Source organism: Anomaloglossus baeobatrachus, chromosome 4 (genome assembly GCF_048569485.1).
Source record: "Anomaloglossus baeobatrachus isolate aAnoBae1 chromosome 4, aAnoBae1.hap1, whole genome shotgun sequence".
Lineage (NCBI taxonomy): Eukaryota > Metazoa > Chordata > Amphibia > Anura > Aromobatidae > Anomaloglossus > Anomaloglossus baeobatrachus.
The window spans coordinates 29671423-29743511 of NC_134356.1; the positions used below are offsets into that span (position 1 = coordinate 29671423).

Sequence of the window (72089 nt, forward strand, 5' to 3'; positions counted from 1 at the left end):
CTTATTGAACAAAGCAGAATTCCCCGCCTCCACTTCCTGGACAGAGAAAATCCCACCTCCGCTTGCTGGACAGAAAAAACCCCGCCTCCACTTGCTGGACAGAAACAAAGCCCCACTTCCTGGGGAGAAAGAAAATCCCGCCTCCACTTCCTGGACAGAAACAAAGCCCCGCCTCCACTTCCTGGACAGCTACAAAGCCCCACTTCCTGGACAGAAAGAAAATCCCGCCTCCACTTCCTGGACAGAAACAAAGCCCCACTTCCTGGACAGAAAGAAAATTCCACCTCCACTTCCTGGACAGCTACAAAGCCCCACTTATTGAACAGTACCAAAGCCCCACTTCCTGGACAGCACCAGAGCCCCACCTCCACTTCCTGGACAGCGACAAAGCCCCACTTATTGGACAGCACCAAAGCCCCACTTCCTGGACAGCACCAGAGCCCCACCTCCACTTCCTGGACAGCGACAAAGCCCCACTTCCTGGACAGCGACAAAGCCCCACTTATTGGACAGCACCAAAGCCCCACTTCCTGGAGAGCACCACAGCCCCACCTCCACTTCCTGGACAGCGACACAGCCCCACCTCCACTTCCTGGACAGCGACACAGCCCCACCTCCACTTCCTGGACAGCGACACAGCCCCACCTCCACTTCCTGGACAGCGACACATCCCCACCTCCACTTCCTGGACAGCGACACAGCCCCACCTCCACTTCCTGGACAGCGACACAGCCCCACCTTCACTTCCTGGACAGAGATGTTGATCCCTGGAGTGTGATAATGTCAGACAGTACAGGGCTGGAGACATTAGAGCAGTTTCATAACATTCATGAAACATGGACTGTCTTTCCATCAGAAGACCAGGCCCGGGATAACGGCTGTATACATGCCAATGACGCAGTTAGCTCCGGGTGGGAGCCTTCGGGGGTGTGCATGATTTGCATTTCATGGATGTGTAAAATCAAATTCACATGAAAGACGGCGTAGAGTAAACAAATAGGAAATTAATGATTAAAAATACAATAAAAAAAAAAAATATATAAGAACAGTAAATTTTATGTAGACATTTACTTTGCATTTTACATAACTTTTTTTTTAATATTTTTCTTAAATATTGTACAACCAATAAGGGCAGATTATGCGGCTCTGCAGGGGTTGGCCCTATCCTCTATGTGATCAGGTAGTGAGAACCTGTGCAATTTGTTTTCCCTCTGCAAATTGGCAAAGTAAGAATTAGGAGTCATGGAAAAGGGTGCAGAAGGCAAAAAAAATTAAAACATGTAAATTATATATATTTGTTTTATTTTAAATATATTTGTATTCACAATATATAAAATATATATTTTTTTTCTTTCATATCTAATTTCTATCATATTACGGTAGATAGAAAAAAATGAAGGGAATTTTGTTACTTACCGTAAATTCCTTTTCTTCTAGCTCCTATTGGGAGACCCAGACGATTGGGTGTATAGCACTGCCTCCGGAGGCCACACAAAGCAATTACACTAAAAAGTGTAAGGCCCCTCCCCTTCTGGCTATACACCCCCAGTGGGATCACTGGCTCACCAGTTTTAGTGCAAAAGCAAGAAGGAGGAAAGCCAATAACTGGTTTAAACAAATTCACTCCGAGTAACATCGGAGAACTGAAAACCGTTCAACATGAACAACATGTGTACCCGCAAACAAACCAAAAATCCCGAAGGACAACAGGGCGGGTGCTGGGTCTCCCAATAGGAGCTAGAAGAAAAGGAATTTACGGTAAGTAACAAAATTCCCTTCTTCTTCGGCGCTCCATTGGGAGACCCAGACGATTGGGACGTCCAAAAGCTGTCCCTGGGTGGGTAAAGAATACCTCATGTTAGAGCTGCAAGACAGCCCTCCCCTATAGGGAGGCAACTGCCGCCTGCAGGACTCTTCTACCTAGGCTGGCGTCCGCCGAAGCATAGGTATGCACCTGATAATGTTTGGTGAAAGTGTGCAGACTCGACCAGGTAGCTGCCTGGCACACCTGTTGAGCCGTAGCCTGGTGTCGCAATGCCCAGGACGCACCCACGGCTCTGGTAGAATGGGCCTTCAGCCCTGATGGAACCGGAAGCCCAGCAGAACGGTAGGCTTCAAGAATTGGTTCTTTGATCCATCGAGCCAGGGTGGCCTTAGAAGCCTGCGACCCTTTGCGCTTACCAGCGACAAGGACGAAGAGTGCATCCGAACGGCGCAAGGGCGCCGTGCGGGAAAGGTAGATTCTGAGTGCTCTCACCAGATCTAACAAATGTAAATTCTTCTCATACTGATGAACTGCATGAGGACAAAACGAAGGCAAAGAGATATCCTGATTAAGATGAAAAGAGGATACCACCTTCGGGAGAAACTCCTGAATGGGACGCAGCACTACCTTGTCCTGGTGGAAGACCAGGAAGGGAGCCTTGGATGACAGCGCTGCTAGTTCAGACACTCTCCGAAGAGATGTGATCGCTACCAGAAAAGCCACTTTCTGTGATAGTCTAGAAAGTGAAACCTCCCTCAGAGGCTCAAAGGGCGGCTGCTGGAGGGCAACTAGTACCCTGTTCAGATCCCATGGATCTAACGGCCGCTTGTACGGGGGTACGATATGGCAAACCCCCTGTAGGAACGTGCGCACCTTAGGAAGGCGTGCCAAACGCCTCTGAAAAAAGACGGATAGCGCCGAGACCTGACCTTTAAGGGAGCCGAGCGACAAACCCTTTTTCTAACCCAGATTGCAGGAAAGAAAGAAAGGTAGGCAATGCAAATGGCCAGGGAGACACTCCCTGAGCAGAGCACCAGGATAAGAATATCCTCCACGTTCTGTGGTAGATCTTAGCGGACGTGGGCTTCCTAGCCTGTCTCATGGTGGCAACGACCCCTTGGGATAATCCTGAAGACGCTAGGATCCAGGACTCAATGGCCACACAGTCAGGTTCAGGGCCGCAGAATTCCGATGGAAAAACGGCCCTTGGGACAGTAAGTCTGGTCGGTCTGGTAGTGCCCACGGTTGGCCGACCGTGAGCTGCCACAGATCCGGATACCACGCCCTCCTCGGCCAGTCTGGGGCGACGAGTATGACGCGGCTGCAATCGGATCTGATCTTGCGTAGCACTCTGGGCAAGAGTGCCAGAGGTGGAAACACATAAGGGAGCCGGAACTGCGACCAATCTTGCACTAGGGCGTCTGCCGCCAGCGCTCTTTGATCGCGAGACCGTGCCATGAAGGTTAGGACCTTGTTGTTGTGCCGGGACGCCATTAGGTCGACGTCCGGCCTTCCCCATCGGCGACAGATTTCCTGAAACACGTCTGGGTGAAGGGACCATTCCCCTGCGTCCATGCCCTGGCGACTGAGGAAGTCTGCTTCCCAGTTTTCTACGCCGGGGATGTGAACTGCGGATATGGTGGAGGCCGTGGCTTCCACCCACATCAGAATCGGCCGGACTTCCTGGAAGGCTTGCCGACTGCGTGTCCCCCCTTGGTGGTTGATGTATGCCACCGCTGTGGAGTTGTCCGACTGAATTCGGATCTGCCTTCCTTCCAGCCACTGCTGGAAGGCTAGTAGGGCAAGATACACTGCTCTGATTTCCAGAACATTGATCTGAAGGGTGGACTCCTGCTGAGTCCACGTACCCTGAGCCCTGTGGTGGAGAAAAACTGCTCCCCACCCTGACAGACTCGCGTCTGTCGTGACCACCGCCCAAGACGGTGGTAGGAAGGATCTTCCCTGTGATAATGAGGTGGGAAGAAGCCACCACTGCAGAGAGTCCTTGGCCGTCTGGGAAAGGGAGACTTTCCTGTCCAGGGATGTTGACTTCCCGTCCCATTGGCGTAGAATGTCCCATTGAAGTGGGCGCAGATGAAACTGCGCAAACGGAACTGCCTCCATTGCCGCCACCATCTTCCCGAGGAAGTGCATGAGGCGTCTTAAGGAGTGCGACTGACTTTGAAGGAGAGCCTGCACCCCAGTCTGTAGAGACCGCTGCTTGTCCAGCGGAAGCTTCACTATCGCTGAGAGAGTATGAAACTCCATGCCAAGATACGTTAGTGATTGGGTCGGTGACAGATTTGACTTTGAGAAGTTGATGATCCACCCGAACGTCTGGAGAGTCTCCAGTGCAACAGTCAAGCTGAGTTGGCATGCCTCTTGAGAGGGTGCCTTGACCAGTAGATCGTCCAAGTAAGGGATCACAGAGTGTCCCTGAGAGTGCAAGACTGCTACCACTGCCGCCATGATCTTGGTGAACACCCGTGGGGCTGTCGCCAGACCAAATGGCAGAGCTACGAACTGAAGATGGTCGTCTCCTATCACGAAGCGTAGAAAGCGTTGGTGCTCTGTAGCAATCGGCACGTGGAGATAAGCATCTTTGATGTCTATTGATGCTAGGAAATCTCCTTGAGACATTGAGGCAATGACTGAGCGGAGGGATTCCATCCGGAACCGCCTGGCGTTCACATGCTTGTTGAGCAGTTTTAGGTCCAGAACAGGACGGAATGAGCCGTCCTTTTTTGGCACCACAAAGAGATTGGAGTAAAAACCTTGACCTCGTTCCTGAAGAGGAACAGGGACCACCACTCCTTCTGCTCTTAGAGAATTCACCGCCTGCAGAAGGGCATCTGCTCGGTCGGGATGTGGGGAAGTTCTGAAGAACCGAGGCGGAGGACGAGAACTGAACTCTATCCTGTACCCGTGAGACAAAATGTCTGTTACCCACCGGTCTTTGACCTGTGGCAGCCAAATGTCGCAAAAGCGGGAGAGCCTGCCACCGACCGAGGATGCGGAGGGAGGCGGCCGAAAGTCATGAGGCAGCCGCCTTGGAAGCGGTACCTCCGGTTGCTTTCTTGGGGCGTGAGTGAGCCCGCCAGGAATCAGAGCTCCTTTGCTCTTTCTGAGTCCCTTTGGACGAGGAGAATTGGGGCTTGCCCGAGCCTCGAAAGGACCGAAACTTTGACTGCCACTTCCTCTGTGGAGGTTTGCTTGATCTGGGCTGGGGTAAGGAGGAGTCCTTACCTTTGGACTGTTTAATGATTTCCGCCAATTACTCACCGAACAGTCTGTCTCCAGATAGTGGCAAGCTGGTTAAACATTTTTTAGAAGCAGAATCTGCTTTCCATTCTTTTAACCACAAGGCTCTGCGCAAAACTACAGAGTTGGCGGATGCCATTGAGGTACGGCTCGTAGAGTCCAGTACCGCATTGATAGCGTAGGTCGCAAACGCAGACATTTGTGTAGTTAGGGACGCCACTGGCGGCACTGCTGGACGTATGAGAGAGTCCACCTGTGCCAGACCAGCTGAAATAGCTTGGAGCGCCCACACGGCCGCGAATGCTGGAGCAAACGACGCGCCGATAGCTTCATAGACAGATTTCAACCAAAGGTCCATCTGTCTGTCATTGGCATCTTTAAGTGAAGCCCCATCCTCCACTGCAACTATGGATCTAGCCGCAAGCCTGGATATTGGAGGGTCCACTTTTGGACACTGGGTCCAGCGTTTGACCACGTCAGGGGGAAAAGGATAACGTGTATCCTTAAGGCGTTTAGAAAAACGCTTGTCCGGATAAGTATTGTGTTTCTGGATGGATTCTCTGAAGTCAGAGTGGTCCAGAAAAGTACTCAATTTACGCTTGGGATACAGGAAATGGAATTTCTCCTGCTGTGCAGCTGCCTCCTCTGCAGAAGGGGCTGGGGGAGAAATATCCAACAGCCTATTGATGGCCGCTATAAGGTCATTTACCATGGCGTCACCATCTGGCGTATCCAAATTGAGTGCGGCGTCAGGACAAGACTCCTGATCACCCACCTCTGTCTCATCATATAGAGACCCTTCTCGCTGAGACCCTGATCCGCGTGATGACGTGGAGGGTCTCTCCCAGCGAGCTCGCTTAGGCGGACTGGGACTGTCATCGGAGTCAGAGCCCTCAGCCTGTGATGCCTGGGACCCCCTTGAATTACGGATTAATTCCAGCTGAGGGGGGCCGGGGAACATAGACACAGCGGTGTCCATGGTCTGAGCAACTGGCCTGGACTGCAAGGTTTCCAGGATTTTTGCCATAGTCACAGACATTTTATCAGCAAAAACTGCAAATTCTGACCCCGTCACCGGGGCAGGGTTCGCAGGCGACTCTGCCTGGGCTACCACCACCATAGGCTCTGGCTGACGAAGTGCCACTGGGACTGAACATTGCACACAATGTGAGTCGTTGGAGCCTGCTGGTAGATTAGCCCCACATGCAGTACAAGCAGTGTATACAGCCCGTGCCTTGGCACCCTTGCGTTTTGCGGATGACATGTTGCTGTCTCCTCAGAGCAGTACAGGGTGTCCAGCCAAGAAGCGACCTTACAGTGCAACTATATAAATATATATATATATATATCTGGTACCAAGAAAAAAGTACACTAATATAACACTGAGGCACTAGTGGGGCCAGCACTAAAATGCTGCTTACCGCCCGCTTAAGAGCGGGTGTGTGGTCGCCGAAATCCCTTTAGTCTGGGTCTCCCAGAGCCTGCTGCCTTTCCCCAGCCAGACTGCATGTGTAATGGCTGCCGGCGTCCTTGTGGAGAGGGGGGGCGGGCCCTGGGCGTATACAGACGAAGAGCGGGAAGCCTGCTTCCCACTGTGCCTAGTGAGAGGGCTGGAGCATGTAAATAAGGCTCCAGCCCTCGGCGCTGCCCATTGAGCAGCGTCTCTCCCCTACCCTGATTGACAGGGTGGGGGCGGGAACGAAGCGGCGCTAGGCCGCAGAAGCCGGGGGCTAAAGTTAGAAGCGCCGCCGCCGTAAAAGCGCGGTCGGCGCAAAGTCCCCGGCGCACCACAAGTCGCAGCTGCGCCGCCGCTCCAGGAGCGGTCGGCGCAGTAGTTCCCAACATGTAACGTCACTCAGCAAAGCTGCAGTGACCTAACCCCAGCGCACAGCGCTACTGTCCCCGGCGCACTATAACGCTCAGCAAGCCTTGAGAGTGTCCGTGCCTGCCGGGGACACCGAGTACCTGAATGATGCAGGGCCTTGTCCCTGACTGTACTCATGCTCCGAATCCAGCAGGTTCTCTGGGTCTGTGGATGGAGCCCGGCCTCAGGGCTTGGGGGCCGGCAAGATCCCACTTCCACAGAGCCCTCCAGGGGATGTGGAAGGAAAACAGCATGTGGGCTCCAGCCTCTGTACCAGCAATAGGTACCTCAACCTTACAAGCACCACCGCGGGTGAGAAGGGAGCATGCTGGGGGCCCTATATGGGCCCTCTTTTCTTCCATCCGATATAGTCAGCAGCTACTGCTGACTACAAACAGTGGAGCTATGCGTGGATGTCTGACCTCCTTCGCACAAAGCAGAAAACTGGTGAGCCAGTGATCCCACTGGGGGTGTATAGCCAGAAGGGGAGGGGCCTTACACTTTTTAGTGTAATTGCTTTGTGTGGCCTCCGGAGGCAGTGCTATACACCCAATCGTCTGGGTCTCCCAATGGAGCGCCGAAGAAATATACTTTTTATATTAATATAAATATATTTAAAAAGCCAAAAAAAAATAAATTATATAGATATATATTCATACACTAGAGTGCAAAAGTTTAGGGTCACTTAGATATTTCCTTATTTATTTTTTTATAAAGAAAAAGCACTTTTTTTTCAATGAAGCTGACATTAAATTAAAAAGAAATCCCCTCTATACATTGTTAATGTGGTAAATGGCTGTTCTAGCTGTAAACGTCTGGTTTTGAATGCAATATCTACATAGGTGTATAGAGGCCCATTTCCAACAACCACCACTCCAGTGTTCTAATGGTACACTGTGTTCGCTGTGTTAGAAGACTAATGGATGTTTAGAAATCCCTTGAAAACCCTTGTGCAAGTATGTTAGCACAGCTGAAAACAGTTTTGCTGATTAGAGAAGCTATAAAACTGACCTTCCTTTGAGCTAGTTGAGAATCTGGAGCATTACATTTGTTAGTTCCATTAAACTCTCAAAATGGCCAGAAAAAAAAAGAGAACTTTCATGTGAAACTCGACAGTCTATTCTTTTTCTTAGAAATGAAGGATATTCCCTGTGAGAAATTGCCAAGAAACTGAAGATTTCCTACAACGGTGTGTACTACTCCCTTCAGAGGAGAGCACAAACAGGCTCTAACCAGAGTAGAAAGAAGTAGGAAGCCGCGCTGCACAACTGAGCAACAAGACAAGTACATTAGAGTCTCTAGTGTGAGAAATCGACGCCTCACAGGTCCTCAACTGGCAGCTTCTTAAATAGTACCCGCAAAACGCCAGTGTCATCGTCTACAGTGAAGAGGCGACTCCGGGATGCCGGCCTTCAGGGCAGAGTGGCAAAGGAAAAGCCATATCTGAGACTGGCTAATAAAAGGAAAAGATTAATATGGGCAAAAAAACACAGATATTGGACAGAGGAAGATTGAAAAAAAGTGTTATGGACAGAAGAATCGAAGTTTGAGATGTTTGGATCACACAGAGGAACACTTGTGAGACGCAGAACACCTGAAAAGATGCTGGAAGAGAGCCTGACGCCATCTGTCAAGCATGGTGGAGGTAATGTGAAAGTCTGGCATTGCTTTTGTGCTGGTAAAGTGGGAGATTTGTACAATGTAAAAGGGATTTTGAATAAAGAAGGCTATCAATCCATTTTGCAACGCCATGCCATACCCTGTGGACAGCGCTTGATTGGCGACAATTTCATCCTACAACAGAACAATGACCCAAAGCACACCTCCAAATTATGCATGAACTATTTAGGGAAGAAGCCGGCAGCTGGAATCTATCTGTAATGGAGTGGCCGCCCAGTCACCAGACCTCAACCCTATAGAGCTGTTGTGGGAGCAGCTTGACCGTATGGTGCAAAAAGTGCCCATCAACCCAATCCAACTTGTGGGAGGGGGGGGGGGGGAACGGGGAAGCATGGGGTGAAATATCTCCAGATTACCTCCGCAAATTAACACCTAGAATGCCAAAGGCCTGCAAAGCTGAAATTGCTGCAAAGGAGCATTCTATGCCGAAAGCAAAGTGCGAAGGAGAAAATTATTTCAGGTAAAAATCATTATTTCTAACCTCGTCACTGTCTGGACGATATTCTCTATTCATTATGCAACTCATTTATAAATAAAAGTAGGATTTTTTTTCATGGAAAGGACAAAATTGTCTGGGGGACCCCAAACTTTTGAACTGTAGTATATTTGTATTAATAATATATCACATAAAAAAAAACACACATTTTTATCTTATATATTAATAAATACTTTAAAAAATATTTCTATAAATATATATTTGCTTTAATATATTTATATTAATATGAAGTAAAAATGTACAGATTTTCTTTTATCTAATATACCGTATATATTTTATATTAGATATAAAAGAAAATATGTACATTTTTACTTTATATATTAATATAAATATATTTAAAAATCAAAATATATCTATAGAACACAGACACATATATAGATAGATATATAATATATATAATCTATATACAATACAGACCAAAAGTTTGGACACACCTTCTCATCTCTAGAACAACTGTTAAGAGGAGACTTTGTGCAGCAGCCTTCATGGTAAAATAGCTGCTAGGAAACCTCTGCTAAGGACAGGCAACAAGCAGAAGAGACTTGTTTGGGTAAAGAACACAAGGAATGGACATTAGACCAGTGGAAATCTGTGCTTTGGTCTGATGAGTCCAAATTTGAGATCTTTGGATCCAACCACCGTGTCTTTGTAGAAAAGGTGATCGGATGGACTCTACATGGCTGGTTCCCACCGTGAAGCATGGGGGAGGAGGTGTGATGGTGTGGGGGTGCTTTGCTGGGGACACTGTTGGGGATTTATTCAAAATTGAAGGCATACAGAACCAGCATGGCTACCACAGCATCTTGCAGCGGCATGCTATTCCATCCGGTTTGCGTTTAGTTGGACCATCATTTATTTTTCATTTATTTTTCAACATGACAATGACCCCAAAAACACCTCCAGGCTGTGTAAGGGCTATTTGACAAAGGAGAGTGATGGGGTGCTACGCCAGATGACCTGGCCCCCACAGTCACCAGACCTGAACCCAATCGAGATGGTTTGGAGTGAGCTGGACCGCAGAGTGAAGGCAAAAGGGCCAACAAGTGCTAAGCATCTCTGGGAACTCCTTCAAGACTGTTGGAAAACCATTTCCGGTGACTACCTCTTGAAGCTCATCAAGAGAATGCCAAGAGTGTGCAAAGCAGTAATCAAAGCAAAAGGTGGCTACTTTGAAGAACCTAGAATATAAGACATATTTTCAGTTAAAACATGTGGAATGAAATACTTATAGTTTTGATGCCTTCAATGTAAATCTACAATTTTCAGAGTCCTGAAAATAAAGAAAAAAAAACTCTTTGAATGAGAAGCTGTGTCCAAACTTTTGGTCTGTACTGTATGTATGTATGTATGTATGTATGTATGTATACATTCACACATTAATATATATTACAGTGCTGGCCAAAAGTATTGGCACCCCTGCAATTCTGTCAGAGAATACTCAGTTTCTTCCTGAAAATGATTGCAATCACAAATTCTTTGGTATTTGTATCTTCATTTAATTTGTCTTCAATGAAAAGAAAAAAAAATTGTCATAAAGCCAAATTGGATATAATTCCACACCAAACATAAAAAAGGGGGTGGACAAAAGTATTGGCACTGTTTGAAAAATTCATGTGATGTTTCTCTAATTTGTGTAATAACAGCCCCTGTAACTTACCTGTGGCACCTAACAGGTGTTGGCGATAACTAAATCACATTTGCAGCCGGTGACATGGATTAAAGTTGACTCAACCTCTGTCCTGTGTCCTTGTGTGCACCACATTGAGCATGGAGAAAAGAAAGAAGACCAAAGAACTGTCTGAGGACTTGAGAATCCAAATTGTGAGGAAGCATGAGCAATCTCAAGGCTACAAGTCCATCTCCAAAGACCTGAAAGTTCCTGTGTCTACGGTGCGCAGTGTTATCAAGAAGTGTAAAGCCCATGGCACTGTGGCTAACCTCCCTAGATGTGGAAGGAAAAGAAAAACTGACGAGAGATTTCAACGCAAGATTGTGCGGATGGTGGATAAAGAACCTCGACTAACATCCAAACAAGTTCAATCTGCCCTGCAGTCCGAGGTTACAACAGTGTCAACCCATACTATCCGTCGGCGTCTGAATGAAAAGGGACTGTCTGGTAGGATACCCAGGAAGACCCCACTTCTTACCCCGAGACATAAAAAAGCCAGGCTGGAGTTTGCCAAAACTTACCTGAAAAAGCCTAAAACATTTTGGAAGAAATGTTCTCTGGTCAGATGAGACAAAAGTAGAGCTTTTTGGGAAAAGCAATCAACAAAGTTTACAGGGGAAAAAAAAAAAAGGCATTCAAAGAAAAGAACACAGTCCCTACAGTCAAACATGGCGGAGGTTCCCTGATGTTTTGGGGTTGCTCTGCTGCCTCTGGCACTGGACTGCTTGACCGTGTGCATGGCATTATGAAGTCTGAAGACTACCAACAAATTTTGCAGCATAATGTAGGGCCCAGTGTGAGAAAGCTGGGTCTCCCTCAGAGGTCATGGGTCTTCCAGCAGGACAATGACCCAAAACACACTTCAAAAAGCACTAGAAAATGGTTTGAGAGAAAGCACTGGAGACTACTAAAGTGTCCAGCAATGAGTCCAGACCTGAACCCCATAGAACACCTGTGGAGAGGTCTCACAATGGCAGTTTGGAGAAGGCGCCCTTCAAATCTCAGGGACCTGGAGCAGTTTGCCAAAGAAGAATGGTCTAAAATTCCAGCAGAGCATTGGAAGAAACTCATTGATGGTGACCGGAAGCGGTTGTGCGCAGTTATTTTGGCTAAAGGTTGTGCAACCAAGTATTAGGCTAAGGGTGCCAATACTTTCTTTGTCGCTCCTAATTGGGAGACCCAGACAATTGGGTGTATAGCTACTGCCTCCGGAGGCCACACAAAGTATTACACTTAAAAGTGTAAAGCCCCTCCCCTTCTGCCTATACACCCCCCGTGGGATCACGGGCTCCTCAGTTTTCATACTTTGTGCGAAGGAGGTCAGACATCCACACATAGCTCCACTGTTTAGTCAGCAGCAGCTGCTGACTATGTCGGATGGAAGAAAAGAGGGCCCATACTAGGGCCCCCAGCATGCTCCCTTCTCACCCCACTTTTGTCGGCGGTGTTTGTTAAGGTTGAGGTACCCATTGCGGGTACGGAGGCTGGAGCCCACATGCTGCATCCTTCCCCATCCCCCTTAGGGCTCTGGGTGAAGTGGGATTTTACCGGTCTCCAGGCACTGAGACCGTGCTCCATCCACAGCCCCTGGGTAATCTGCTGGATATGGAGCTGAGTATCGTCAGGGACAGGGCCCTGCTACATCAAGGTACTCTGTGTCCCCATACAGACCGCGCGCAGACACACTGCAGCATTGCTGGGTGTGTTGGTGCGCCGGGGACAACAGCGCTGCGCGCTTGTGCCATACTAACTACAGCTTGCTGAGTCAGTGTATTGGGAACTGCCGCGCCGGCCGCTGCTATCAGTTTTAACTGCGGCGCGGCTGGGACTTGTGGTGCGCCGGGGACTTCCGCGCTGGCCGTGCACATATGACGGCCGCGCTCATTACTCGAGTCCCCGGCTTTTGCGGCCTAGTTTCGCTTCGTTCCCGCCCCCAGGCCTGCCAGTCAGGGGAAGGGCGGGACGCTGTACAGAATGTCAGCGCCGAGGGCTGGAGTCTACTTTACATACTCCAGCCCTCACACTGGGCACAGTGGGACGCCAGTTTCCCGCACTTTGTCTGAGGCACGCCCACGGTCCGCCCCTCTTCACTGAACGCCGGCAGCCATTCCAGTCTGAGCTGGAGAGGGGAGACAAGTTCTGGGAGACCCAGACACGGGATTCTGGCAACCACACACCCGCTTTTGAGCGGGCGGTAAGCGGCACCTCGGGTGCTGACCCCACTAGTGCCGAAGTGTACATTTGTATTTTTATGCTTGCATGCTATACATTGCACTGTATGGTCGCTGGTGATTCTTGGCTATATACCCTCCTAGATTGCTCAGAGGAGACAACAGCATGTCGTCCGCAAAAAGCAAGGGTGCCAAGGCACAGGCTTTCTATGCTGCTTGTACCGCATGTGAGGCTACTCTACCGGCAGGTTCCACTGACCCCCATTGTGTGCAGTGCTCGGCCCCTGTGGCACTTGCTCGGCCGGGGCCTCTGCTAGAGGTGACCCAGGGAGAACCACCTGTGAATACTGTCCAGGTGACGGGGACAGAGTTTGCAGTTTTTGCTGATAGATTGTCTGTGACTATGACTAAAATTCTAGAAACTTTGCAGTCTAGACCAGTAACTCAGACCATGGGCACTGTTGAATCACTGCTCCCTGGTCCCCCTCAGTTGGAACAACTCCGGGCTCCGGGGGGGTCCCATGCATCCCAGGGTGACGGCTCTGACACGGACGACAGTCCCAGACAGCCTAAGCGAGCTCGCTATGAGCGGCCCTCGACTTCATCACACTGGTCAGGGTCCCAGCAGGAGGACTCTCTATGTGATGAGGCGGAGGTAGCTGATCAGGATTCTGATCCTGAGACCGCTCTCAATTTGGATACACCTGATGGGGACGCCATAGTGAATGATCTTATAGCGTCCATCAATAAAATGTTGGATATTTCTCCCCCAGCTCCTCCGGTGGAGGAGTCAGCTTCACAGCAGGAGAAATTCCATTTCCGGTATCCCAAGCGTAAATTAAGTACTTTTCTGGACCACTCTGACTTTAGAGAGGCAGTCCAGAAACACCACGCTTATCCAGATAAGCGTTTCTCCAAACGGCTTAAAGATACACGTTATCCCTTTCCCCCTGACGTGGTCAAAGGCTGGACCCAGTGTCCCAAGGTGGATCCTCCTATCTCCAGGCTTGCGGCTAGATCCATAGTTGCAGTGGAGGATGGGGCTGCACTTAAAGATGCCACTGACAGACAGATGGAGCTCTGGTTGAAATCCATCTATGAAGCTATCGGCGCGTCGTTTGCTCCAGCATTCGCAGCCGTATGGGCACTCCAAGCTATTTCAGCTGGTCTTACACAGATTGACACGGTCACACGTACATCTGTTCCGCAGGTGGCATCCTTAACCTCTCAAATGTCTGCATTTGCGTCTTACGCGATTAATGCTGTTCTGGACTCTACGAGCCGTACGGCAGTGGCGTCCGCCAACTCCGTGGTTTTACGCAGAGCCTTGTGGTTAAGGGAATGGAAGGCAGATTCTGCTTCCAAGAAGTGCTTAACCAGTCTGCCATTTTCTGGTGATCGACTGTTTGGTGAGCGTTTGGATGAAATCATTAAACAGTCCAAGGGTAAGGATTCATCCTTACCTCAGCCCAGACAAAACAAACCCCAACAGAGGAGGGGACAGTCGGGGTTTCGGTCCTTTCGGGGCTCGGGCAGGTCCCAATTCTCCTCGTCCAAAAGGACTCAAAAGGATCAGAGGAGCTCAGATTCCTGGCGGGCTCAGTCACGCCCAAAAAAGACAGCCGGAAGACCCGCTACCAAGGCGGCTTCCTCATGACTTTCGGCCTCCTCTCTCCGCATCCTCGGTCGGTGGCAGGCTCTCCCGCTTTGGCGACATTTGGCTGCCACAGGTCCAAGACCGTTGGGTGAGAGACATTCTGTCCCACGGGTACAGGATAGAGTTCAGTTCTCGTCCTCCAACTCGATTCTTCAGAACGTCTCCGCCTCCCGACCGAGCCGATGCTCTTCTGCAGGCGGTGTGCACTCTAAAGGCAGAAGGAGTGGTGATCCCTGTTCCTCTTCAGGAGCAAGGTCACGGTTTTTACTCCAATTTGTTTGTGGTACCAAAAAAGGACGGGTCTTTCCGTCCCGTTCTGGACCTAAAACTTCTCAACAAGTACGTGAAAACCAGACGGTTCCGGATGGAATCTCTCCGCTCCGTCATCGCCGCAATGTCTCAAGGAGATTTCCTAGCATCTATAGACATCAAAGATGCTTATCTCCACGTGCCGATTGCTCCAGAGCATCAGCGTTTTCTACGCTTCGTTATAGGAGACGAACACCTTCAGTTCGTAGCTCTGCCTTTCGGTCTGGCGACAGCCCCACGGGTCTTCACCAAGGTCATGGCAGCAGTAGTAGCAGTCCTGCACTCTCAGGGACACTCTGTGATCCCTTACTTAGACGATCTGCTTGTCAAGGCTCCCTCTCAAGAGGCATGCCAACACAGCCTGAACGTTGCGCTGGAGACTCTCCAGAGTTTCGGGTGGATCATCAACTTTTCCAAGTCAAATCTGACCCCGACCCAATCGCTAACATATCTTGGCATGGAGTTTCATACTCTCTCAGCGATAGTGAAGCTTCCGCTGGACAAACAGCGTTCACTACAGACAGGGGTGCAATCTCTCCTTCAAGGCCAGTCACACCCCTTGAGGCGCCTCATGCACTTCCTGGGGAAGATGGTAGCAGCAATGGAGGCAGTCCCTTTCGCGCAGTTTCATCTGCGTCCACTACAATGGGACATTCTCCGCCAATGGGACGGGAAGTCGACGTCCCTCGACAGGAACGTCTCCCTTTCTCAGGCGGCCAAGGAATCTCTTCGGTGGTGGCTTCTTCCCACCTCATTGTCAAAAGGAAAGTCCTTCCTACCCCCATCCTGGGCGGTGGTCACGACAGACGCGAGTCTATCAGGGTGGGGAGCAGTTTTTCTCCACCACAGGGCTCAAGGTACGTGGACTCAGCAAGAGTCCACCCTTCAGATCAATGTTCTGGAAATCAGAGCAGTGTATCTTGCCCTACAAGCCTTCCAGCAGTGGCTGGAAGGCAAGCAGATCCGAATTCAGTCGGACAACTCCACAGCGGTGGCATACATCAACCACCAAGGAGGAACACGCAGTCGGCAAGCCTTCCAGGAAGTCCGGCGGATTCTGACGTGGGTGGAAGACACGGCATCCACCATATCCGCAGTTCACATCCCAGGCGTGGACAACTGGGAAGCAGACTTTCTCAGTCGCCAGGGTATGGACGCAGGGGAATGGTCTCTTCACCCGGACGTGTTTCAGGAGATCTGTCGCCGCTGGGGGATGCCGGACGTCGACCTAATGGCGTCCCGGCACAACAACAAGGTCCCAGCTTTCATGGCGCGGTCTCACGATCACCGAGCTCTGGCGGCGGACGCCTTAGTTCAAGATTGGTCGCAGTTCCGGCTACCTTATGTGTTCCCACCTCTGGCACTGTTGCCCAGAGTGCTGCGCAAGATCAGGTCCGACTGCCGCCGCGCCATCCTCGTCGCTCCAGACTGGCCGAGGAGGTCGTGGTACCCGGATCTGTGGCACCTCACAGTAGGCCAACCGTGGGCGCTACCAGACCGACCAGACTTGCTGTCTCAAGGGCCGTTTTTCCATCGGAATTCTGCGGCCCTGAACCTGACTGTGTGGCCATTGAGTCCTGGATCCTAGCGTCTTCAGGATTATCTCAAGAGGTCATTGCCACCATGAGACAGGCTAGAAAACCAACCTCCGCCAAGATCTACCACAGGACGTGGAAGATATTCTTATCTTGGTGCTCTGCTCAGGGAGTTTCTCCCTGGCCATTTGCATTGCCTACTTTTCTTTCCTTCCTGCAATCCGGTTTGGAAAAAGGTTTGTCGCTCGGCTCCCTTAAAGGACAAGTCTCAGCGCTATCTGTATTTTTTCAGAAGCGCCTAGCACGACTTTCTCAGGTACGCACATTCCTGCAAGGGGTTTGTCATATCGTCCCTCCTTACAAGCGGCCGTTAGAGCCCTGGGATCTGAACAGGGTTCTAATTGCTCTCCAGAAGCCGCCTTTCGAGCCTATGAGGGATGTTTCCCTTTCTCGCCTTTCACAGAAAGTGACTTTTCTAGTAGCGGTCACGTCTCTTCGGAGAGTGTCCGAGCTAGCAGCGCTGTCATGCAAATCTCCCTTCCTGGTGATTCACCAGGACAAGGTGGTTCTGCGCCCAATTCCGGAGTTTCTCCCTAAGGTGGTATCCCCCTTTCATCTCAATCAGGATATCTCCTTACCTTCTTTGTGTCCTCATCCAGTTCATCAATGTGAAAAGGATTTGCATTTGTTGGATCTGGTGAGAGCACTCAGAATCTACATTTCCCGCACGGCGCCCCTGCGCCGCTCGGATGCACTCTTTGTCCTTGTCGCTGGTCAGCGTAAAGGGTCGCAAGCTTCCAAATCCACCTTGGCTCGGTGGATCAAGGAACCAATTCTTGAAGCCTACCGTTCTGCTGGGCTTCCGGTTCCCTCAGGGCTGAAGGCCCATTCTACCAGAGCCGTGGGTGCGTCCTGGGCATTACGGCACCAGGCTACGGCTCAGCAGGTGTGCCAGGCGGCTACCTGGTCGAGTCTGCACACTTTTACCAAGCATTATCAGGTGCATACCTACGCTTCGGCGGACGCCAGCCTAGGTAGACAAGTCCTTCAGGCGGCGGTTGCCCACCTGTAGGAAAGGGCTGTTTTACGGTCCTATCACGAGGTGTTATTTTACCCACCCAGGGACTGCTTTTGGACGTCCCAATTGTCTGGGTCTCCCAATTAGGAGCGACAAAGAAGAAGGGAATTTTGTTTACTTACCGTAAATTCCTTTTCTTCTAGCTCCAATTGGGAGACCCAGCACCCGCCCTGTTTTCTTAGGGATTTTTGTTTTTTCGGGTACACATGTTGTTCATGTTGAATGGTTTCAGTTCTCCGATGTTTCTTCGGATTGAATTTGTTTTTAAACCAGTTATTGGCTTTCCTCCTTCTTGCTTTTGCACTAAAACTGAGGAGCCCGTGATCCCACGGGGGGTGTATAGGCAGAAGGGGAGGGGCTTTACACTTTTAAGTGTAATACTTTGTGTGGCCTCCGGAGGCAGTAGCTATACACCCAATTGTCTGGGTCTCCCAATTGGAGCTAGAAGAAAAGGAATTTACGGTAAGTAAACAAAATTCCCTTCTTTGTCTGGCCCATTTTTGGAGTTTTGTGTGAAATGATCAATGATTTGATTTTTGTTTCATTCTCTTTTGTGTTTTTTCATTGCAAGCAAAATAAATGAAGATAATAATACCAAAGAATTTGTGATTGCAATCATTTTCAAGAAGAAACTGAGTATTCTCTGACAGAATTGCAGGGGTGCCAATACTTTTGGCCAGGTGTGTGTGTGTGTGTGTGTGTGTGTGTGTGTGTGTGTGTGTGTGTGTGTGTGTGTGTGTATAATAATATATTATATATACACACACACACACACACACACACACACACACACACACACACACACACACACACACACACACACACATATTTTATATCAACCACAAAACACTGAATCTTTCATAGAATTATTTTTGACAATGAGATCTGTGCGACCATAAAAATATAGAGATTTATTTGTACGATATCATATAATTCACATAGTAAATGTTAAAGCAGCAATTCAAAAGAAAAAAAAAAAAAAAAGTGAGAAAAAAAGTCAGAACGTTTCTCCAGGGCATTAATATCTAACCTGTGACTTATTTTATTATTTTTTTGGAACATGCTACAAATCCATAAATCGCAGCATGCTGGGGGTGGAAGGGATGAGAGGGCATGCTGGGATTTGTAGTTTTGCAGCAGCTGGAAAGCAACAGACTCCATAATTTTTATTTCTTTTTTTGGCTTGAAGTAACATTAGATTAGTTTGGTTTTTTTTTTATTTTTAGTCATGAAGATCTATAGGATTCTTCCCTTTATAATGTCTAATAATGCCCAACTGTGCACAGTAATAATGCAGCACAACATTTGTCACGTTTATGACCCAAACCTACAAGACGTCCATCATATTGGGGTGAATAGCAAAAAAATAATAATTGTACATTGGGGAGGACATGAAATATATCCAGGTTAGTACATTACAGTGATACAGCCTATATACAGGTAGTAAAGTTGTACAAAGTTTGTGAACCCCCCTCCTCCACTCCCCCAATAGCTGCACTGTCGTATGGCTGTCCTATATCATTGCAGGAGTCATTGGAAAATGTATTTTTATACGAAAAGAAAAACTAAAAAACACATAAAGCCCTTAAGTTTGAAGTTTTAAAAATACTTTTTCAGTCACTTTAGTAAAACTTTGAAAAATTGAATAAAACTAAAATTTGACAACAGGGAGTGGCAAAGAAATATATCTATCTATCTATCTATCTATCTATCTATCTATCTATCTATCTATCTATCTATCTATCTATCTATCTATCTATATATATATATATATATATATATATATATATATATATATATATATATATATATATATAAAAAATAAAATTCTGCACTGACGAGAAACCCTTTAAGAACTCCTAGAGGCTGCTCATATTCGAAAAATGGGAAGAAAAGAGAAAAAAAAAAAGTTGGAAAAAAGGATAATTTTTTTTCTATAAAATTATATAAAATGTACTCTGAGGCCTTCCTCTACGTGTCTTCCAGGGTCTGCTGCAATCCCTGCTTTAACTACAAATGGTGAAAGGCAGTGAGAAATGGCCTGGCTATTAAAGCTATGTTCACATGTTTCATTTTTCTGTTTTTTTTACAGCATTTTTTCATGTCTTATGCAAATTAAAAGCTTATTTTTCACAGTACCAACAAAAGCTAGGAGATTTCATTATTTCCTGCTCCGTCCCCATAAAAATGCACATTTGCGTTGGTTAGATATTCCTTGGGGGCGGGTCTACTGGAAGTGCAATGGTATTGATTGGCCAGATGTTCCTCAGGGGCGGGACTATAGAGTGCAATGATCAAAGCCTCACTAGTAATCTGGTTTCTGAATGAATCCAAATGCCTCTTTGCCAGGTAAGACACCAAATAGGGTGGTAGGTGGGGGGGGGGCGCTATTACAGATTCTACACTAGGGCCGAATCATTTAAAAATTATTACTTCTGGTTTATTTTTGTTGGGAAAGGATTACCGTACTAAGGAGTTAAAGAAAAAAAAATCCAATCTGTCTATCCTTTATTCTTGACTAAAGATGTCAAAGGACTGCCAAAAGCACACTAGCGTCTTCAATGAATTTGTTACTTCTTTTGTATTTTTATTTTTATTTTTTTTTTAATCTCTGACCAGACAGCCATTTAGCTTAAAAGTGGTAATCTACAACTTTTCCTTTTTTTAAATTTAAATTTGTATTTTGTAATTATTTTCTCTGACCGAATTACTATTAGTTTGTGTAGCAGCAACTAAAAGGATGACAGCTGTGATTGACATAGGCTGCTAAAGATATTCTCCAATTAAAACAAAACAAAAAAAACTACCGTATTTTTCGCTTTATAAGACGCACCTGATTATAAGACGCACCCCCAAATTTGGTGAAGGAAAATAATTTTTTTTTTAATAAATGGGGTCTGTTTTATGCCAGTGTCCGGCTAACAAATCATATAGGGTATATGTCCCTCATAGCCCCCCCATCCTAAAATTAGCCCCCTTAATCTGGATATGGCTCCTTTATATTGAATATAGCCCCCTGTGGCAGGCACACGGCCCCCTGTGGCAGGCACACGGCCCCCTGTGGCAGGCACACGGCCCCCTGTGGCAGGCACACGGCCCCCTGTGGCAGGCACACGGCCCCCTGTGGCAGGCACACGGCCCCCTGTGGCAGGCACACGGCCCCCTGTGGCAGGCACACGGCCCCCTGTGGCAGGCACACGGCCCCCTGTGGCAGGCACACGGCCCCTGTGGCAGGCACACGGCCCCTGTGGCAGGGCACACGGCCCCTGTGGCAGGCACACGGCCCCTGTGGCAGGGCACACGGCCCCTGTGGCTTGCACATGGCCTCTATTGCTGCCCATGGCCCCCTGTGGCAGGCACACATCACCCTGTGTTACATATCACCCCCATGCTGCTGCTTTTAGTAAAATAAACTCTTTCCTTACCTTCTCCAGCACGGTCCTCCCGGTGTCTCCCTCCGTGTGGTTGAGATCCTCCTGCACTTCCTGGTTATTGCTGCCGGTCATGTGATCGGCACAGCAGAGTGACATGATCTCTGCGTGCCTGATCACAGCAGCAGGAGGGAGACCGGGCAGACACCCTGGAGGAGGTAAGTAAAGAGTTTTTTATTTTACTATGGGCAGCAGCATGGGGGCCATATCTAACACAGGTGGACTTGTGTGATCAAAGGGGAGCACAGGCACATATAATATGCGCCGATCCCCCAGCCCGTCACCGCGGTGCGGTTTCAGCACCACGGTGATAGACAGCGGCAGTGCATTATATATGAGCTCTCCCGCTGCAGACTTAACCAGCCTCTACCAGCCTCCCTCAGCCCCCAGCACCGCTCCAGAGCTGCCCCCAACTCCCCTGGACCCTGCAGTATATAAACTGTATATTTGGATTATAAGACGCACCCCCTACTTTCCCCCAAAATTTGGGGGAACAAAAGTGTGCCTTATAAAAGGGAAAAATACGGTAGTTAAGAGAAAAAAAAAAAAAAAAAAAAAAAAAAAAAACTTAATTTTTTTGTTTAGTTGATTTTTTTCTTTATTTTTTTTAACTAAAAAGGAAAAAAAATTAAATGTCTTTTCTTGTTTTAACTGGAAAACATCTTTAGCAACCTATGTCAATCTCAGCAGTCATTCGTTTAGTTGCTGCTGCAGAAACATAGCTGACCGGTCAGAGAAGAATGAGAAAAAAAAAAGGAAAAAAATTGTTTTTTATGGCTGTCCGGTTAGAGCATAGAAAAAAAATAATAAATAAATTATATATATATATATATATATATATGTTTTGGATTACCACTTATCAACTAAATGGAGTCAATTACGACCCATCATTTAATTGGGAGGTGTAAAATTGAGTAAAGATCTAGAACAAGTAATATTGGCGATAAGCAAAAAAAAAAAAAAAACGAACAAAAAAGAAAGTGCTTGATATTTTATATAAAAAGGAAGCAACTCTAAATATCCCTGAGAGAGAAATAAAAAAAAAAAAAAATCCCAAAACAATTTAACAGTGCATTTCCATGAACGTTTTGTAATTAACTCGAACATTAAAATCTATATTTTGATAATAACTATTAAAAAAAAACCTATCAACAACATATAATTAAGTGTTAAATGTCTAAATAATGATTAAAACGGAATTCTACATAATTTCACCAAAAGGTCTTTTTTTAAAAAAAAAAAAAAAAAAACACCCCAAAAACTTTTTTTATACAGTTCTTTAAAATTTATAAACGTAATTTATAAATAATTTTGCCCAAAAATATAAACAAATCGCTGTCCGCTAACCGGTTCCCACATTGCATGGCGTCTTGTTCTGTAGTGTAATTGGATTTTTAAAAAAATTTCTTTGTTCTTAAAAATAAAATAAAATAAAAAAAAAAAAAAAAAAAGTACCATACAAATATATTCTACAAATATTTGTATCTTTCATCAATTGTAAAGTTATAGAAATCTCTGTTTCTTTTTGGGTTAAGAAGTCGGAAGATAGTTCAAATCTGACTCCCACGTGGACGACTAAGATAATGGAGGGGGGAGGATAGTGGGGGGCTCATCCTGCAGATGGCGCCGCTTTCTCCACTTTAAGGCTATGGGTGACCATAGGTGCCCGTATGTCAAAATCCAAAAATAAAGAAGTGGTCCAATCCAATCGAGCCTATTCATTTTGGCAATTAAAAGGGACGGCAGTGAGTACCAATAATACAGCCATGATATTGGAAGTGTCAACATTCTTCTCCCCCCCCAGAAAAAAAATAAAAAAATATTTTTCTTTTTTTATATATACATATATTATGTATGCATTAAACAAAAAAAACACCCTTTACTAGTCTTCTTGACTGAATGGGAAGCGGACGGCGTTGTTGTACCATGTCTTCGGAGGATTTCGGCCCCGTCTTGAGCAGCCGGACCTGAGATCTGTATTGCTAGAAGAAGATCAGGACATTTTTTGATCACATAAAATGACTGATCGAGAAAAAAAAAATACAAAAAAAATTCTTAATTTTTGTAAATCTAGGAAGACGGAGGGGACGGGTTAGTGTCAGCGCTCTTTGGCGGGGAAGGGGGGGGGGGGGGTTGTTGGATTCTTGTAGAAGGCACGGAAGCTTTCATATAAACTTGTTTGTGTTTTTTGGGGGGAGGATGGGTGGAAATATCCGGGTGCTCGGAGTCCTCAGTACATGTCCTTGTAGATCTCCTGCAGTAGCGGATGGAGGGAGGCGTCGGTCTCAGTCTTTTTGATGGTCTGCACCAGTAGCGCGTGCTCCGTCACCAGCTGCCGTAAGTCCACCATCTTCTGTAGGAGTTTGGGGAAGAGGAAGTTGTCGTCCGGGTGGTTGGACTGAAGGTGAAGCTTCAGGACGTGCACAATGTTCTCCTGCATCTGCTCTATGCTCGGGACGTTCACCAGCCCGGGGCGGTCTGCGAGGGGACAGAGACGGGTCAGCAATCAGGAGGGGTCCGTCTATATTAATAATTCTCTGTGTGGGAAGACAAGACGGGGGGGGGGCCCAGAGACAGACACAGAGGAGCCCCAGAGAGACAGACACAGAGGAGCCCCAGAGAGACAGACACAGAGGAGCCCCAGAGAGACAGACACAGAGGAGCCCCAGAGAGACAGACACAGAGGAGCCCCAGAGAGACAGACACAGAGGAGCCCCAGAGAGACAGACACAGAGGAGCCCCAGAGAGACAGACACAGAGGAGCCCCAGAGAGACAGACACAGAGGAGCCCCAGAGAGACAGACACAGAGGAGCCCCAGAGAGACAGACACAGAGGGGCCCCAGAGAGACAGACACAGAGGAGCCCCAGAGAGACAGACACAGAGGAGCCCCAGAGAGACAGACACAGAGGAGCCCCAGAGAGACAGACACAGAGGAGCCCCAGAGAGACAGACACAGAGGAGCCCCAGAGAGACAGACACAGAGGAGCCCAGAGAGACAGACACAGAGGGGTCCCAGAGAGACAGACACAGAGGGGTCCCAGAGAGACAGACACAGAGGAGCCCCAGAGAGACAGACACAGAGGAGCCCCAGAGAGACAGACACAGAGGAGCCCCAGAGAGACAGACACAGAGGAGCCCCAGAGAGACAGACACAGAGGAGCCCCAGAGAGACAGACACAGAGGAGCCCCAGAGAGACAGACACAGAGGAGCCCCAGAGAGACAGACACAGAGGAGCCCCAGAGAGACAGACACAGAGGAGCCCCAGAGAGACAGACACAGAGGAGCCCCAGAGAGACAGACACAGAGGAGCCCCAGAGAGACAGACACAGAGGAGCCCCAGAGAGACAGACACAGAGGAGCCCCAGAGAGACAGACACAGAGGAGCCCCAGAGAGACAGACACAGAGGAGCCCCAGAGAGACAGACACAGAGGGGTCCCAGAGAGACAGACACAGAGGAGCCCCAGAGAGACAGACACAGAGGAGCCCCAGAGAGACAGACACAGAGGAGCCCCAGAGAGACAGACACAGAGGAGCCCCAGAGAGACAGACACAGGAGGAGCCCCAGAGAGACAGACACAGAGGAGCCCCAGAGAGACATACACAGAGGAGCCCCAGAGAGACAGACACAGAGGAGCCCCAGAGAGACAGACACAGAGGAGCCCCAGAGAGACAGACACAGGAGGAGCCCCAGAGAGACAGACACAGAGGAGCCCCAGAGAGACAGACACAGAGGAGCCCCAGAGAGACAGACACAGAGGGGCCCCAGAGAGACAGACACAGAGGAGCCCCAGAGAGACAGACACAGAGGGGCCCCAGAGAGACAGACACAGAGGGGCCCCAGAGAGACAGACACAGAGGGGCCCCAGAGAGACAGACACAGAGGAGCCCCAGAGAGACAGACACAGAGGGGCCCCAGAGAGACAGACACAGAGGGGCCCCAGAGAGACAGACACAGAGGAGCCCCAGAGAGACAGACACAGAGGAGCCCCAGAGAGACAGACACAGAGGGGCCCCAGAGAGACAGACACAGAGGGGCCCCAGAGAGACAGACACAGAGGAGCCCCAGAGAGACAGACACAGGAGGAGCCCCAGAGAGACAGACACAGAGGAGCCCCAGAGAGACAGACACAGAGGAGCCCCAGAGAGACAGACACAGAGGAGCCCCAGAGAGACAGACACAGGAGGAGCCCCAGAGAGACAGACACAGACGTGCTGCAAACATATCCAACCAAACTATAAATATTAAAATATAAAATATTGATCCGATTAATACTATGGAGCCACACAATCGTGGGCGGCGGGGGGGGGGGGGGGGGCACATTGAAAAGTTTTATTTTGTGGTGTGTTTTTTTTTACTGTGTGCCACAAAAAAAACAAAAAAAAAAAAACAGATTTCTATAAATCCTCACATGGACCTGGAAAGGTTTTTACATTGTTTTCCAATTTGAAGAAAAGAAGGAAAATAAATAATAAAATGTGGCAAAAATGCAAACTGGCACTTTCCGTTTTTGTTTTTTGCTCCCCTTCTTCCATGAGCCGTGACTTTTTTATTTTTCCGTCAATCTTGCCATATGAGGGCTTGTTTTTTGTGGGACGAGTTGTACTTTTTAAATGAAAGCATAAGTTTTACCATATGGTGTACTGGAAAACAGCAAAAAAATTCCAAGTGTGGAAAAACTGCAAAAAAAGTGATGGCACAATAGTTTTTGGGATGTTTTATTCACAGTGTTCACTATATGGTAAAACTAATGTGTGGGTATGATGCCTCAGGTCGGTGCGAGTTTGTAGACAACAAACATGTATAGGTTTACTTGTATCTAAGGGGTTAAAAAAAATTCACAAGTTTGTCCAATAAAAGTGGCGTACGTTTTGCGCCATTTTCCGAAACCCGTAGCGTTCTCATTTTTTGGGATGTATGGCTCAGTGATGGCTTATTTTTTGCGTCTCGAGCTGACGTTTCTAATGGTAGCATTTTTGCGCAGATGCTACGTTTTGATCGCCTGTTATTGCCTTTTGCGTAAAACTTGCGGCGACCAAAATTTTGGTGTTTGGAATTTTTTTTGCCACTACGCCGTTTACCAATCAGATTAATTGATTTTATATTTTGATAGATCGGGCGTTTCTGAACGCGGCGATACCAAATATGTGTATATTTATTTATTTTTTAATCCTTTAATTTTCAATGGGGGGAAAGGGGGGTGATTTGAACTTAAGTTATTTTTTAAAAAATTTTTTTTAACTTTTTTATTTTACTAGTCCCCCTAGGGGGCTATAGCGATCAGCAATCCGATCGCTCTTATCTATCTGCTGATCACAGCTATACAGCTGTAAACAGCAGATTCAGTCACTTCCTGTTTCCCTCTGCTCCGGGCCGAGGGAAAACGAAAGTGAAACATCATAGCTGCAGGTGTCATCACATGACCCTGTGCTACGATGGCAACCACCGAAAATCACGTGATCACTCACGTGACTTCCGGTGGGGGGCGGCGGTAAGTGAAAATCTTCACCGCGCGTATATACATCTCACTGCCAGACTTTGGCACCGAGATGTAAGGGGTTAATGTTACGGGTGGAATGCGATTCCACTCGTAACATGCAGGCACACGTCAGCTGTTGAAAACAAGGGGGCGGGGCTTAACGGGACATGCTCCATGACGGATATAACCCTTGTCAATAGCGGGGGTCAGGGGGCACCTACCTCCACAGCAGATGAGGGCAGCGACGAAGAGCGAGATATCGCTGTCATCCAGCTCCAGCGCGTTGAACTTCATGGCAAACTCAAACTTGGGCTCCATCATGTCCCCTATGGGCTTCCGTAGGCTCTTCAGGAACTCCCGCGTGATAAATCCATTCCCGTAGGCCACCAACATGCCGTCCTTGTTCATGACAGAAGCCAACATGGCAAACATGGCTTCGTACACCCCGTATTTTAGTAAAGTCACCTGATCGTTCAGGTCCAGTTCGGTAAATCCTGGGATGGATTTGGCAAATTCGGTGAGCTCGGTGACCGTCTCCACCGAGGTGCACTGGCAGCAGTGGAAGATGCGGACCTCCGCCTCCTTGTTCTGTATACCGTTGGCCACCAGCTTGGCTACTAACGTCTTTTCGGCCATACACAAGGTTTCCATGTCGTGTATAACAAACGGCTATCGGAAGAAAAGACACAAAGATTTATACCCAAAAATTTTGAGTTATTTTTTAAATTTTGAATTTTTTCTGCAATATCAGTTGCATCTCTACGTTATTACACCAATCAGTTTCTTAGAACCCTGTCTCGTCCCTCTATTACTCCTCCTGGAAACAGCTAAATGGACAACTGGGCGTATCAGTTTGCCTTTTGGAGACACAGACAGTCAATCCTGATTATACCAGACTGTTTAAAGGTGTGTAATCTAGTCTCAGGGAGATGTGGCACCAATTCCAGGAGGAGTGACAGAGGGATGGCATTGAGAAAAAAAAAATGCTCTATCTATATACACACACACACACACATAATATATATAATATATATATATATATATATATATATATATATATATATATATATATATATATATATATATATATATATATATATATATATATATATATATATATATATATATATATATATATATATATATATATAATATATAATATATGTGTGTGTGTGTGTGTGTGTGTGTGTGTGTGTGTGTGTGTGTGTGTGTGTGTGTGTGTGTGTGTGTGTGTGTGTGTGTACATACACACACACACACACACATATACATATATACATACATACATACATACGTATACATATACATACATGCATACATACATATACACACACACACACACACCAAAAGTTTGGAAACACCTCATTCAAAGAGTTTTCTTTGTTTTCATACTCTGAAAATTGTAGATTCACATTGAAGGCATCAAAACTATGAATTATCACATGTGGAATGAAATACTTCACGAGAAAGTGTGAAACAACTGAAAATATGTCTTATATTCTAGGTTCTTCACAGTAGCCACCTTTTGCTTTGATTACTGCTTTGCACACTCTTGGCATTCTCTTGATGAGCTTCAAGAGGCAGTCACCGGAAATGGTTTTCCAACAGTCTTGAAGGAGTTCCCAGAGACGCTTAGCACTTGTTGGCCCTTTTGCCTTCACTCTGCGGTCCAGCTCACCCCAAACCATCTCGATTGGGTTCAGGTCTGGTGACAGTGGAGGCCAGGTCATCTGGCGTAGCATCCCATCACTCTCCTTCTTAGTCAAATAGCCCTTACACAGCCTGGAGGTGTGTTTGGGGTCATTGTCCTGTTGAAAAATAAATGATGGTCCAACTAAACGCAAACCGGATGGAATAGCACGCCGCTGCAAGATGCTGTGGTAGCCATGCTGGTTCTGTATGCCTTCAATTTTGAATAAATCTCCAACAGTGTCACCAGCAAAGCCCCCCCCACACCATCACACCTCCTCCTCCATGCTTCACGGTGGGAACCAGCCATGTAGAGTCCATCCGTTCACCTTTTCTACAAAGACACGGTGGTTGGATCCAAAGATCTCAAATTTGGACTCATCAGACCAAAGCACAGATTTCCACTGGTCTAATGTCCATTCCTTGTGTTCTTTAGCCCAAACAAGTCTCTTCTGCTTGTTGCCTGTCCTTAGCAGAGGTTTCCTAGCAGCTATTTTACCATGAAGGCTGCTGCACAAAGCCTCCTCTTAACAGTTGTTCTAGAGAGGTGTCTGCTGCTAGAACTCTGTGTGACATTGACCTGGTCTCTAATCTGAGCTACTGTTAACCTGCGATTTCTGAGGCTGGTGACTCGGATAAACTTATCCTCCGCAGCAGAGGTGACTCTTGGTCTTCCTTTCCTGGGGCAGTCCTCATGTGAGCCAGTTTCTTTGTAGCGTTTGATGGTTTTTGCCACTGCACTTGGGGACACTTTCAAAGTTTTCCCAACTTTTCGGACTGACTGACCTTCATTTCTTAAAGTAATGATGGCCACTCGTTTTTCTTTACTTAGAATTTGTATTATGGCAAGAAAAAAGCAGATAACAGTCTATTCAGTAGGACTATCAGCTGTGTATCCACCAGACTTCTGCACAACACAACTGATGGTCCCAACCCCATTTATAAGGCAAGAAATCCCACCTATTAAACCTGACAGGGCACACCTGTGAAGTGAGAACCATTTCCGGTGACTACCTCTTGAAGCTCATCAAGAGAATGCCAAGAGTGTGCAAAGCAGTAATCAAAGCAAAAGGTGGCTACTGTGAAGACCCTAGAATATAAGACATATTATCAGTTATTTCACACTTTTTTGTTATGAATGAGAAGGTGTGTCCAAACTTTTGGTCTGTACTGATAGAGATCTCTCTCTCATATACATGAGCACATAAATATTTTATTTATATATATTCTATATATATTTGCCTTATTCTGTCTGTCTGTCTTGCTCCAAAATTGTGTCGCTAAAGTGACAACTGTCGGATTTTCCGCTGGGCTCGGTCTGGCCCCGCCCCCCCCACGGATTGGCCGCTCGCCCCGGCCCTCCGCATGCATTGCCTGCTCCAGCGTACACCGGCTCCCATGTGCAGGGAGCCGGCATACGCTGACCCCTCGCCTGCTCGGCCCCGCCCCCGGCACACGTTGGCACGCTCGGCCCCGCCCCCGGTGGACATAACTGTGATGCTGGGATCATACCTCCCCCCAAAACACACACACAAACCGCGCTACACACAGACAACGCTGCAGACACACAGCACTCCACAAACAACGCAACACACAAACACCGCTCTCACCCCCCCCACCCAGACAACACCCAGAACATTTACAGCGCCCTACACAAACACTTGGTAACTACACACAACAACACATACACATATACATATACATATACATATACATATACATATACATATACATATACATATACATATACATATATATATATATATATCAAAAATCATACATTGACTACACAATACGTAAATTCTAGAATACCCGATGCGTTAGAATCGGGCCACCTTCTAGTATAAGAGAGAGGGATAGATAGATAGAGGGATAGATAGATAGAGGGATAGATAGATAGAGGGATAGATAGATAGAGGGATAGATAGATAGAGGGATAGATAGATAGAGGGATAGATAGATAGATAGAGGGATAGATAGATAGATAGAGGGATAGATAGATAGATAGAGGGATAGATAGATAGATAGATGGATAGATAGATAGATAGAGGGATAGATAGATAGATAGATAGATAGAGGGATAGATAGATAGATAGAGGGATAGATAGATAGATAGAGGGATAGATAGATAGATAGAGGGATAGATAGATAGATAGAGGGATAGATAGATAGATAGATAGATAGAGGGATAGATAGATAGATAGAGGGATAGATAGATAGATAGATAGAGGGATAGATAGATAGATAGATAGAGGGATAGATAGATAGATAGAGGGATAGATAGATAGATAGAGGGATAGATAGATAGATAGAGGGATAGATAGATAGAGGGATAGATAGATAGAGGGATAGATAGATAGAGGGATAGATAGAGGGATAGATAGATAGATAGAGGGATAGATAGAGGGATAGATAGATAGAGGGATAGATAGATAGAGGGATAGATAGAGGGATAGAGGGATAGATAGATAGATAGAGGGATAGATAGATAGATAGATAGATAGAGGGATAGATAGATAGATAGATAGATAGAGGGATAGATAGATAGATAGATAGATAGATAGAGGGATAGATAGATAGATAGATAGATAGAGGGATAGATAGATAGATAGATAGATAGAGGGATAGATAGATAGATAGATAGAGGGATAGATAGATAGATAGATAGATAGAGGGATAGATAGATAGATAGAGGGATAGATAGATAGATAGAGGGATAGATAGATAGATAGAGGGATAGATAGATAGATAGATAGATAGATAGAGGGATAGATAGAGGGATAGATAGATAGATAGATAGATAGATAGATAGATAGATAGAGGGATAGATAGAGGGATAGATAGATAGATAGAGGGATAGATAGATAGATAGAGGGATAGATAGATAGATAGAGGGATAGATAGATAGAGGGATAGATAGATAGATATCTAATTATTTTTTTTTTACATAAATTGCCAATCTGAGACTGTGGAGAACCCCCTGGCTGATTGCTGGGCCGCCCGCTCGCTCGCTCACTTGTACTTTGTATATTGACAGTGGATTGTTTACAGAGTTCACTCAAAAGGTTACTCTGCTCCAGGAGACGGCAAACATCACCCCCCACCCCCCCCCCCAGAGTCAACTACAACCCCCAGCAGGATGGCTGGAAGAAGAATCTCTTCCAAACCCAGGATCGGCAAGTGCTCAGATTCCCTGCAGCGCCTAAAGAGGGGAAATAGAATATTACATATTCGCGATGCCTGGTCCTCCAGAGTCGAAAGACGCGCTCCTGGTCCTCTCAGTGATGACATCACCAGTCATGTGACCAGAGCGATGACATCACGCTTCACAACCTTACCAGGCAATGTCTTGTGATGTTAAAGGACTAGGGACTGGCCCAGAAATGGGGTCTTCTACTCTAATTAACTAGGCAACCCCCTGTTAAAGGGGGAGGGGAGGGATCACGGTCCCTTTGGCTTTTCCTCTGATGCTTCTGGCCACTAAACCCCATTGAAGGGTCCGGGGGAAGGGATGTTTTTGTTATACTAAATTTTTTTTCTATGCATTAAACCCCTTTAAAATATTAAAGGGGTCGATCAGAATTAGAAAAATACATGTTTGGCCATGTTTTTTTCTATCCTGGCTGACCCCCTATAAATCAGACTTTGACGTACGGAGTTGTTGCCTTTCCCGGTGAGAATGGCTCGCGCTTTGACTTTGTTCATGTTGAAGTTCTTCTGATAGGCCTCGTAGATGAGTTTGGCCAGGGACAGGAGGTCGGACATTTCGGAGCCCTTCACCTCTTGTTTGCAGGTGAGGACTTCGGCAGTGAGCTTTGCCTTCTCCGATCGAGGCATCCGGCCGAAGCGGATAGCTACGGAGGAAGCAGAAGACATAAGTGAATGGCGATGGACTCCCCCGACCCCCCCCCACCCCACTTCCTCCTCCTCCTTCAGATTTCTCATTCATCCAACTGCAGCAGGAGCCTCTCCCCTTTGCAGGATAGTTAAGCCACGCCTCCACCTGTTCTCTCACCGTTATGGGACATTCCCACACTAAGGCACTTCTCGAACCGGCAACATTGGCACTTGTTCCGATTCTTCTTCTGGATCTTACAGGCCCGTTCGCAGCGGTCGTACGCCAGATTCAGGCGGATGGTGCGTCTGAAGAAACCCTGGTAATAGAGCAATGCGAGCGTTACTAATCATAATGACCGCAAACATAGATGGGGGGGGGGTCACTCGGTATATGGGAGACTGGAGGTCGGGGGTCCCAACATCATGAGGCGAAATCAAACAATGTGCAATCCCACCGCCATCAATTATGGACTGCAAACTGCCGCCATATAATGTCCAAGAGGATGCCATCTTACACCCTACAGCCCACATACTGCCGCCATGTAGTGCCAAGATAATGCTGCTATGTATTGTCAAGTTAGGGTCATATACAGCCCATTTAATATAGCATGAGCATTAATAAAATACTGCCATATACAGCAATATGCCGCCATATAATGTCCAAGGTGATTACATCTGATACTGTACAGTGCATATAGTGCCGCCATGTGGTGCCAAGATAATACTGCTATGTATTGTCAAGTTAGGGTCAGACAGCCCATTTAATACAGCATGAGCATTGACATAATACTGCCATATACAGCAAAGAGACCGCCATATAATGTCTACGATAATGCCATCTTACACCATACAGCCCACATAGTGCCGCCATGTAGCGCCAAGATAAAGCTGCCATATACAGCCCACGTAATACTGCAATATAGTCTCAAGATAATACTGCCATATACTGTTAAGTTATTATGGTCATAAACAGCCCATTTTATACAGCATGAGCATTAACATAATACTGCCATATACAGCAAAGTGCCGCCATATAATGTCCAAGAGAATGCATCTTATACTGTACAGTCCACATAGTGCCGCCATGTAGTGCCAAGATAATACTGCTATGTATTGTCAAGTTAAGGTCATATACAGCCCATTTAATACAGCATGAACATTAATATATTACTGCCATATGCAGCAGAGTGCCGCCATATAATGTCCAAGATGATGCCATCTTATACTGTATAGCGCAAACAGTGCTGCTTTGTAGTGTCAAGATAAAACTACCATATACAGCCCACCTAATACTGCCATGTATTGTCAAGATATTATGGTCATATACAGCACACAATAATACTGCCATATACAGCAACATACCGCCATATAATGTTCAAAATGATACTATAATACAACGCAGCTCATATAGTGGCAAAATAAAATTGCCATATACAGCCCCAGTAATACTGCAAATAGTGCCAAGATGATATTGCTATAAGGGCCTTGTTACACTGCCATATACTATCGTCATATACAGTAATACTTCCATACAGTTCCCACCTGATATTACAGCTCAAATCCTGACCATCGTCATGATGGCACTGATGTAGCTGCCTCCTCCGGACCTCCTACCCCTGCACCCGGCCCTGTCTATAACCGGCACTGTCTATAACCGGCACTGTCTATAACCGGCACTGTCTATAACCGGCACTGTCTATAACCGGCACTGTCTATAACCGGCACTGTCTATAACCGGCACTGTCTATAACCGGCACTGTCTATAACCGGCACTGCAGCTCATCCTCATCTTTTAAGACTTTAATGCTGCAATACCGAGACTCCTGCAATACTGTGCACAGGAGGGGGCGTCGTTTCCCGCTTTAATCAATGAGCTCTGCATAATGTTGGATACGGGCTCTACCTTGCAGCCTTCACACGCGTGGACGCCATAGTGGAATCCGGACGCCTTGTCCCCGCACACCCGACACTCGAGGTTCAGCTGTTTGCTGGCCGGATCTTCTGCGCCTCCAGCCGGTGCCGGGAAGGTGACGGAGGACGGACTGGACGCTGGAGACAGGGTGTCTGCTACAGGAACACAAAACAGCAGCGTGACATAACGGGGCCGACTGGTGCCCAGCACAGAGCGCACACAGGGCCGGCGCCCACACAGGGCCGGCGCCCACACAGGGCCGGCGCCCACACAGGGCCGGCGCCCACACAGGGCTGGCGCCCACACAGGGCCGGCGGAGTCCCCCTACAACTGATATACAATACCACACAAAGAACTTTTATGGACCTGGCTTGGGGGAAACCAAGCTCATTTTAAGGGGGGCCTGGAGGGAGAGCTCATTTTTAGGAGGCCTGGCCTGGGGGAAACCAAGCTCATTTTTAGGGGGCCTAGCCTGAGTGAGCAGAGCTCATTGAGGCCTGGCCTGAGGGAATCAAGCTCATTTTAAGGGGGGCCTGGAGGGAGCAGAGCTCATTTTTAGGGGGCCTGGCCTGGGGGAAACCAAGCTCATTTTAAAGGGCCTAGCCTGGGGGGAACCAAGCTCATTTTAAAGGGCCTGGCCTGGGGGGAACCAAGCTCATTTTTAGGGGGCCTGGCCTGTGGGAGCAGAGCTCATTTTAGGGGACCTGGCCTGAGGGAATCAAGCTCATTTTAAGGGGCCTGGCCTGGGGGATACCAAGCTCATTTTAAGGAGCCTGGCCTGGGGGATACCAAGCTCATTTTAAGGAGCCTGGCCTGGGGGATACCAAGCTCATTTTAAAGGGGCCTGGCCTGGGGGATACCAAGCTCATTTTAAAGGGGCCTGGCCTGGGGGATACCAAGCTCATTTTAAGGGGCCTGGCCTGGGGGGAACCATGCTCATTTTAGGGGGCCTGGCCTGAGGGAGCAGAGCTCATTTTAGGGGCATGGCCTGGGGGAATCACGCTCATTTTAAGGTGGGCCTGAGGGGAGCCAAGCTCATTTTAGGAGGCCTGACCTGGGGGGGGGAGTTGAGTTCATATTAGGGGGCCTAGCCTGGGAGGAGCCAAGCTTATTTTAGGGGACTTGGCCTGGGGGGTGCAGAGCTCATTTTTAGGGGCCTGATTTGGAGTCTGAATGATACTTAAGGGTCTGACCCGAGATCTTAAAAAATTCTAGGGATTTGATTTGGGGGTCTAACTGGTTTTAGGGGTCTTGTCTAAGGTTTGAGCGAGTTTAAAGATCTAGTTTAGGGTATGCGAGAAGCTCCGGGGTCCCGTTCTATCGCCCTGATTTGGAGTGTGATTTTTTGCGTCTGTTTAGTGTCTAAATGACTGTAGGGGTCTGGTGCCTTAATAATTGCAGGGGTCTTAGGTCTAGTTATTATTTTGAACCCTGGAGAAGTTGAGGACTTCTTTCCCCAAATATTTTCATCATCTAGAGTCCAACGGTGCCACTTCATAGAGTAGGCAGCCCACATGCAGGGCTCCCGGTAGGCCCTCGCTGGTTTCCCCCATAGTCCGCTCTTTCCCCCTCTGACCTGTCTGATCGGTGCTGACGGATCCGTTGGAGCCGGGCCCGTCTCCCAGGTACGTGTACTCGGCGTTGCTGAAGGAGGCGGATTCGTGCTCTTCGATGCTCTGGGAGATGCCCTGGATGTCGGCGATCTCCTGGAGGAACTCCCCGGGGAGCGGGCTGCCGAGGTCATCGTCCTCCAGGGAGCAGAACTCTCCGTCCGTGTCTACCATGATGGCGGACATGGCCGGCTGTGCCTGTGATCATTACACTGCGAGGAAAGCCAGAGATGGAAAGAAAGAAAAAAAAAAAAAAAAAAAATATCAGCGAAAAGTGGCGAGGACACAACCACCCACCGGTCACAACCGACCCGACAAGACCTGGTCCCCGCACAACCTTTCGCCCTCCTCTGTTGTGACGGCGTCCTGCCTGTGTCACTGCTGCCATCATTGTCTCGGTGAGTGGTGACAGAGGGCGGTGACATGAGCTGTCACACGGGGCGTCGCGCACCCGTATGATAGCAGTGTAAACTGTGAAGATGTGAGATAACAGCGCTGACTCAAGGTCACACGCACCGCGCCACACCAGCCTCGTCATTCCAGCACATGTCCCTCTGCTGCTGCCAGGAGGAGTTAACAGAGTCATTTCCCTGAGGCAGGCATGGAGTGGGAGGGGGGAGACCATCCAGACTGGACTGTGCCATCTCAGGTGAGATAAGCAGCGCCTGATGTGTACGGCAGTCACTTATCTCCTCGGGGCTGAAGGTGCGGGTGACTTTACTGACTATGGCCGTGACACCCCCGGAGTCATACGTCCGGCACCGCGGCCCCACACAGTAAAGCCGGCTCCCCTACACGCCGTCACCACGTTCAAGCCTCTTAACAATGACGGCGGTATTTAAGGGGTTAAGCTGATGGGATCGGAGCCGGGTAGGTGCTGCAGCCATGTAGCAGAGCCGGCACTGTGCCCACTGTATACGGCGATAGTGCGGAGGCCTCCGCACAAGTACAGAGGCCGAGGTTACGGGAATAAAGATCTATTTTCCACCGATGAGGCTGAAGCGTCATTACTTTAAATGTTTTTTATATTCCTATTTATAAGGAATCTGTCAATATTTTTTTTTCCTGTGTAATCCAAGAGCAGCACAATGTAGGGGCAGAGATCCTGATTCCAGCGATGTGTCACTTACTGGACTGCTTGCTGCAGTTTTGATAAAATCACTATTTTATCAGCAGATTATCATCGTATATTCATGAGCCGTGTATAACCCCGATCATACCAGTGATTGGCAGCTTTCTGCCTATGCACAGTGTACATGAAGTAGCCAGTGGTGTGGGCTGCTCATGAATATGTGATAAAATCACAGTTGTATCAGCAGCAGATCATCAAATGCTCACGAGCTGTATATAACCACACCCACACCCCTGTTTGGCTGCTTTCTGCCTATGCACAGTAATCAGTGGTGTGGGCAGGGTTAGACACAGCTCAAGAATAGAAGATCAAATCACTGTTTTATCAGCAGGAGATTATCACATATTCATGAGCTGTATATAACCCCACCCACACCATTGATTAGAGGCAGAAAGATGCCACACAGTGTACATAAAGTAGCCAATCAGTGGTGTGGGCTGCTCATGAATATGTGATAAAATCACTGTTTTACCAGGAGATTATCACATATCCATGAGCAGCCCACATCACTGATTGGCTGCTTTCTGCTTATGCACAGTGTACATAAAGTAGTCAATCAGTGGTGTGGGCAGGGTTAGACAGCTCATGAATAAGATCAAATCACTGTTTTAGCAGCAGATCACATTCATGAGCTGTATATAACTAACACACACACACACACACACACACACACACACACACACACACACACACACACACACACACCACTGATTGGCAGCTTTCTGCCTCTGCACAGTGTACATAAAGTAGCCGATCAGCAGTGTGGGCTGCTCACGAAGATGTAATAAAATCACTGTTTTACCAGGAGATTATCACATATTCATGAGCTGTATATAACTGCCCACACCTCCGATTGGCTGCTTTATGCACACTGTGCATTAGCAGAAAGCAGCCAATCAGTGGTGTGGGCGGGGTTAGACGCAGCTCATGAATATGTGATAATCTGCAGATAAAACAGTAATTTTATCAAAACTACACTGAACAGCCCAGTAAGTGACACATCACTGGAATCAGGGTCCCTGTCCCTACGTTATGCTTCTCTCAGATTTGGTGGCATATATAGAGTAAATACATTACATATAGTACACACAGACACATATATGCAGCTTTTGCCATGAAATTGGTGGAGTGGGGGGGGGGGGGCGAAAGAGAGCACAGGACCCTCACTAAATTCTCCCTCCATGCTCCTGTTTACTGACTGTTGTGTGCTGCAGAGGCAGGAGATGGTGCCCACACAGGGGCTGGGGGGGGAAGGGTAGAGACCCCCAGAGGCAGCAAAATGTGTACAATGTCCGGAGGAAGCGGCAGCAGCCAGAGCAGAACTCCGACTGCGGCAGCAGCCAGAGCAGAACTCCGACTGCGGCAGCAGCCAGAGCAGAACTCCGACTGCGGCAGCAGCCAGAGCAGAACTCCGACTGCGGCAGCAGCCAGAGCAGAACTCCGACTGCGGCAGCAGCCAGAGCAGAACTCCGACTGCGGCAGCAGCCAGAGCAGAACTCCGACTGCGGCAGCAGCCAGAGCAGAACTCCGACTGCGGCAGCAGCCAGAGCAGAACTCCGACTGCGGCAGTGTGTGGAGTATAGGCACGGACAGGAGCGATCAGAGGAAAGTCTAGATCTTTAAATTGCTGCTTACCATCCTAACAGACCAGTGATCATGGGGATTCTGCAGGGGCCTCCATCACCGTCACGGACGTCCCATTTCTAATCCAAAATTCGATTATTTTTTTCTGCAAAAAAATAAAATATAAAAAAAAAAAAAAGTGAATAATCTGGGAGATGCGACGGCGGCCGGCAGAGAACGCAGCAGCGTGCCGATGCCTCCTGTCCCTCGCAGGGTGATTAGCAGCGGCTAATGGATTAATCATTACAGCCTCTGCCTGGAATCATTAACCCTGCTGATGCGTCCCCCGGCCTCGTTAACAGAGTGGAACGCTCCGGCGTCATGTGACCCGAGCCTGGGAGTCCATTCACAGATTAGGTCGGTTTTATTATTACTCCGACGTCGCGCACAGCGGTGATTTAAAGGGACAGACTATGGCGTTTTGAACTGTCATTTATTGTTCTCTGTTATCAGCCCCTTAGAATGTCTTTAAATGGCATCACTTAAAAAGAAAGCCTATCACTATATGGGACAGAAGTAGCTTTTTTCCTGATACAGAGCACCAAACCTCCCCCACATAGAAGTAAAGGATCAGATCCGCACTACCATCGGCCACCACTAGAGGGCGCTCACTCCACACAGTTATAACCAGTAAGCTCCTGAGCTCCCTCTGGTGGTGGCTGAAGGAAGGCAATCGTTTAACCCTTTATTCTACATAGAAAATGGCAATCACTGAAGCTCTGGCCGGATTTTTCACACCTGGTACAACGCCAGCCACAAATGCAAAGACGCTCGCGGAAGAAATGGAGTGTGGTCTTCCTGTGACTCAAAAGCACAAAGGAAATGTCTTGGGCAGGAAACAGGACAGGAAATGGATGTCTGCAGCCGGGGAGACGGGACATGAGTATGTCATCCATGTCCGGAGAAGAAATAATCACCCCTCCCCCACGTATAACAGAGGAATGCTCCGTGATGGGCCGTGTTCACACCTGACGCTTTTTTCCACCCCACATTGCATGCTCCTGCGCCTCTTTCCCCGGCGTTTATCCCAACCACAGGCACAAACGTTAATGTCCTGTAATCGCCGAGGAGCTGACGTGGCTTCTTGTGGAGACTTTACACTAATCCGGGGCCTACATGTCAGACAGATGCCGGTAACAGAACAGGAGCCCCCCAATCCACCTGGAGCCCCGGGGAGGGACAGGATGATTTTGATGATGACTCTTCTACCCGCTCTGTATCTTAGTATAGATGTGATATATAGCCCCATCTAGTGGCCAAAACACCACAAAATCTGCAGTACATTACAAGCAATACAAGTTTTCATCTGCGCATGCGCTAGTTAAGAGACATGCGCTGGACGGAAGGCAGGGCCAACGTGAGGAGCGGCATGCGTTGGACGGAAGGCGGGGCCAACGTGAGGAGCGGCATGCGTTGGACGGAAGGCGGGGCCAACGTGAGGAGCGGCATGCGCTGGACGGAAGGCGGGGCCAACGTGAGGAGCGGCATGCGCTGGACGGAAAGCGGGGTCAACGTGAGGAGCGGCATGCGCTGGACGGAGGTGGGGTCAACGTGAGGAGCGGCATACGCTGGACGTAGGTGGGGTCAACGTGAGGAGCGGCATACGCTGGACGGAAAGCGGGGTCAACGCGAGGAGCGGTATGCGCTGAACGGAAAGCGGGGTCAACGTGAGGAGCGGCATACGCTGGATGGAAAGTGGGGTCAACGCGAGGAGCGGCATGTGCTGGACGGAAGGCAGAGCCAACGCGAGGAGCGGCATGTGCTGGACGGAGGTGGGGTCAACGTGAGGAGCGGCATGCGCTGGACGGAAAGCGGGGTCAACGCGAGGAGCGGCATGCGCTGGACGGAAAGCGGGGCCAACGCGAGGAGCGGCATGCGCTGGACGGAAGGCGGGGCCAACGTGAGGAGCGGCATGTGCTGGACGGAAAGCGGGGTCAACGTGAGGAGCGGCATGCGTTGGACGGAAGGCGGGGTCAACGTGAGGAGCGGCATACGCTAGACGGAAAGCGGGGCCAACGTGAGGAGCGGCATACGCTGGATGGAAGGCAGGGCCAACGCGAGGAGCGGCATATGCTGGACGGAAGGCAGGGCCAACGTGAGGAGCGGCATGCGTTGGACGGAAGGCAGGGCCAACGTGAGGAGCGGCATGCGTTGGACGGAAGGCAGGGCCAACGTGAGGAGCAGCATGCGTTGGACCGAAGGCGGGGCCAACGTGAGGAGCGGCATGCGTTGGACCGAAGGCGGGGCCAACGTGAGGAGCGGCATGCGTTGGACCGAAGGCGGGGCCAACGTGAGGAGCGGCATGCGTTGGACCGAAGGCGGGGCCAACGTGAGGAGCGGCATGCGTTGGACCGAAGGCGGGGCCAACGTGAGGAGCGGCATGCGTTGGACCGAAGGAGGGGCCAACACAAGAAGCAGCATGCTCTGGATAGAAGGCGGTGCCAACATGAGAAGCGGCTTGCACTGGGAAGAAGGCAGAGCCAACATAAGGAGCAGCATGAGCTGGGCGGAACCAACGTGAGGAGCGGGGGCCCCATACACATTAGATGGTCCACTTGTCCTGTAGATTTTGGTTGACATTCTTCTAATCTGTATTGACACCTAATCTACGGCATTCATGGGTCAGATTGGGAATTCTTAAAATGGTTTTATAATATAAAAGGATAAAACAGGACAATATATTATATATATATAAAAAAAAAAAACAAAACAAAAAGAACGCAACAGCGCCACCGCCTTCCCACAGGTCGTGTCTGGTATTACAACTCAATCCCATTCAGTTGAATAAGGCTGTACTGCAATACCGGATACGCCCTGTGGGGCTGTTTATTGGATGAACGCCACTATGCTTCCCTAATCTTATACAAGTACTTCATTTTTGTAGACAGTGGTCTTGGGTGGGGGTTGGGGGGAGCGGGCGATGATCCTGGGGGTACACGGCAATTTGTTTGGTTTGGGATCATCAGGTTTTAGCTGCGTCAGGAAGAATACTGCTGAGTAATGAGCCGGTGACAGGCGAGGGCTGGAATCAGTGTGGAGACGGGTCCTAAGGTCACTAGTGAACTCCGTGACCTCGGGTCACCATCAATGTTTAACTCATTGAGCAGCGCAAGAGGCACCAGATAATCCCCGGATCGAAACTCAGACTGGGCCCGCGCCACCCTGAGGTGTCCAGATAATCGTAAGGACAGAGGGGGTCTGTGCCTGCGGCGTGTGGACCCCAAATCCAAAAGGGTCTACGCCCCCCTCTCAGAACTTGGTGGATAAAAGGCAAGCGCGACTAATCAGGAGAATCTGGTCTACAAAAATCGCTCCTCATGGAAGCCCCTCCCCTCAGTAGGCCAGCTCAGCCAATCAGCAAAGCAGAGGTCACATGATGCACTTCCTGCTTCTGTGACTCCTGAAGAAGGCAGAGCAGCCATATTTCGACTTTCTCAGGCACTTGGAGGGTTATTTAATGGGTGTAATTGAGCCAACTAGGTCAACGTTTATAGGGAATCATAAAAAGTCTCTTATCTGATGCAAACGTTTCCTGATGACACGTTCCCTTTAACTCACTAACACATTGGCACGAAGTACATATATAACTGGCAACTCACTGGACCCCCAACCTCTAGGCTCGGCATACACAAGGTGGAGCGCTCTTTGCCTAATAACCATCTCTACCGACCCCCCCCCCCCATAAATATCCGACTCAGGCATATTTTCCACGATAGGAGTCATCGAGATCCCTCCATACACATGATGGTTGGACAGTCCTGGTGGGTTTGGTCAATACACATCTAATAGGGAGGTAGGGGGGACTCCAAAAAACTCCTTGACAGTCTTCCAAAAACAGCGCCACCCTTGTCCTTGGGTCATATGTGGTATTGCAGCTGTGTGCAGGTGCGATGCCATACCGTCCCTGTCCCAGGAAGAAATGCTGCCCAAAAAAGCTGGGATAAATGGCCCCCGAAGTGCCAGCCTTCTTCCCCCTGGAGGGGAGCTAATTTGCATAATTTTAGGATTAGGAGAAGATTGTAGATATATAGAAATTGGTTCCAGCGCTGGGGGGTGAGGAAATGCAGGAATCCGCCCAGTCTGGTGATCGAGCTAGAAGTGACGTGCAGCGGCCGGGAGAAGTCACACCCTGTGTGTGCAAAGATCAGCAGAGACAGAAGTCACAGGAGGCGCGACGTGACGGCCACTGATCAGTCCTGACGGAGGCGGTGACCCATACAATGCCGCTTATTGGAGCCATGAGGCCCCGGGTCCAGCTGATCACTCCATGTGTCCCCCCACAAGCCATCCCTTACTAAAACATGGCCGCTCCTGTTGTGTCCGGTCCCCAAGTTGTAGGAAAAGACCCCACTACTTACTCAGTAGTCACATCAGCCTGGACTACCTCCCTAGTAGTCACAGCAGGCAGCCCGCATACATGACGGTAGGGATGTGGCGGTTGATGGGGTGCTGGCTGTGACTATTAGGGAGCAGGGTGAGGCTACCGGGGTGGTAGGTGTAGTGTACGTCTGTGGGGTGCACGCTGTGACTACTAGAGAGGTGTTTGGGGCTTCTGAGACCACTGGAAAGTTAGTGAAATTAATTACAAAAGCCTCAACCACTTATATAGTAGTCACAGCAGACCCCCTTCCCCCCCCTCCACACACATATGATCCCTACCATCCCGACTTCCCCAGTAATGACCCGAGCCTTCCCACAACTAACCGTTTAGATTCCGTGGTCGCTATAGGCTGCAGCATGTAAGGGGTTGCACAGCAGTATAACACAGCCGGCGCCCCAAACATACAGAGACGCTTCTATCACAACTTGACAATAGACAAGGGAGTAATGATCGTGGACGCAGAGATCATGACCGGGCCCGGCAGGGTTAGGGGCCCAGTGCCCGCCCTCCAGAGAAGCAGCCGGCTCCTCAGTGAGAGCAGCACAAGCTTTCCTAGTCGTCAGGATAGCCTCACGTTCCTCCGTAGAAGCCATACCAGGGACCCCACATACTGTTACACCCCTGTCCTGGGTCTGAGCTCGAGACCCAAAATACATACATCGTTTCCATCACTCCATCTCACCAGTAGTAATAACAGCCCCAACAACATCCCTAGGAGTCGCAGCAGGCATCCAAAACACAGACACTAACCCAAACAGATGTCCCTCATAGTCCCAGCCGCCCCACCCGCCTCCCTCGTAGTCCCAGCCGCCTCCCTCGTAGTCCCAGCCGCCCCAACCGCCTCCCTCGTAGTCCCAGCCGCCCCACCCGCCTCCCTCGTAGTCCCAGCCGCCCCACCCGCCTCCCTCGTAGTCCCAGCCGCCCCACCCGCCTCCCTCGTAGTCCCAGCCACCCCACCCGCCTCCCTCGTAGTCGCAGCCACCCCACCCGCCTCCCTCGTAGTCGCAGCCACCTTTCCCTTCCCTCCATTGCACCCACAACCTCAGGGGCGGTTCTTGTGTTTTTGCTTCCATCAGCCACTTCCATAATTATCACCTGTTATTAGTGAGGGTGGGGTGCAGCCCGCAGGCCACGTCATGTGCAGACAGGCGACCTGACACGACCCTGCCGGGGGTCCTGGGGGCTCACCTCGCAGGGTCATTCCTCTCTTCTTACCTCGGGAGGAACCATTAGGCCGTGGGGATAATTACAGCATTAATCCCTCATTAGGCCGCGCACAGACTGTTCCTGACGTCACCCGACAAAACTTCAAAACGGAACAATAAAGTTTTGTTTCGGCAGCAGCGCACAAAAGTAAAAAAAAAAAAAATATATAATATAATAGAAATATATATATATATATTTTATATAAGTTTCCTTTCCCTTTAACGTCACCGATTTCCAATTCTCTGTTTGCGGTCAGTGAATGGAAACTTTCTGGTTCACACCCAGGAGGTGGAGAGCTGTAAAACCGCTGATATTGGACACTGCTGATAGTTCGCTTCAATGTATCAGTGCAGGTAAGGAGCAGCTCAGTGTGGACTGGATGACATTGGAGCAAGTGAAGCTCTGTGCATAGGAGGCCCTTTCCTCTAAACCCTTTTTTCCCCACTTAGCATTTCAGAGACCTCCGCTTGCTGTCAGTGAACCCTGGGAGCTTCTCATTTACATGTAATAGTTGCACATGGGGCTCCCCTCCAGAAGGAAAGAGCTTCCCAGACACTTAGTTACAGGAAAGCTGCCTATAGGTGGCACTAGAGAGACATTTTCCTCCCTTCCGGTGGGGAGCAGGACACTCTCTCTAGGGGGTCATGCTCCGCCCCCAGGACTAATCACAGCAGTTTCAGTTTTGCCTGTAGCTGTATTGACACGCTCAGTCACTTTCTGCACAGTGCAGCTGCCAGAAGGGGAAGGAGACCGATTCTGTAGAGACAGCACCACATGAAAATAGGCTAAAAATGCCCCAATTAATCCCTTTATACTGAATCCATGTGCACCTATAAACTAATACAGTGGGCTGGAGGAATGAGTAGGCCCGAGGTTGTGTCCCCTATAAGAGGGCACCGCTGGGGACACCCTAAATTGGAAGAGGGCCGCATATTGGCACACTGTACAGAATGTATTTCGTGCTGTCAGCTGCCTGTGGAAACTCTGCGTGTGGCCGGTGGGACGACGCTGCCAAGAGGAGGACATGTGATGGGAACGGAGTGATCACGGTGGAAACTCTCCGGGATTTATATAGGATCTGGTATGACATGTCTACTGACCATGGAAACTGGAGATAGGTGATGACTGGGGGTGGAGGGTGACTGCTGAGACCCCCACCTAACCCGAGATCGGGGCTTTTCAAGGGAGCAATGGAGGGTTCGAATCCTCGTCTAGTGGACATGCTGAGCCCAAGTTACATTTCGACATGTTGGCATCCCCACCCCCCGATAGGTAGTGATAAGTTCCCCCTAATAAGTCGTCATCTGTTTATTTTCGTGTGTGTCATGTAATTCCACACTCCGCCAGCAGTGGCCGCTGTGGGGAAGGTGAGCGGCTGCTTCAGCTCTTCTCGGCGATCACCACTGATCGCCTCCCGTAAACTGATCACATTCACTTTTCTCCCCCAGAGTTTGGTGACCGCGGGAATTTTATGCCGTAATGTGACAATTATTATCAAATTAATGAAAAAAAATAAAAGAAAAATCAATCCCCAGCCTCAATATATATTTATCGTAATCGGGACCCTGTAGCTTTTCCTCTTCTTCTCCGCCATTCCATAGCTTTATAGGTTTCTCCACGGGTTGATTGACAACCAACATGGCAGCAAAACTGCTACATAACTGGGATTTATCGACAGCCTCCATGTAGGTCGATAGGGCGGCGGCCATATTGGTTGTCACCGTCTATCCGATAAGCAGATTAAAAAGGGACAAGTTAAAAGGATTTCATTATTCGTCTATCCTCTCACTGGTGATGAATGTTAGATTAGTGGGCGTCAAAGCTGGGACTGATTAATGAAGTTGTGCAGCATCGGGTGCTGAGACAAGCCACTGTTTTGTTTTTCTTTTGAATCTTGTTTTTTCATCAGCCTCATTATCAGCAGAGGCAGGAATCCAATGACCAGGGATAACATAAGATCCACCAATCACACTAGATGATGTCACAGCTCACCACCTCCTCCTGTATAATGACTGATAACACCTCTATATAGAGGAGATAACAGGATTCACCATTCACAATAGGTTGTCACAGCTCACCTCCTCCCCCTCCAGTACAATAATAATAATAATTTTATTCATTTATATAGAGCTATTAATTCCACAGCGCTTTACATACAATGAGTTATAACCTCAATATACAGTAGATAACACAGGATCCACCATTCACAATAGGCAACAGCACAACTCACCTCTTCCTCCTCCTGTACAATGACTGATAACACCTCTATATACAGGAGAACACAGGATCCATCATTCACAATAGGTTGTCACAGCTCACCTTCTCCTACTCTTCCCTCTATATACAGGAGATAACAGGATCCACCATTCATAATGCGTGATGTCACAGCTCACCTTCTCCTACTCTTCCCTCTATATACAGGAGATAACAGGATCCACCATTCATAATGCGTGAGGTCACAGCTCACCTCTTCCTCTTGTAAAATGACTGCCAAGATCTCTATATACAGTAGATAACACAGGATCCACTAGTCACAACAGGTTGTCACAGCTCACCTTTTCCTACTCCTCCCTCTATATACAGTGGATAACACAAGAGCCATCATTTACAATAGGTGATGTCACAGCTCACCTCCTCCCCTTCTATATAATTACTGATAACATCTACACACAGCCGATAACACAAGATCCACCAATCACAATAGGCAATGTCAAAGCTCACCTCCTCCCTTCACAATCACCTTTGCACACGCTCATTAGACGCATCAATACAAGAGATAGGGGAGGAGTCTGTTCATTGCGGCTAATGTACATGTGCTTTTCCTGAAACAACAGGAAGTTAGAGTCTAGGAAAAAAAAAAAATCCCCAGTGTTCGGGATGACAATTAAAAGACTTCTCTTTAAATAGAATAAAAAAAAAAAAAAAAAAAAATTTAAGCAATAGGTCATTTTCTGAATACACAGTCCCTTTAATAAGTAAAGGGGCGCTCTACTGTGGCCTTACTATACAATCCAATAGGGCAAATTTTGGTAATGGGGATCATTTGTGGCTAATACAGAGGGGTCTTCAGCTCAGGATCCTCATGTCTTGGCCAGATAGAAGACTGGTTAGAAAAGTGCCTCCCTCTAACAGACATCCTATGAGTGTAATACGTCATGTTTCCTGCGGGGGCGCTGCAGGGAAGCTGAAGCCTTATCCGCAGGTGTCTTCACAGATTACAGCTGATCACTTGGAGTCCTGACAAGACGACACTTAAAGATCATCGTAAAGTCAAGGGACCTTGATAATTTGAAGCAGTTTAAAGAGGAGAATCCCTTTAAGGCTTTACAATAAAAGATGCCCTTGGCGGATGGAGATCAGTGACACTCAATGTCAGGACTTCGTTGATACAAGAACAATCAGGCGCGATGGCGTCACCCCTCTGTATTCTGTAAATACCACGGACAAGAAGGATTCCAGCCAAAAGCAACAGGAATTGCAGAAATGTCACCCAGCGCCGGGGACGGGAGGAATCTGCTCCGTGGGCCAAAAAAGCAAGAACACATTTTTATGAATCGGCCGAGGCCCAGAGAGAAATAATTTTCTTTTCTTAGAAAGAGCACAAGCCAATTTGGTCATAAGGAGGCGCTGGATTATTATTGGGACCTACACTGATCCCCAGGAAATGTTTAGATTAAGACCCAAAAGGGCTTTCTTCCACAAAATTAGCCTTAAAGTCAAGTTTACCAAAATTTGGGTGTAAAAAGAGAGAGTGGCGACTCTGGAGCGGATGAGAGATGCTGTGATCAGTGGTGATCGCCGAGAAGAAGTTGCACACAGCCGCATCTTTTACCTACAGCGACCACTACAGGCGGAGTGTGGAACTGCACCACATCAAGGCGATAACCACAGGAGGACTTCTTATCCAGTAGGGCCTGTGGAATTTATGGGGTAAGTGAGGGGGTTTCTCGGGACCCCCCTTCTCATTGCATAGAAAAGAACAGCTCCCGCAATGGATTCTTACATGCTGACGCCATACTTTAAAGGGACACTAGATTTTGGGCCCCTAAAGCATAAGCATCCCCCCATCAGAACCCTTTTGGAGCGGGTGAGAGCTGCTTTGATCAGTGGTGATCGCCGAAAAGAAGCTGCAGACAGCCACGTCTTTTACCTACAGCGGCCACTACAGGCGGAGTGTGGAACCACCACATCAAGTCGATAACTACAGGATGACTTCTTATTCAGTAGGGCCTGTGGACATCAAGGGGTGAGTGGGGGGGGGTTAAGCCCCTGCAATTGATTCTTACATGCTGACCCCTATACTTTAAGGGAAACTACATTTTGCGCCTCTAAAGCACAAGTATGTCGATAGACAGGTAGAGTTAGTGACCCTCCCTCCCCTCCCCCGTCAGACCCTTAAAGGGGTCGTCCATGGAAAGCGGATTATCACCTATCCACAGGACGCACATCAATATTGTATGTCTTGATTGGAAGTAGATTTGAGTGCAGAGGTTCTGGGGTCCTCCAGAGACGCCCTCTGATAGATGACGGACCCTTGTAGGTGATTTGTAATTGTCTTCCCCTCCCGGTGATGGAGATACAGACTGTTCCTATAGCCGCCATTGTCTGCAGTCCTCCCCCCACCACTGAGCTGCAGGAGAGGCTTTTCCTGTACTTCTAGTCCTGGGGGTGAGGAGGGCAGGAATGAGGGGGGGAAGGGGGGGGGGGGGAGCGCTTACACTAAGGCCGCACTGTGTGCACCATGGGAGGGTCCTGATAACCAAGCCCTGAGCTCAGCATTTCTATAGTGACCGTCCCGGACCCTGCTGACCGATAAGGAGAGAACCTGAACGGCGAGTGTTATACTCATGTGCCTCGGTCCAGCAGCGTCAGTGCACCGGCGCCTCGGTCCAGCAGCGTCAGTGCACCGGCGCCTCGGTCCAGCAGCGTCAGTGCACCGGCGCCTCGGTCCAGCAGCGTCAGTGCACCGGCGCCTCGGTCCAGCAGCGTCAGTGCACCGGCGCCTCGGTCCAGCAGCGTCAGTGCACCGGCGCCTCGGTCCAGCAGCGTCAGTGCACCGGCGCCTCGGTCCAGCAGCGTCAGTGCACCGGCGCCTCGGTCCAGCAGCGTCAGTGCACCGGCGCCACGGTCCAGCAGCGTCAGTGCACCGGCGCCTCGGTCCAGCAGCGTCAGTGCACCGGCGCCTCGGTCCAGCAGCGTCAGTGCACCGGCGCCTCGGTCCAGCAGCGTCAGTGCACCGGCGCCTCGGTCCAGCAGCGTCAGTGCACCGGCGCCTCGGTCCAGCAGCGTCAGGGCACCGGCGCCTCGGTCCAGCAGCGTCAGGGCACCGGCGCCTCGGTCCAGCAGCGTCAGGGCACCGGCGCCTCGGTCCAGCAGCGTCAGGGCACCGGCGCCTCGGTCCAGCAGCGTCAGGGCACCGGCGCCTCGGTCCAGCAGCGTCAGGGCACCGGCGCCTCGGTCCAGCAGCGTCAGGGCACCGGCGCCTCGGTCCAGCAGCGTCAGGGCACCGGCGCCTCGGTCCAGCAGCGTCAGGGCACCGGCGCCTCGGTCCAGCAGCGTCAGGGCACCGGCGCCTCGGTCCAGCAGCGTCAGTGCACCGGCGCCTCGGTCCAGCAGCGTCAGTGCACCGGCGCCTCGGTCCAGCAGCGTCAGTGCACCGGCGCCTCGGTCCAGCAGCGTCAGTGCACCGGCGCCTCGGTCCAGCAGCGTCAGTACACCGGCGCCTCGGTCCAGCAGCGTCAGTACACCAGTGCCGGGGGTCAGCAGCGTCAGTACACCAGTGCCGGGGGTCAGCAGCGTCAGTACACCAGTGCCGGGGGTCAGCAGCGTCAGTACACCAGTGCCGGGGGTCAGCAGCGTCAGTACACCAGTGCCGGGGGTCAGCAGCGTCAGTACACCAGTGCCGGGGGTCAGCAGCGTCAGTACACCAGTGCCTGGGTCAGCAGGGTCAGTACACCAGTGCCTGGGTCAGCAGCGTCAGTACACCAGTGCCTGGGTCAGCAGGGTCAGTACACCAGTGCCTGGGTCAGCAGCGTCAGTACACCAGTGCCGGGGTCAGCAGCGTCAGTACACCAGTGCCGGGGGTCAGCAGTGTCAGTACACCAGTGCCGGGGGTCAGCAGTGTCAGTACACCAGTGCCGGGGGTCAGCAGCGTCAGTACACCAGTGCCGGGGGTCAGCAGTGTCAGTACACCAGTGCCGGGGGTCAGCAGTGTCAGTACACCAGTGCCGGGGGTCAGCAGTGTCAGTACACCAGTGCCGGGGGTCAGCAGGGTCAGTACACCAGTGCCGGGGGTCAGCAGGGTCAGTACACCAGTGCCGGGGGTCAGCAGGGTCAGTACACCAGTGCCGGGGGTCAGCAGGGTCAGTACACCAGTGCCGGGGGTCAGCAGCGTCAGTACACCAGTGCCGGGGGTCAGCAGCGTCAGTACACCAGTGCCCGGGTCAGCAGTGTCAGTACACCAGTGCCGGGGGTCAGCAGGGTCAGTACACCAGTGCCGGGGGTCAGCAGTGTCAGTACACCAGTGCCGGGGGTCAGCAGTGTCAGTACACCAGTGCCGGGGGTCAGCAGTGTCAGTACACCAGTGCCGGGGGTCAGCAGTGTCAGTACACCAGTGCCGGGGGTCAGCAGTGTCAGTACACCAGTGCCCGGGTCAGCAGTGTCAGTACACCAGTGCCGGGGGTCAGCAGCGTCAGTACACCAGTGCCGGGGGTCAGCAGTGTCAGTACACCAGTGCCGGGGGTCAGCAGTGTCAATACACCAGTGCCGGGGGTCAGCAGCGTCAGTACACCAGTGCCGGGGGTCAGCAGTGTCAGTACACCAGTGCCGGGGGTCAGCAGTGTCAGTACACCAGTGCCGGGGGTCAGCAGCGTCAGTACACCAGTGCCGGGGGTCAGCAGTGTCAGTACACCAGTGCCGGTTCTGTTTACGACGTCACTGACCTGTCTCCACACCTCGGGTATGGGGTCTCCCCGGGCTGCAGGTGGCGCTGTGTCCTCGCTCCCGGGGTTCACCCTATAGTTGGGGTCCAGGGCTCCCCGGCTCCACAGCTCGTCCTTGTTTGTTCTGTCCTGTGACAGGGCCGGAAGTGACGCAGGTGGGAGGAGCATAGTGCGCCCCTCCCCCTCACACACCTCTCTGTCCGGGCGCTGTCATTGGCCGCTCAACGAAAGAGAAGCGACAGCGACATTGACAACCAGTAACTACAGACGTCACGGTCACATGACAGAAGTGGGCGGGGCTCAAGCAGGGACGTGACTGAGGTGAGTTTGTTATCAAGAGCAACGAGAGCGTCTGACGTCATCACTGGGCGCCGGGACGTAATAAAAAGCGCCCTGTTGATGTTGTCTTTAGCAACCAATCAGAATGCGTGTTTTATTCATTCCGCGCGAATTAGTCATTGAAAGCTGATCTCTGATTGGCTGCTGACTGTTGCTAAGATAGAAAAGTTTCAGTGTATGCGCAGTGCTTCCTTCTAATATGGTCAGTGAGGTCTAAATGTTTACACTGTGAAATTCACCTCAAAATAAAAAAAAAGTAATTAGTAATGCGGACTTTGGTAACTTTAGCATTTTAAACATCCCTAAGGGAGTATGGATGGAGTGCAAAAAAAGGAGCAGCCCATAACCAGTGCAAGAAAAAGAGCAGCCCCATAACCAGCACAAAAAAGAGAGCACCCCTATAACCAGTGCAAGAAAGAGAGCACCCCCATAACCAGCACAAAAAAGAGAGCACCCCTATAACCAGTGCAAGAAAGAGAGCACCCCCATAACCAGCACAAAAAGAGAGCACCCCTATAACCAGTGCAAGAAAGAGAGCACCCCCATAACCAGTGCAAGAAAGAGAGCACCCCCATAACCAGTGCAAGAAAGAGAGCACCCCCATAACCAGTGCAAGAAAGAGAGCACCCCCATAACCAGTGCAAGAAAGAGAGCACCCCCATAACCAGTGCAAGAAAGAGAGCACCCCCATAACCAGTGCAAGAAAGAGAGCACCCCCATAACCAGTGTAAAACAGAGAGCACCCCCATAACCAGTGCAAGAAAGAGAGCACCCCTATAAGCAGTGCAAGAAAGAGAGCACCCCCATAACCAGCGCAAGAAAGAGAGCACCCCCATAACCAGTGCAAGAAAAAGAGCAGCCCCATAACCAGCACAAAAAAGAGCAGCCCCATAACCAGCACAAAAAAGAGAGCACCCCTATAACCAGTGCAAGAAAGAGAGCACCCCCATAACCAGCACAAAAAAGAGAGCACCCCTATAACCAGTGCAAGAAAGAGAGCACCCCCATAACCAGTGCAACAAAGAGAGCACCCCCATAACCAGTGCAAGAAAGAGAGCACCCCCATAACCAGTGCAAGAAAGAGAGCACCCCCATAACCAGTGCAAGAAAGAGAGCACCCCCATAACCAGTGTAAAACAGAGAGCACCCCCATAACCAGTGCAAGAAAGGGAGCACCCCCATAACCAGTGCAAGAAAGAGAGCACCCCTATAAGCAGTGCAAGAAAGAGAGCACCCCCATAACTAGCGCAAGAAAGAGAGCACCCCCATAACCAGTGCAAGAAAGAGAACACCCCCATAACCAGTGCAAGAAAGAGAACACCCCCATAACCAGTGCAAGAAAGAGAGCACCCCCATAACCAGTGCAAGAAAAAGAGCAGCCTCATAACCAGCACAAAAAAGAGAGCACCCCTATAACCAGTGCAAGAAAGAGAGCACCCCCATAACCAGTGCAAGAAAAAGAGCACCCCCATAACCAGTGCAAGAAAAAGAGCACCCCCATAACCAGAACAAAAAAGAGAGCACCCCTATAACCAGTGCAAGAAAGAGAGCACCCCCATAACCAGTGCAAGAAAGAGAGCACCCCCATAACCAGTGCAAGAAAGAGAGCACCCCCATAACCAGTGCAAGAAAGAGAGCACCCCCATAACCAGTGTAAAACAGAGAGCACCCCCATAACCAGTGCAAGAAAGGGAGCACCCCCATAACCAGTGCAAGAAAGAGAGCACCCCTATAACCAGTGCAAGAAAGAGAGCACCCCCATAACCAGCGCAAAAAAGAGAGCACCCCCATAACCAGTGCAAGAAAGAGAACACCCCCATAACCAGTGCAAGAAAGAGAGCACCCCCATAACCAGTGCAAGAAAGAGAACACCCCCATAACCAGTGCAAGAAAGAGAGCACCCCCATAACCAGTGCAAGAAAAAGAGCAGCCCCATAACCAGTTCAAGAAAAAGAGCAGCCCCATAACCAGCACAAAAAAGAGAGCACCCCCATAACCAGTGCAAGAAAGAGAACACCCCCATAACCAGCGCAAGAAAGAGAGCACCCCCATAACCAGTGCAAGAAAGAGAGCACCCCCATAACCAGTGCAAGAAAGAGAGCACCCCCATAACCAGTGCAAGAAAGAGAGCACCCCCATAACCAGTGCAAGAAAGAGAGCACCCCCATAACCAGTGTAAAACAGAGAGCACCCCCATAACCAGTGCAAGAAAGGGAGCACCCCCATAACCAGTGCAAGAAAGAGAGCACCCCTATAAGCAGTGCAAGAAAGAGAGCACCCCCATAACCAGTGCAAGGAAGAGAGCACCCCCATAACCAGTGCAAGAAAGAGAGCACCCCCATAACCAGTGCAAGAAAGAGAACACCCCCATAACCAGTGCAAGAAAGAGAACACCCCCATAACCAGTGCAAGAAAGAGAGCACCCCCATAACCAGTGCAAGAAAAAGAGCAGCCCCATAACCAGTGCAAGAAAAAGAGCAGCCCCATAACCAGCACAAAAAAGAGAGCACCCCTATAACCAGTGCAAGAAAGAGAGCACCCCCATAACCAGTGCAAGAAAAAGAGCACCCCCATAACCAGAACAAAAAAGAGAGCACCCCTATAACCAGTGCAAGAAAGAGAGCACCCCCATAACCAGTGCAAGAAAGAGAGCACCCCCATAACCAGTGCAAGAAAGAGAGCACCCCCATAACCAGTGCAAGAAAGAGAGCACCCCCATAACCAGTGTAAAACAGAGAGCACCCCCATAACCAGTGCAAGAAAGAGAGCACCCCTATAACCAGTGCAAGAAAGAGAGCACCCCCATAACCAGCGCAAAAAAGAGAGCACCCCCATAACCAGTGCAAGAAAGAGAACACCCCCATAACCAGTGCAAGATAGAGAACACCCCCATAACCAGTGCAAGAAAGAGAGCACCCCCATAACCAGTGCAAGAAAAAGAGCAGCCCCATAACCAGTTCAAGAAAAAGAGCAGCCCCATAACCAGCACAAAAAAGAGAGCACCCCCATAACCAGTGCAAGAAAGAGAACACCCCCATAACCAGTGCAAGAAAGAGAACACCCCCATAACCAGTGCAAGAAAGAGAGCACCCCCATAACCAGTGCAAGAAAGAGAGCACCCCCATAACCAGTGCAAGAAAGAGAACACCCCCATAACCAGTGCAAGAAAAAGAGCAGCCCCATCACCAGTGCAAGAAAGAGAGCACCCCCATAACCAGTGCAAGAAAAAGAGCAGCCCCATCACCAGTGGAAGAAAGAGAGCACCCCATAACCAGCACAAAAAAGAGAGCACCCCTATAACCAGTGTAAGAAAGAGAGCACCCCCATAACCAGTGCAAGAAAAAGAGCACCCCCATAACCAGTGCAAGAAAAAGAGCACCCCCATAACCAGTGCAAGAAAAAGAGCACCCCCATAACCAGCACAAAAAAGAGAGCACCCCCATCACCAGTGCAAGAAAGAGAGCACCCCCATAACCAGTGCAAGAAAGAGAGCACCCCCATAACCAGTGAAAAAGAGAGCACCCCCATAACCAGTGCAAGAAAGAGAGCACCCCCATAACCAGCGCAAGAAAGAGAGCACCCCCATAACTAGTGCAAGAAAGACAGCACCCCCATAACCAGTGCAAGAAAGAGAGCACCCCCATAACCAGTGCAAGAAAGAGAGCACCCCCATAACCAGCGCAAGAAAGAGAGCACCCCCATAACCAGCGCAAGAAAGAGAGCACCCCCATAACCAGTGCAAGAAAGAGAACACCCCCATAACCAGTGCAAGAAAGAGAACACCCCCATAACCAGTGCAAGAAAGAGAGCTCCCCCATAACCAGTGCAAGAAAGAGAGCACCCCCATGACCAGTGCAAGAAAGAGAGCACCCCCATAACCAGTGCAAGAAAGAGAGCACCCCCATGACCAGTGCAAGAAAGAGAGCACCCCCATAACCAGTGCAAGAAAGAGAACACCCCCATAACCAGTGCAAGAAAGAGAGCACCCCCATAACCAGCGCAAGATAGAGAGCACCCCCATAACCAGCGCAAAAAAGAGAGCACCCCCCATAACCAGTGCAAGAAAGAGAGCACCCCCATAACCAGCGCAAGAAAGAGAGCACCCCCATGACCAGTGCACGAAAGAGAGCACCCCCATAACCAGGGCAAGAAAGAGAGCACCCCCATAACCAGTGCAAGAAAGAGAGCACCCCCATAACCAGTGCAAGAAAGAGAGCACCCCCATAACCAGGCAAGAAAGAGAGCACCCCCATAACCAGTGCAAGAAAGAGAGCACCCCCATAACCAGTGCAAGAAAGAGAGAACTCCCATAACCAGTGCAAGAAGAGAACACCCCCATAACCAGTGCAAGAAGAGAGCACCCCCATAACCAGTGCAAGAAGAGAGCACCCCCATAACCAGTGCAAGAAAGAGAGCACCCCCATAACCAGTGCAAGAAAGAGAGCACCCCATAACCAGCGCAAGAAAGAGAGCACCCTATAAAAAAGTGCAAGATAGAGAGCACCCCATAACCAGGGCAAGAAAGAGAGCACCCCCATAACCAGTGCAAGAAAGAGAGCACCCCCATAACCAGTGCAAGAAAGAGAGCACCCCTATAACCAGTGCAAGAAAGAGAGCACCCCCATAACCAGTGCAAGAAAGAGAGCACCCCCATAACCAGTGCAAGAAAGAGAGCACCCCCATAACCAGTGCAAGAAAGAGAGCACCCCCATAACCAGTGCAAGAAAGAGAACACCCCCATAACCAGTGCAAGAAAGAGAGCACCCCCATAACCAGTGCAAGAAAGAGAGCACCCCCATAACCAGTGCAAGAAAGAGAGCACCCCCATAACCAGTGCAAGAAAGAGAACACCACCCCCATAACCAGTGCAAGAAAGAGAGCACCCCCATAACCAGTGCAAGAAAGAGAGCACCCCCATAACCAGGGCAAGAAAGAGAGCACCCCCATAACCAGTGCAAGAAAGAGAGCACCCCCATAACCAGTGCAAGAAAGAGAGCACCCCCATAACCAGTGCAAGAAAGAGAGCACCCCCATAACCAGTGCAAGAAAGAGAACACCCCCATAACCAGTGCAAGAAAGAGAACACCCCCATAACCAGTGCAAGAAAGAGAGCACCCCCATAACCAGTGCAAGAAAGAGAGCACCCCCATAACCAGGGCAAGAAAGAGAGCACCCCCATAACCAGTGCAAGAAAGAGAACACCCCCATAACCAGTGCAAGAAAGAGAGCACCCCCATAACCAGTGCAAGAAAGAGAGCACCCCCATAACCAGTGCAAGAAAGAGAGCACCCCCATAACCAGTGCAAGAAAGAGAGCACCCCCATAACCAGTGCAAGAAAGAGAGCACCCCCATAACCAGTGCAAGAAAGAGAGCACCCCCATAACCAGGGCAAGAAAGAGAGCACCCCCATAACCAGTGCAAGAAAGAGAGCACCCCCATAACCAGGGCAAGAAAGAGAGCACCCCCATAAAAAAGTGCAAGAAAGAGAGCACCCCCATAACCAGTGCAAGAAAGAGAGCACCCCCATAACCAGTGCAAGAAAGAGAGCACCCCCATAACCAGGGCAAGAAAGAGAGCACCCCCATAAAAAAGTGCAAGAAAGAGAGCACCCCCATAACCAGTGCAAGAAAGAGAGCACCCCCATAACCAGTGCAAGAAAGAGAACACCCCCATAACCAGTGCAAGAAAGAGAGCACCCCCATAACCAGTGCAAGAAAGAGAGCACCCCCATAACCAGGGCAAGAAAGAGAGCACCCCCATAACCAGTGCAAGAAAGAGAACACCCCCATAACCAGTGCAAGAAAGAGAGCACCCCCATAACCAGTGCAAGAAAGAGAGCACCCCCATAACCAGTGCAAGAAAGAGAGCACCCCCATAACCAGTGCAAGAAAGAGAGCACCCCCATAACCAGTGCAAGAAAGAGAGCACCCCCATAACCAGTGCAAGAAAGAGAGCACCCCCATAACCAGTGCAAGAAAGAGAGCACCCCCATAACCAGTGCAAGAAAGAGAGCACCCCCCATAACCAGTGCAAGAAAGAGAGCACCCCCATAACCAGGGCAAGAAAGAGAGCACCCCCATAAAAAAGTGCAAGAAAGAGAGCACCCCCATAACCAGTGCAAGAAAGAGAGCACCCCCATAACCAGTGCAAGAAAGAGAGCACCCCCATAACCAGTGCAAGAAAGAGATCACCCCCATAACCAGTGCAAGAAAGAGAGCACCCCCATAACCAGTGCAAGAAAGAGAGCACCCCATAACCAGTGCAAGAAAGAGAGCACCCCCATAACCAGTGCAAGAAAGAGAGCACCCCCATAACCAGTGCAAGAAAGAGAGCACCCCCATAACCAGTGCAAGAAAGAGGCACCCACCATCCAGAGAGTGCGACAAATGTTTTTTCTGACCCGCTGGTGGGATCTGGTGATCTGTAGAGGAGATCTCGCCTGTGTGGGTGATAATCCTTCCGCTCGTGGTAGATGGAGTCGTTCACAGGAATCACAGAGACTTATGGGAAAGTGCGACAGAAAAATAATCCCGAGACTAATGGACTAATCTGAGCCTAAAATAGCACAAGGTGATCCGAGCCTGCAGACAATGGCCTCCAGAACGCTCGGATTACCCGGAGGGCGCACAGCAATCACTCCACAGCTTCCCTTTCGGATTATTAGAGTCTACCCGTCCGGTGACACAAAACCTGTTGAAAGCCCACAATAAGGTGAAACTGCTTTTGGTGCACATACCAGCCCAATATGTACAGGGACCGGCCTCATTCCTATGCTCTGTACACTTCCATCAAAGTCTTCTTAAGAGGGTGGTGTCTTTTAATCAGTATTCTACCAGCACTATAGGTGCTGGACTTCCCTTTTCTCATTTTCCAGCTTACTTGCCCTGAAGTGAAGTCTCTCGTCTGTTATGTCTGAGCAGTTTGGCAGTGTGTGAAGGTGTGGAAGAGATGCCTTGCTTCACTGTGCACCCGTTACCCAAGGGATGAGTCCATTCGCATTGAGTAGATGAAGCCAAATAAGGTCAACTGCACATGCACCTAATAGCAGCACAATATACTGCCCTTGGTCTCATCTCACCGTGCGCATGCGCACACTGGTGATAGACTCATTGAGTAATGTATAAGAAGTGAGGCACAGTGTATTGTCTTTTGTCTCATCTGCGCATGCGCACGCTGCTGATGGACTCATCCTTAGAGTAATGTATAAGGAGTGGTGCACGGTGTATTGTCCATGGTCTAATCTGCGCATGCACTCGCTGCTGACGGACTCATCTCCTGAGCAATGTATAAGGAGTGAGCCACTGAGTACTGCCTTTGGTCTTTTCTGCGCATGCACTCGCTGCTGACAGACTCATATTATGAGTAATGTATAAGAAGTGAGGCACAGTGTATTGTCTTTGGTCACATCTGCGCATGCGCACGCTGCTGATGGACTCATCTTTAGAATAATGTATAAGGAGTGATGCACGGTGTATTGTCTGTGGTCTTATCTGCGCATGCACTCGCTGCTGACGGACTCATGTTCTGAGTAATGTATAAGAAGTGAGGCACTGAGTACTGTCTTTGGTCTTACCTGCGCATACGCTCGCTGCTGACAAACTCATATTATGAGTAATGTATAAGAAGTGACGCACAGTGTATTGTCTTTGGTCACATCTGCGCATGCGCACGCTGCTGATGGACTCATTTTTAGAGTAATGTATAAGGAGTGGTGCACGGTGTATTGTCTGTGGTCTTATCTGCGCATGCACTCGCTGCTGATGGACTCATCTTCTGAGTAATGTATAAGAAGTGAGCCACTGAGTACTGTTTTTGGTCTTATCTGCGCATGCGCACGCTGCTGATGGACTCTTTTCCTGAATAATGTATAAGAAGTGAAGCATAGTGTACTGTCCTTGGCTTGGTCTTATCTGTTCATGCACTTGCTATTGAGGGACTATTTTTGTGAGTAATGCATAAGAGTGAGGTACATGCGTGATTCCATACTGTCCTTGGTCATCTGCGCATGCGCACACTGCTGTCAAACGCATATTATGAGTAATGTATAAGAATGAAGCCCTGTGTACTGTCCGTGGTCTTATCTGTGTATGTACTCTCTATTGAAGGACTATTTTTGTGAGTAACGCGTAAGAATGAGGTACATGCTTGATTCCATACTCTCCTTGGTCATCTGCGCATGCGCACACTGCTGATGGACTCATCTTCTGAGTAATGTATAAGAAGTGAGGCACGGTTTATTGCCCGTGGTCTTATCTGCGCATGTGCATGCTGCTGATGGACTCATCTCCTGAGTAATGTATAATAAGTGAGGCACGGAGTACTGTCCTTGGGCATCTGCGCATGCGCACACTGCTGATGGACTCATCTTCTGAGTAATGTATAAGAAATGAGGCATAGTGTACTGACAATGGTCTGATCCATGGATGCGCTCACTACTGATGGACTTATCTTCTGAGTAATGTGTAATAAGTGAGGCACGGTGTACTGTTCGTGGTCTTATTTGTGCATGCTCATGCTGCTGACAGACTTCATCTACTGAGTAATATAATAAGTGAGGCACATACCTGGTTCATACTGTCCTTGGCCTCATCTGTGCAGGGGTAGGGGTACGCTGCTGATGGACTGACCTTCTAAGTAATTTATAAAAAGTGAGGCACAGTGTACTTCTGCGCATGCGCACGCTGCTATCAGACTTATCGAGTAATGTATAAGAAGTGAAGCACGGTATACTCTGCTTTGTCTTATCTGCGCATGCGCACGCTGCTTACGGAAAGATCTCCTAAGTAATATTTACAAAGTGAGGTACAATGTACTGTCCTTGTTTTTTTCTGCACGTGTGCATGCTGCTGACAGATTCATTGTATAATGTATAAAAAGTGAGGCACGGCATGCTCTGCTTGGTCTTCTCTGCGCATGCGCACACTGCTGAGGCACTGATCTAAGTAATGTATGAAAAGTGAGGCACTGAGTACTGTCCTTAGTTTCTTCTGCGCATGCACACAATGCTAACTGACTCATTGAGTAATGTATAAGAATTGAGGCAAGGCACACTCTGTCTTATATGCGCATGCGCACACTGCTAACGGACTGATCTCCTAAGTAATGTATAAAACGTGAGGTACAGTGTACTCTTTTCGATTTCATGTGTGCATGCGCACGATGCTGACGGACTCATCGCATAATGTATAAGAAGTGAGGCACAGTATACTCCACTTGCTCTTCTGTGCGCATGCGCTCGCTGCTGATGGACTGATCTACTAAGTAATGTATAAGAAGAGAGGCATGGTGTACTGTCCTTGATCTCATCTGCGCATGCGCACACTGCTGATGGGCTTCATATATTGAGTAATGTATAAGAAGTGAGGCGCAATATACCGTCTTTGGTCTCATCTGCGCATGCGCACGCTGCTGATGGACTCATCTATTGAATAATGCATAAGACGTGAGGCACAGTACACTCCACTTGATCTTCTCTGCGCATGCGCACGCTGCCGACAGACTGATCTCCTAAGTAATGTATAAAAAGTGTGGCACAGTGTACTGTCCTTGGTTTCTTCTGTGCATGTGCACACTGCTGATGGGCTTCATATATTGAGTATTGTATAAGAAGTTAAGCACAATATACTGTCCTTGGTTTCTTCTGCGCATGCGCACACTGCTGACGGGCTTCATATATTGAGTATTGTATAAGAAGTGGGGCACAATATACAGTCCTTGGTCTCATCTGCGCATGCGCACACTGCTGACGGACTCATCTATTGAATAATGTATAAGAAGTGAGGCACGGTGTACTGTCTTTGGTTTCTTCTGCGCATGCGCACACTGCTGACGCAATGTTCTAAGTAATGTATATAAAAAGTGAGATACCATGTACTGTTTCTGTAATACTCTATGTCCCCTGTAGAGGCTGCTGCAAGGAAAATGATCATATGAGAGAGTCAGACTTGTGAGAAGTCCGGGAAGGAGTCTCCTATATTAAAGGGGCTGTCTTATCCATGGGAGCCCCACCGACACCGTGTAATTTACAGTATCTGTTGTTGATATCTTAGTGCAGTCATCACAGGACACTTCTGACGGTTTTAAGAGTCCAGGCCAAAGGAGTCAGAGAGGAGGGGCTTACATAATATTAATGATATGTCAGATGGGCATTATCCCATCCTTAAAGTGTTTTTTTTTCCATCTTCATAAATGGGTATCATCGAATAGAGCTTGTAAATATAAGCAATTTTGCAATTTACTGCAAATTAAAATTTTCATCTGTTCCTGAGATATTAGCACTTTTCTTTTGTTTACAGCTCGTTGCCTAGGAGACCGACCACCACTGCGAGACAGTGGAGACCGACCATCACTGTGAGACAGCAGACCATGCACAGTGCTTACCATTTATTTTCTATTGAGTTTATAAGCGCTGTTTTGAAGCTGCAGCGCGCCATAAGATCCCAATCCCGGCCAGCTTCAGTGTAATGCTTATAAGCCAGACAGCAGCGGTGGTCGGTCTCCTAGGCAACGGGCTGTAAACAAAATTAAAATGTTAATATCTCTAGAACGAATGAAAATTTTAATACGCAGTAAATTGCAAAAGTGCTTGTTTTTACGAGCCCTATCCAACAATAGCCATCTATAAAAATGGGAATAGCCCTTTAAATCGTGGGCGGACAGATTTTTAGATATTTATAGCTACTGCTTGGTTATTAATCAGGTTTTCCAGACCCCTGAATGGCAGTTCTGCTCAGCTATGTGGCAATACCTGCCTGCAGTCCTCACAATGTAAAAAAAAAAGCTGAGACGGCATAAAATGTGAATATAGTTGTGAGGACAGAACAATCAGTGTTTCAGCAAGTCAGGATATTGCCCAATATACACCCACACGCTCATTCCCTGGCACTGCATCCGATGATGCGTCACGTGGACCAGTCTAGTTCCGTGGGTGTCTATGTATTTTAAAGGAACACTGGAAATTTTGATTTTGATCCTTTTTAGCCCTGTTCACACTCATAACGAAAACTAAAATAAATAATGGCACTTTGGAATGATAGCTGTCAGCCAATGAAATGTGTGGAAATCCCACTCACCCCCTTACAAAGGGTAAATCAATTGACATTAATTCGAGCAATTGCTATTCAAGCTATTCTCTAAGGAAAATGGTTGGAAATGAACTGAACTTCCAAATTGCAGAACTGAATACTTATGTCTCCCCCTGGTGGTCACTTTATATATAGCAGTCCAATATGCTCAGCTGCTCCCTGCAAGTATAACATATTGCACGGCAACCTTACCCTGGATTTTATATATATATATATATATATATATATATATATATATGTTTATTTTAAAAAATCTCGGTATTTTTCTTTTATACTTTTTGTAATATATATATATATATATATATATATATATATATATATATATATATATACACACACGTGTGTGTATGTATGTATATATATATATATATACTGCTCAAAAAACAAAGGGAACACTACAATACCACTGTGCTGTTTAATTGTTCCCTCTTTTTTGTATGTATATCTATATATATATATATATAAAAATATATTTAAATATATCTATATATATAAATATATTTATAAATAAATATAAATATATATATATATATATATATATATATATATATATATATATATATATATAGATAGATAGATAGATATATATACACACACACACACAGAGCTCTGGAAGAAATTAAGAAGCCGCTGCAAAATTTTCAGTTTTTCTGATTTTTCTCTTTATATTTTTCAGTAAAATGTACCTTGTTCTTTTATTTTATAAATACTGACGACGTCTCCGAATTTCCAAGCAATAAATTTTGTATTTATTTTCTGCATATGAGAAATGGTGAAAATAACAAAACAATGCACAAATAATGCAAAGAAAACAAGATCATAATCATTTAGAAACAACAATACTAATAATGTTTTACCTCAGGAGGAGTCAGAAATAAATATTTTGTGGAATAACCATGATGTTTAATCCCAGCTTTCATGTGTCTTGGCTGCTTTCCTCCAGTCTGTCACACTGCTTTTGGGTGACTTTATGCCACTCCTGGGGCAAAAATGTAAGCAGTTCTTCTTTGTTTGATAGCTTGTGACTATCCATCTTCCTCTTGATTACGTTCCAGAGGTTTTCAATGGGGTTCAGGTCTGGAGATTGGGCTGGCCATGACAGGGATTGATGTGGTTGTCCTTCATCCACACATTGATTGACCTAGCTGTGTGGCATGGCGCATTGTCCTGCTGGAAAAAACAGTCCTCAGAGTTGGGGAACATTGCCTGAGCAGAAGGAAGCAGCTGTTTTTCCAGGATAACCTTGTGTGGGGCTTGATTCATGCGTCCAGCGCAAAGTTTAATCTGCCCAATTTGTAGAATAAGGTAATTTTCTCTGATGAGTCTAATTTGTAGCTTTCCCCAACACTCGGCCATGTTATGGTTAGATGGAGACCTGGAGAGGAGTACAAGCCACAGTGTCTTGCACCCACTTTGAAATTTGGTGGAGGATCGGTGATGATCTGGGGATGCTTCAGCAAGACTGGAATTGGGCAGATTAAACTTTGCGAAGGACGAGTGAATCAAGCCCCACACAAGGTTATCCTGGAAAAGCAGCTGCTTCCTTCTGCTCAGGCAATGTTCCCCAACTCTGAGGACTGGTATTTCCAGCAGGACAAACTGCCATGCCACACAGCTAGGTCAATCAATGTGTGGATGAAGGACCACCACATCAAAACCCTGTCATGGCCAGCCCAATCTCCAGACCTGAACCCCATTGAAAACCTCTGGAATGTAATCAAGAGGAAGATGGATAGTCACAAGCCATCAAACAAAGGAGAACGGCTTACATTTTTACACCAGGAGTGGCATAAAGTCACCCAAAAGACATGTAACAGACTGAAGGAAAGCAGCCAAGACGCAGGAAAGCTGGGATTAAACATCATGATTACGCCACAAAATATTGATTTCTGAATATTCCTGAGGTAAAACATTAGTATTGTTGTCTCAAAATGATTATGAACTTCTTTTCTTTGCATTATTTGTGCATTGTTTTGTTATTTTGACAATTTCTCATTTTCAGAAAATAAATACACAATTTATTGCTTGGAAATTCGGAGACGTCGTCAGTATTTCTAGAATAAAAGAACAATTTACATTTTACTCAAAATATAAAGAGAAAAATCAGAAGAAAATGAAAATTGTGCAGCAGTCTCTTAATTTTTCCCAGAGCTGTGTATATATTTTTATATATTTTTTTTTATATATATATATATATATATATATATATATATACACACACACACACACAAAACTCTACAGACTATATATACACAGTGTGTGTATATATATATATATATATATATATATATATATATATGTATATATACACATACATACACAAAACTCACACAGTTTATTTTTAAAAAAAATAGTTTTGGGGTTTTTTTCAATCACCACCCACTCCTAAAAAAAGAAAATAAAAAGGATTTTTTGGCACTGACATCCACAGATGTCCCATCTCTTAAAATATTACATTATTTAACCCAAAAGGTGGGGAAATAAAAAAAAAAAAAATTGCTTTCTTTGAATCACCAAAAAAATCAACAACAAAATGTAATAAAAAGTGTTCAAAATAATATAGCTACCAATAAAAACAGGTCATCATGCAAGAAATAAGCCTTCATACTGCTCCATCGATGAAAAAATATCCAAAATTAAAAAAAAAGTTCAAAATTTAGAAAAAGTAAAATAATAATAATAATTTCGAAAATAAACTGTTTGTTTTTTTTAAGAAGTAAAAGGAAAAAAGTTCAGATTTTTTAAAGGAGTAAGGGCTCGTGCGCACATTGTGTAATTCCATGCATTTACGCTGCGTATGGCACTGCAGTGTAAATGCATGCGTCCTGCGTCCCCTGCACAATCTATATAGATTGTGCATGATACGAGCGCACAATGCTTTTTTGAACACAGCGATTTGGATGCTAAAATTTTGATTTTGACCTAAATCCGTGCGTTCATAAAATGAGCATGTCAATTATTCCGTGCGCTATGGATGCAGCTCCCACACTGTCTATGGTGGGGGCAGCAGCCAGAGCGCATGAAATCGGCTTTTTTCTACAAAAAAATTGCATTCATTATGCAGTGTTTCTGCAGCGATTTGAAGCGCACATGTGCTGTCAAATTGCTGCAGAATATTCAGCAGTTACGTGCGAACAAGGCCTAAAATATAAAAAACTGAATTTTTTTTTTTAAAGACATAAAATGAAAAAAAGTTCAGAATTCTTTTAAAAAAGTAAAATAAAAAAGTTCCAAATTTTTTATTAAAGCAGTGAAATAAAAAAAATCAGAATATTTTTAAATATGTAAAATAAAAAGCAGAATTTTTTTTTAAAGAAGTAAAGTAAAAAAAAGTCAGATTTTTTTTAAAGAAGTGAAATTAAAAAACAGATTTTTTTCAAAGAAGAAAAAAAAGTTCAGAATTTTTTATAAACAAAATGAAAAAGTTGACTTTTTTTAAAAAAAAGTAAAATAAAAAAATCTGATTTTTTTTAAAGAAGTAAAATAAAAAAATCTGATTATTTTTAAATATGTAAAATAAAAATCAGATTTTTTTTAAAGAAGTAAAGTAAAAAGTCAGGATTTTTTTAAAGAAATAAAATAAAAAAACAGATTTTTTTTTCAAAGAAGATGAAAAAAAGTTCAGAATTTTTTATAAACAAAATGAAAAAAAGTTGACCTTTTTTTTTTTTAAAAAAAAAGTAAAATATAAAAATCAGATTTTGAAGTGAAAAAACCCAGATTTTTTTTTAAAGAAGTAAAATAAAAAAAACTGTTTTTTTTTTAAAGAAGTAAAATACAAAAAAAATTTTTTTAATGAAGTAAAATAAAAAATAAATTTTTTAAAGAAGTAAAATAAAAAAATCTGATTTTTTTTTTTTAAAGAAGTTAAATAATTTTTTTAAAGAAGTAAAATAAAAAACAGATTAAAAAATTTAGATTTTTTTTTTTTTAAAGAAGTAAAATAAAAAAAACTCCATAACGTGTTGGCCTGGAGAATCACATTGCCTGGTCATTTTTTTTTTAACCACACATTGAATTGAAAAAAGGCACACTTGTGGGGGTTTTTTCACCACTTCATCGCACTTGGAATTTTATTTTTTACTGTTTTTGACTACATTATATGATAAAGTGAATGACATAATTCAAAACTACAACTTGTTCCACATCACACAAGCCCTCATACAGCTGTGGAGGCGGAAAAGTAAAAAAAAAAATAGCTCTTGGAAGAAGGGAAAAAATAAATAAATAAATAAATAAACCCCTTAGATGCTGCAGTCACTATTGACTGCGGCATATAAGGGGGTTAGCTCCTATCCAGGCTATTACAAATGAGATCTAGGCTGATAATGAAACCGCCATAATAGTACTGTGGTCTATGGGAACCTTCTTCTTGTACTATTCGTTTTTGGGGTGGGAAGGTGTAAAGGGTTTTTCCACTATAGAAATTGGCAGCATATTAATCTCCTACGTGTAATATACAGTTTATAGGTATTTCTGCTGACTCCGGGTTTTCGTGTCTCTGCCTGTTCATGCTTCCTCATTCCTCTTCTGAGCGTCTGTGAGAAGAGCAAGCGCGTCAATTTTAGGAACTCCCATAGAAATGAGGAAGCAGAGTGTATGTGGTCGGTTACCTTTCCTCTGGGACCCCCATAATAGATTTGGGTCCCACAAAAACCAAAAAAAATACCCTGCTATAAGCAAAATCACCACACGAGGGCGCCCTCACACTGCTTTTTACATGTCCACCCTATTAGACTATATGAGAGTTTTCTTGTACTTTGCTGCCCTCTAGTGGCATTATTATGAAGGTACAGTTTTTTCAAAATGGGATATATTTAATTATTATTAATTATTATTATAGCGCCATTTATTCCACATGTGAAAAGGGGTCTATATAATAAAAACAACACGGCACAGACTGGTACAGCAGGAGGATGTTACACATGTGTATCCATCACATAAGAAAGTGACAGCAAGCAGAGATCTTGGGATGGTGAAGAAAGAATATTGGAAAGTTCTCCATCTTTTTGGTGCGCCCCTTTAAGAGCTCTTCACACTGAGTGCAGATTGTGTGGACGTGTCTGTGCAGGGCTGTGGATTACACTTCCAGCAGATGATGCTCTGCCATCACACCCACTAGTGGTGATTCAGCTGTGTCCTGACATGCCACGGGTGCGTAGGGGGGGTGAGCTCATTAGGGTGTGTTGTCAGTGTACGGAGTGATTAACCCTTCTCACCACATTCTACATTTTTACAGTTTCCATGCTCCGTAACTTGTCACTTTTCTTTAGTGTTCTCTTTCTCGTCTTCCGCATTCTGCCAGCACTATAGGTGCTGGGACTTCCATTTCCTCAATTCCCAGCGTGCATTGATCCCACCAACCCATTACAGCACAGAAGCATCTTTTTTACCACCCTGTGTTGTGATGTTCCTCTATTACTCCTCCTGGTAACGTCACTATATTACCTGACAAAGGTTTGCGTTCTATAAAAGACGCCATCCAATCATAGCCGACAGTGTACAGACGCAGCCAATAAAAGAGATAATGTTAAAACCCAGTTATTAATTTATGCATGCATTTCCAGGAAGAATAACAGAGGGATTAATCTTTTCTCTGCTTCTAAAAAAAAAACCATGTTCCAGAATTGTTATTAGTGGGAGGAGCTTACGAAAATGGACAATTTCCTAATTACATCCTAAAGAAGATCCCTCCGCTCTCCTAACTTGAGGACATACTTCCATTCCCTGGAAAATACCAAATCTGGAACATCTTTTCTTAGCTCCTCTATCATTCCTTTTACAAATATAGGCCTAATTTGACAACTGGGTGTTACCCATTTATTTTGTCAAAGGGGCGTGTCACTATTGTCAGCATTGATTGGACAATGCTGGTAGGGGTAACCTCCCCCCTTCTCAATTTATTCACTTCTATAGGAATTTACAGTATACTGTGTATGCATTGAAGTAAAAAAGTCAGGATTCAGTTAGCTCCCCCTAGTGGTGTCTGCAAACAGGAATTATTCTATCATTTATAGCATCCCTTTCATACAAAAAAACAGTAAAAGCACAGTTTTATCCCAAGCAGCAAGTAAAAGCTGTTGTTCTTCCACATTCCAGTCTATGGAGCTGTCCTAGTGCCAATGCTCACTCTGTTTCAGTGTGCGGTTCGTCTTCACTCACTTCCCAGCATGCATTTCTCCTGCTGTTGTGCAATGGCTTGCCTGCCCTGAATGAGAAGCCTGTATCTCAGTTATACCTGTATGCAAACAACAGTCAGGAGAGCAGAGAGACAAAGACCTGCCCCCACGTCCTGTAGAGAGACAAAAACCTGCCCCCACGTCCTGTAGAGAGACAAAAACCTGCCCCCACGTCCTGTAGAGAGATAAAAACCTGCCCCCACGTCCTGTAGAGAGATAAAAACCTGCCCCACTTCTTGTAGAGAGACAAAGACCTGCCCCCACTTCCTGTAGAGAGAAAAAGACCTGCCCCCACTTCCTGTAGAGAGACAAAGACCTGCCCCCACTTCCTGTATAGAGACAAAGACCTGCCCCCACTTCCTGTAGAGAGAAAAAGACCTGCCCCCACTTCCTGTAGAGAGACAAAGACCTGCCCCCACTTCCTGTATAGAGACAAAGACCTGCCCCCACTTCCTGTATAGAGACAAAGACCTGCCCCCACTTCCTGTAGAGAGAAAAAGACCTGCCCCCACTTCCTGTAGAGAGACAAAGACCTGCCCCCACTTCCTGTAGAGAGACAAAGACCTGCCCCCACTTCCTGTAGAGAGAAAAAGACCTGCCCCCACTTCCTGTAGAGAGACAAAGACCTGCCCCCACTTCCTGTATAGAGACAAAGACCTGCCCCCACTTCCTGTATAGAGACAAAGACCTGCCCCCACTTCCTGTATAGAGACAAAGACCTGTCCCCACTTCCTGTAGAGAGAAAAAGACCTGCCCCCACTTCCTGTAGAGAGAAAAAGACCTGCCCCCACTTCCTGTATAGAGAAAAAGACCTGCCCCCACTTCCTGTAGAGAGAAAAAGACCTGCCCCCACTTCCTGTAGAGAGACAAAGACCTGCCCCCACTTCCTGTAGAGAGACAAAGACCTGCCCCCACTTCCTGTAGAGAGAAAAAGACCTGCCCCCACTTCCTGTAGAGAGAAAAAGACCTGCCCCCACTTCCTGTAGAGAGAAAAAGACCTGCCCCCACTTCCTGTATAGATAAAAAGCCCTGACCCCACTTCCTGTATCGAGACAAAGACCTGCCCCCACTTCCTGTATAGACACAAAGCCCTGCCCCCACTTCCTGTATAGAGACAAAGCCCTGCCCCCACTTCCTGTATAGAGACAAAGACCTGCCCCCACTTCCTGTATAGAGACAAAGCCCTGCCCCCACTTCCTGTATAGAGACAAAGCCTTGCCCCCACTTCCTGTATAGAGACAAAGACCTGCCCCCACTTCCTGTATAGAGACAAAGCCTTGCCCCCACTTCCTGTATAGAGACAAAGACCTGCCCCCACTTCCTGTATAGAGACAAAGCCCTGCCCCAATTTCCTCTATAGAGACAAAGACACACCCTCATTTCCTGTATAAAGACAAAGACCTGCCTCCACTTCCTTTAGAGACAAAGACCTGTCCTACTTCTTGTATAGAGATAAAGACCCACCCCACTTTCTGTATAGAGACAAAGACCCGCCCCACTTCCTGTATAGAGACAAAGACCTGCCCCCACTTCCTGTATAGAGAAAAAGCCCTGCCCCCACTTCCTGTATAGAAAGCCCTGCCCCCACTTCCTGTAGAGACAAAGACCCACCCCACTTCCTATATAGAAAGCCCTGCCCCCACTTCCTGTATAGAAAGCCCTGCCCCCACTTCCTGTATAGAAAGCCCTGCCCCCACTTCCTGTATAGAAAGCCCTGCCCCCACTTCCTGTTACAGACAAAGACCTGTCCCACTTAAGATAGGGAGACAAAAACCTTACCCTACTTCCTGTGCTATGACAAAGACCCACTCCCACTTTCTGTAGAGAGATATAAACCTACCCACACTTCCCGTTGATACATATACCATATCCACTTCCCGTAGAGAGAAGAAGACCCGTCCCACTTCCTGTTCTCCCACCACTCGGACCTTCACTGATGCAGTGGATGAAGGTGTTGGGCTTCTGTTTCCCTTTCACAGTTGTGTTTTCGGGAACTAGCTACAGCGCTGCTCCATGAAAGTGACCGGTGGCGGTTGCGGTTCCTCTGCACAGCCGGTTGTCTGGTACCATTTATGCAGGGAAAAACAGTAACAGAAATGAAGTATTGAACGCTGCAGCCCTCATTTTATGGATCGGTTTGGGTCTTGAGACTCTTGAGGCTTGGACCTCCAGCGATATTTTAGTTTGGCCTTGTGATTTCCTAAGGTGGGAATACCCTTTTCAGGACAGACATTACGACTTCCATATCAGCTGTGAATCCCAGTGTTATGTATATGTCACCCCGGCCTATATACTCCGCGTATACTCCACCCACCTATAGCTCACAGTCCAACCCGCGGTGTCAGGACATTGTGCTGTCATCTTTGCGTCTTCTCTACCCAGCAGAAGATGAAAGCGGCCGCCCCAGGTATCTGCTCACATCTCACTTTGTTGTGGACTTAATTACCAAGCTGCTTATACGCTTCTGCCGCGCTGACCCCGGGGGGAGAAATATCTTTAATTACTAAACTTGCAGTAAGAATTTTTAATTAGCTCCGACAGCGGGGACACATCATGGCTGCGAAGACACCAAAAATGGAGGGTTTATGTCACTGTGCGTTCCTCATGGCTTTCTATTTGGCTTATCAACCCACATTAAGGCTATGGGACCACCTAAACTCCTACTTTTACAAAAAACCCGCCCATTTTTCCTGTTCCGGTCGTGGGATTGCCCTTGACGAAAGCAGAACTTTTGGCCATCATGAATCTATAGGCTCTAGAGTGGAGCAAAGAGATTGATCCAGTGGCCACCTCAGACCATGGTGACTACCAGGGTTCTGCCAAGTACATGGGAACCCCCGGTGAGTGCCGCCCGCAACACACAGGGTACATGATACAATGGTGGGACCTGGCGCTAGGGAACGTGGAGCAGGGTCACCTCCTAAACTCACCTGGGGCTGATCCTTGCACTCCCTAAAGTCCACATCGCCAATCACGTGCCTATACCTGTCTTTCCCTGGGCTCAGCCCTGGATAGTGTGCAGGGCAGCAGGAACGCTAGTCCCACTCTAGGTTAAAAACACAGAGAGGATTAGATAGACTGAGGTAAAATAAACAGCAATCATACAAAGCACTACAACCAACAAGAGGTAATAAAGAGGAACAGACCAGAGGGGAAAAAACAAAAAGGACTAAGGGAGGGAAATACTCAACACAGCTTTCACACAGCAAGTGTTCTCTGAAAGTCTTCCTGGTCCACACCTCACAGGTTCCCTCTAGAGGCAAGCTAAGCAGAAACTATCACCAGCAATAACCTGGGCTAGGAGGGAAGTCTTTATAGCAGAGCTAATTTGCAATAGAGAACAGCTGGCTATAGCTTTCATTCAGAGTTCAGGAGACCAGAGGATCTACGCTGGAAAAGGGAGAATCTGCACAGCCAGCAGTATTACCCTGAGTAAGTGTGTATGAAGCCCTGGGCTGTGATCTCCTGACACCAGAAATAGGAGGGATCACTCTCCGTCGTGGTACCCTCGTGACAAGAAGCCTATGACCCTCCTCTTCCGTGGCGGCATCCCGACACCTCGTCCGGTGCGACATCATCGTTGCGGCACAACAAGCCAACTAATCAAAAGAGCGGCAGGACATGCCAGAACATAGGAGAAGGTGCCCAGGACTCTGATGGACTACTAGGCTCAACTCCGATAGGCCAAATCTGTGTACCTCCTGAATTCACAGCATTTCTTTTACCACAGGATGTCCTTATACTTTGGCGCCATATCT

General features: G+C 47.8%; 1 protein-coding gene across 1 annotated transcript; it reads right to left on the minus strand.

The window, feature by feature from the left end:
• Positions 1–22165: 22165 nt before the first annotated feature.
• PPARA (peroxisome proliferator activated receptor alpha) lies at positions 22166–50907 on the minus strand. The gene is made up of 8 exons (XM_075342143.1): positions 50729–50907; positions 38213–38306; positions 35412–35657; positions 33827–33990; positions 32102–32240; positions 31741–31940; positions 26619–27066; positions 22166–23394 (listed from the first exon to the last, which is right to left on the minus strand). Exons 3-8 carry the CDS (start codon positions 35629–35631, stop codon positions 23147–23149), a joined length of 1419 nt encoding a protein of 472 aa, XP_075198258.1. The 5' UTR covers positions 35632–35657; positions 38213–38306; positions 50729–50907; the 3' UTR covers positions 22166–23146.
• Between the last annotated feature and the right edge of the window lie 21182 nt (positions 50908–72089).

Coding starts and splice junctions, on each gene's coding strand:
- PPARA (XM_075342143.1), bottom strand. CDS start 35,631: ATGTCCGCCATCATGGTAGACACGGACGGAGAGTTCTGCTCCCTGGAG. Junction 31,941..32,101: donor TGTGGGAATGTCCCATAACG/GTGAGAGAACAG, acceptor CTTCCTCCGTAG/CTATCCGCTTCGGCCGGATG. Junction 27,067..31,740: donor CCGGGAAAGGCAACAACTCC/GTACGTCAAAGT, acceptor TTCTTCCGATAG/CCGTTTGTTATACACGACAT.